The following is a 72,089-nucleotide window of genomic DNA, read 5'->3' as shown; positions in this document are numbered from 1 at the left end:
ACTGGGTATGGTGCATAGACAATGAATCTTGGAACACTGAAAAAATAAAATAAAATTTAAAAAGAATAAAAATAGAAATAAAAAATCTTCAAAAAAGATCAGAATAAATGAACGTAATACAAAAATTAAAAATAAGATCTGAAAAAATGGAGAAATAATCAGGTCTGTAGATGGAAGGATTAAATTCCTTAGATATTGAAGATTTTCTCTGAATTAAGACTACTATAATTAAAACAAAAGAGAATTCCTATTAAAACAATAACAAGGGACGCCTGGGTGGCTCGGTTGGTTGGACGACTGCCTTCGGCTCAGGTCATGATCCTGGAGTCCCGGGATCGAGTCCCACGTTGGGCTCCCGGCTCCGCGGGAGTCTGCTTCTCTCTCTGACCTTCTCCTTGCTCATGCTCTCTCTCACTGTCTCTCTCTCAAATAAATAAATAAAATCTTTAAAAAAAAAAATAACAAGGAGTGAGGCATTCATGTATAGAAAGATGTAGGTTAATGAAAACTATAGAGAACCTAGAAACAGACTAAAACATTAGCAACTTGAAATATAAGAAATATAACATCACAAATTTTGAAGGCAAAACAAGATAATTCAATAAATGGTATCTTTATTTGGAAAAAGCTAAAATTAAATCTTTATATCACACTCTACATAAGAATTTCTGATGATTTAGACTGAAATGTTAAGAAAAAACTTGGGATCTATTTGAAGAAGTGTAGAAGGAAGTCTTTTTGACATTGGGATCTGAAATGATTTGTTAGACATAACAGAAAAGCACAATTAATAAAGGAAACAATTGTTAAATATGACCTTTTAAAATTCTGGGTGATAAAAGCACCATAAACAAATTTGAAAGGTAAGTAGCTGGCTAGGACGAGTTGCAACACAGAAAAAAGATTAGTGAAAATAATTTATATGCAGGCTTACAAATTATTAAGGAAAATAAAATAGAAAAAGTAGCAAAGGATATAAAGAGGAAATCAAAACAACCAATGACAATATAAAAAATGTACAACCTCACATCAGAGAAATTAAGATTTGATGGCATCATTTCACACATATCAGATTAATAAATCAAAAGGTACAATATTACCAAACATTGGTGAGGATGTGGGAAAACAGACAGGATTATACTTTATTGGAATCACTTCAGATACCAATTTGGTGTTATCTGGTGAAGTTTAAAATCTATGTAGTATAATCTATAACTCAGCAATTCTGGTTTTAGGTGTATACCACAGAGAAACCCTGGTACTAGATAGTTCATACAAGGTCATTTATTGAACCAAAGTTATAATGGAAGGAAAAGGCTTTTCACAACCTACAGGTTCACTAATAGAAAAATTGATAAATTCTGGTACTCTCACAGATGAAATACTATAAAAAGATTTTGCAATGCTATAATTTAAATGAAGTAACTAGGTCTATATAAATGGATAGATTTAGAAGCCATGATGTTAAAGGAAAAGAATAAGATATATATACTAAGTTAGAGTTGTATCAATTAAAACAAACGAATATCACATAATATTTATTGGCTATATATATATATATTTAGCAAAAAAAAAATACAGATAAGTAGGCATCCCAAACAGTATTACCTCTAGGAAGAAAAAGAAGAAATACAGAAAGAAGGTCTAACATGGCATATTGATTGGAGACCCAGAAGAAGCAAAGAGAAAGGATGAAATAGAAGAAATATTTGAGCAGATAATGGCTGAGAATTTTCCTAAACTAAAGAAAGATAACAATGTACAGATTTAAGAAACCCAATGAACTTCCAGTCTGCTTGGGATATAGAGAGCACAAAAACATTCCTTCCTTGCAATAACAACACAAAAGTCAGAAAAACTTCAAGGTCATGACTATTCTTAAACCTACCAGAAAGCTGAAGTCTTAGGGAAAGAGCAGGTCAAAACTAAGGAGAGTCAGATGCTTGCAGGAGAGGATGAGATGTGAATACTTGCTTACTTGGATAGACAAAACCAGACCCTGGTAAGAAAAGTTCACCTAGAATTGTTCATGAATTAGTAAAGGCAAGGTGAGGGCTGGTGTGAATGTGGAGAGTCCTTTGGGGCTGCAAATACAGATGGAGTTTATATGATGCAATTGTAGTTATATCCACAGACCTCACTGGTTCCCTGCCAAAACACTGGTGAGGCTCCTGAGAGGACATCCCTTCTGGTACAGATCTAGGGAAGGGGAACAGTAGCCATAGCTGCAGGGCCAGAAAACCTACCCAGATCTTTATTTCTTTCTCGCCTACAAAACTGGGCAGGGAGGAAACAATCTTGCCCCTCCCCCCCACACCCATTACTCAAGTGAAACCCCACTGAAACTGAGGGAAGGGAACAGAAAAAAATCATCTACCCCTGAACAAGAAGCAGATATAGCTGAGTCCAGAACTACAACTGGGGAAGAGGCAGGAACTCTGAGAAGACCACACTCACAAGACCAATAGACATGATACTTGCCAAAGACTTGGGCTTAATCAGAACAAAGAATGCTCCTCACCCAACCCACACCAACGAACATCCAGTAACCAGCAATAACAGAAACTTCTGGGAGAAGGAAGGAGAGAATCAAAGGGACAAAAATGTGTGTGTGTGAGAGAGAAACCTCCCTAAAGCAAAGTGCAAAATGAAACCTCAAGTTGGTGGTGGACCTGACCTAGGGGAAAACCATCTAGCAAACTAGCCCTTCTCCTAAATACAAGGTACAACTAGAGAAATATAAAATATGGTACATGGAATGCAGCCACAGCAACTGCACATCCCAAACCTAAGTCCTGACTAGATTGGCTCAAAATCCTCAAGGCAAAAGCAAAGATTAATTCATGAGGAGGATGTGAATTACCTAATAATATGGCTCCCAAATATACTAGATAAAAATTAGTACCCTTACAAGGAGAAATAAACCAGTTGGTAATCAGAATAGATTCAAATACACCCTTCTCAGTAACTGACATAACAGACAAAACACCAGCAAAGACACAGAAATTTGAACACAGGTAGCAATCATGGCTTAAGGGACATATATAGAAAATTGTGTTCAAGAACTAGAGAACACACATTCATTTCAAGCACTCATGGAACACTTACAAAAACTGATCAGGTCCTGACCCTAAAGGTGGTACAAATTTCAATTGATTAAAAACACACAGTTTCTGACCCCAGTGTAATTAAACAAGAAACAAAGGTAAGTAGAAAACTTCATGTCTATAAATAAGAAATATACTTTAAACAACCCATGAATTAAAGAAGACATTGAAACACAAATTAGAAAATATATTAACTGGATAATAACTAAAGTGCCCCTTATCAAAATGTGAGATTAAGCCAAAACTGCAATTAGAGGGGAAATTACAGCTTACAAACATATATTATATTAAAAAAAAGAGACTACAAATTAATGAATAAGCATCTTTCTTAAGAGGTTAAATCAAGAAGAAAAAATAAAACCAAAGGAAATAGAAGAAAAAATGTTTAAATAATAGCAGAATCAGTGAGATAAATATTCAGGAAAATTAATCAACAAAGTATTATTCTTTTAACTAAAATAATAAAATTGATAAAGCTCTGATGAGATGGTTAAAGAAAAGAAAGAAGAAGGAACAAAATATACTATCAAGAAGAAATAGGAGCATATCACTACATATCTACCAACAATTAAAAAGACAAGAGGGTATTACAAACAACTTTAAGGCAATAAATTTGGAAACTATGGTTCAGCAGGTAAATTCCTAAAAAATATACAAATTAAGAAAACTGAATCTAAAAGAAATAGAAAACCTGAATGGTTCTGTAACTGCCAAATAAATGGAATCCATAATTTAACAGCCTACTCACAAAGACTTCCACCAAATAGTGAAAGAACTATAGTACTAACCTTTTACCAACTCCTCCAAAAATCAAAAAAAGAATGAAATTTCCCAAATTCCTGTGATTATATTTTGATACAAAACCTTGGCTGTGACAGTGTCAGAAAGGAAAATCTAAGCACATCTTACTCATAAATACAAAAATATTTTTAAAAATTGACATGTCCAGGGACGCCTGGGTGGCTCAGTTGGTTGGACGACTGCCTTCGGCTCAGGTCATGATCCCGGAGTCCCGGGATCGAGTCCCACATCAGGCTCCCAGCTCCATGGGGAGTCTGCTTCTCCCTCTGACCTTCTCCTAGCTCTGCTCTCCCTCACTGTCTCTCTCTCAAATAAACAAATAAAAAAAAAAATCTTAAAAAAAAAATAAAAAAAAAAAATTGACATGTCCAGCAATATAAAAAAGGGTAAAAATTTGAGGTTAATCCCAATAATATAGGTTTGGTTAATTTTTCTTAAATATCCAATTTTAGTTAACATACCATAGTTTTAACATTAAAAGAAAGATATTTGCAAATAACACTATAGACAAAGGGCTGATATCCTAGATCTATAAGAACTTCTCAAACTCGACACCCAAAAAACAATCAAGTCAAAAAAAATGGGCAGAACACCTAAGCAGACACTTCTCCAAAGAAGACATGCAAATGGTGAACAGACACATGAAAAAGTATTCATCATCATTAGCCATCAGGGAAATTAAAATCAAAACCGCATTGAGGTACCACCTTACACTAGTTAGAATGGCAAAAATTGACAAGGCAAGAAACAACAAATGTTGGAGAAGTTGTGGAAAAAGGGGAACCCTCTTACACTGTTGGTGGGAATGCAAATTCCCAGCCACTTTGGAAAACAGTGTGGAGGTTCCTCAAAAAATTAAAAATAGAGCTACCCTGTGACCGTACAATTTCACTACTGGGTATTTACCCCAAAGATACAGATGTAGTGAAAAGAAGGGTCATATTCATCCCAATGTCCATAGCAGCAATGTTCACAACAGCCAAAACGTGGAAAGAACCAAGATGCCCATCAAAAGATGAATGGATAAAGAAGATGTGATCCATATACACAATGGAATATTACTCAGCTATCAGAAAGGATGAATACCCAACTTTTGCATCAACATGGGTGGGACTGGAAGAGATTATGCTGAGTGAAATAAGTCAAACAGAGAAAGTCAATTATCATATGGTTTCACTTATTTCTGGAACATAAGGAATAGCATGGAGGACATTTAGGGGAAGGAAAAAATGAAGGGGGAGGAATCATAGTGGGAGACAAACCATGAAAGACTATGGACTCGGGAAACAAACAGGGTTTTAGAAGGGATGGGAGTGAGGAGATGGGTGAACCTGGTGATGGGTATTAAGGAGGGCACGGATTGCATGGAGCACTGGGTGTTAAACGCAATGAATCATGGAACACTACATCAAAAACTAATGATGTACTGTATGGTGAATAACATAACACAATAAAAAAAAGGAAAATGGTGAAGGCATATGGAAACACTTTGTACCATCTTTCCAACTCTTCTGTAAATCTAAAATTATTCTGAAAAACACAGTAAAAAATATCAGTGGAATTCATCACATTAACGTGATGAAGAAAAATATGTATTTTAATAGTTGTGAAATAGCTATTAAATAAAATTCAAAATCCATTTGTGGTTTTCAAAAACTCTTAGCAGTCTACAAGTAAAAATATAATATCCTTTATCTAATAAAGAACATCCTTTACAGTCTAATTAGCAACTTAATTGTGTATACTAATATTCTCCCTTTGAGACTGGGAGAAGGTAAGCATGCCCATTGTCATCCTTCCCTCCACACCGTATTGGTAGTCCCAGCCAGGACAGTAAGGCACGAAAGAGATATAATCATGCAGAGAATGGAAAGGAGGGAAAAGACTATCATTATTCATGAATGCTCTGACTGCAACATGTAGAAAATATAAATTATCTACAAATTATGACAATGAACTAATAAGTTTTGTAACATCACTGGACATCCAAAAATCCATTTCTTTTCCATATAACAGTGACTAAGTTAGAAAATTAAAAAGAAAAAAACCTAATACCTAGAAATCTAACAAAAGATGTTGTAAGACTTCTCTGCAGAAAAGTTAAAGAACATTATTTAGAATAATTAAAGGATAACTATATTCATGAAAACTTTAATGCTATCAAGATGGCATTTCTCATTAAACTTATCTGTAGATTCAAGGTCCTTTCTTCCTTTCTTTCTTCTTTCTTTCTTTCTTTCATCTTTCTTTTTTTTTAATTCAAGGTAATTTCAACCAAAGTCCCAAGGGTTTCTTTGTGAGTGACAGCCTGACTCTAGAATGTGCATAAAATGCAAACAATCATCATTCATCAAAACACTCTTGAAGAATAACAGTGGGGAGAACATGATCCACTGGGTGAAAAGACTGAGTATGAATCTACAATTTTCAGTAAAGTGTGGTATCGGTTCAAATAGAGATAAATAGATCAATGGATTCAAATAAGGATCATTTTATGAATCACATCAAAATCCTCTCCATTCCAACTTTAACTTTAACCAGCTACTGCAACAGCATGTTGGTCTTCACCAGCATCATGCATGTGCTAGGCACCACATCTTGCTTTTGACCCACACTGCATACCTCTTTCTCCCTGCCCTAAGACTTCTCTAATGCCCCAGGTGTGGGATGTCCACATTCAGCACTCACACATTTGCAATCTGGAGATCTAGAGGAATTAACATCTCTGAAGCCAGCTTTGGACCCAATGAAGAAATGTTTCTTTTTTTTCTTTTTCTTTTTGTTCCCAGGCAGAGTGTTCTAAGTTACATTTCATATGCCTCCTTAAAAAGACTGAGCACCAGTTACATATAGCAGTAGCCAGTTCTATTATACATCCTGTATTAAATTTATCTTCTTGTTTCACTTTCCCAGTATTGTACTTCTGCTACCTGGGGTCCCCAAATAAAAGACCTCCATGCACCCTTTCCCTCAGAGCTCTGCTTTTAGGAAAACCCAGATGCAGACAGCCACACTGCTGAGTAGTGGAATAAGATTAGTATTTGAAATATATGTCGCTGGCAAAACTAGATATCCATATAGAAATAAAATTTGACCCTTACCCATACCTCATTTTTAAAAAATCAATTTTAGGTAGATTATAGATCTAAATGTGAAAGACAAATAATAAAACCCTGAGGAGATAATGTGGGAGAGCATCTTCATGACCTCAGGTGTAGGAGAAGACTTTTAAAATGGATATATCAGTAACATAAAATAAAAGTTTGATAAATTTGACTACATCAAAATTAAGAACATATGTTCATCAAGACATCATTAAGAGAATGAAAATGCAAGGCATAGAATAAGAGATGTGTAACACACATAAAGGGCTTGTATCTAGAATATAAAATGAAGTCCTATAAATCAATAAAATGATGAAAAACCCAGGAGAAAAGTTGGGAAGAGAGTTGAACAGTGACCAGAGAGCATCCAAATGGCTACCAGACTATGACAATGAGTTCATTAGTTATCATGGGAATGCAAACTAAAACCACAAAAACATACCGGTGTACACACCCAACAGATTAGCTGAACATTTTTAAACCAATGATTCCAACTTTTGACAAGGATGTAGAGCAAGGGAACTCTCAAATTCTGCTGAAGGGAGTCTAAATTGATACCACCACTCTACAAAAATCGGGCAGTGTCTTCTTACGTTAAACATGTTTATTACCTGTGACTTTGTATTTCTGCTCCTAGTAATAGATGCATCAGAAAGGCATATTCATGTGCACCAAAGGAAATGGACAAGAACGTTCATAGCAGCATTACTTGAATAGGTCCAAATTAGAAAACACACAGAAGTTTATCAACAATATTGGACAAATCAATCATTGTGTATTCACACAACAGAGGACAGCAGTGAAAATGAAGCAACCTTTGTTAGACACAATAACAAGAATGATTATCACAAATGTGATGCTGTAAAGAAGTCAGAAACAAGTGTCTGCATGGATCTGGTTATTTAAAATCTCAAAACAACCAAAATCATAGTGTTTACAAATATATATTTTAATATTAAAAATATAAGGAGAGGCAAATAATGTGACTATCACAAAACCAGAATACTGGTTACTCTTAAGGGTAAATGAAGTTGTTGTAGAACCAAGTTCCTTTGGGGGTTCTCATGGGTGCTGGCAATGCTGTTTTCTGATCTAGATTGTACTTAAACAGATAATTACCTTATAATGATTTATTAATCCACATGCTTGTTTTTTCTTCAGAAAGTATATAATATTTCACAGTAGAAAAACTAGGAGAGAGGAAGGCAGTACCATCTTAACACTAAATTAATAGTGGGTTTTCATTAAATTTTAACTCTCATTATTCTTATGAAGAAGAAGTTTAATAAGCAGCCAAAAGCTAAGGTATGAGAGTTGGAAAAGGGCTTTTATTTATTTATTTATTTAAATTCAATTAGCTAACATATTATCATTATTTTTGGATGTAGAGTTCAGTTATTCAGCAGTTGCAGATAACACTCAGTGCTCATCACTTCACGTGCCATCCTTAAGCCCATCACCCAATTACCCTTTTCCTTCATCCACCTCCCCTTTTTTAACCCTCAGTTTGTTCCCCAGAATTAAGTCTCTCATGGTTTGTCTCCCTCTCTGGCTTCTTCTCTTTCCTTTATGATCCTCTGCACTATTTCTTATATTCCACAAATGAGTGAAACCATATGATAATTGTCTTTCTCTGATTGACTGATTTCACTTAGCATAAAGCCTCCAGTTCCATCCACCTCGATGTAAATGGTAGTTAGTCATCTTTTCTGATGGCTAAGTAATAGTCCATTGTATATAGGGACCACATCTTTATCCATTCATCCATTGAAGGACATCTCAGCTCCTTCCATAAGAAGAAAAGTTTTGGTCATTAAAATGTCACATTACTGGACCAGAACCATCATGCATCCTATGGAGTGTAGCCTCCTCCCAGCAGGGAGAAAACGACATGGAGGTGGCCGAGCCTGAGAAACTCTCTCTTGTGGTGCACAGACCTAGAGACCTGAGCTTGGATAACTATCCTATCCCTGAACCAGGCCCAAATGAAGTGTTGCTGAAGACACATTCTGTTGGGATCTGTGGCTTAGATGTCCACTACTGGCAGCATGGTCTAATTGGCCATTTTATTGTGGAAAAGCCAATGGTGCTGGAGCATGAAGCTTCAGAGACAGTCATAAAAGTGGGATCACTGTTCAAGCACCTAAAACCAGGGGATCGTGTTGCCACAGAGCCTAGTACTCTGTGAGAAATGGATGAATTTTACAAGATTAGCTGGTATAATCTGTCACCATCCATCTTCTTCTATGCCACACCCCCTGATGACAGGAACCTCTACTGGTTTTATAAGCACAACGCTGACTTCTGCTACAAGCTTCCTGACAATGTCACCTTTAAAGAAGGGGCGCTGATTGAACCACTGTCTGAGGGGATGCATGCCTGCCAGCAAGCTGGAATCACCCTGAGGAACAGGGTCTTTGTGTGTGGAGCTGGGCCCTTGGGACTTCTCATTCTGATCATGGCCAAGGCAATGGCTGCAGCTCAAGTGCTGGTGACTCATCTGTCTGCTTCTCAGTTGTCTAAAGCCAGGGAAGTTGGGCCTGATATCATCCTCCAGATCTCCAAAGACAGCCCTAAGAAAATCATCAGTAAAGTGAAAGATCTCCTGGGGTGCAAGTGAAAAGTGACCATCGAGTTCACAGGGGCAGGGCCCACCATCCATTCGGGCATTGATGCTTCTCATTCTGGTGGGAACCTGGTGCTCGAAGGCCTGGGCCCTGAGAGGAGCCCTGTGCCCCCAGTGCACGCTGCCATCCGGGAGGTGGATATCAAGGGTATGTTTCAATATTGCAACACATGGCCAATGGAGATTTTGATGCCTCCTAGTCTGTGAAAGTAAAGCCCTTAGTAACCCATAGATTTCCTCCCTTTCTGAAACAGCCAGAAAGGGATTGGGCTTGAAAGTCATGCTCAAGTACAACCCCAAGGACCAGAATTCCTAATATGAACTGGGCTCTGCCCTCATCCCCACCCCCCATCCAAGCCACCTCAGTATCTCAGGGTGGGGGGGCTTTGATGCAGAAGATTCTTTGGAGTAACAAAACTAATTAAAATAATTCATTATAAGCAGAGAGCCTTACCAAAAAAAAAAAATAAAAAAGTCACACTACTGGCCATGTGGCAGAGTTTTCCATATTGCTTCCTATAATTGAATACATTTTTGGGGTGGTGAAGAAAATGTGGCTCAGAATAGTCAAGGGACTTTTCCAAGGTCAGAAAGCCATGAATCACCTTTAATAGGACTGGAACTTCGATATTCTCCTTTGAGTCCAGCACTCTTTCTCCTAAATCCAGCAAATGGACTATGAGGGGAAATAAGAAACTATAGGAGGAGTGGTCGGGAAAGCAGGAAGTGGGGCACTTGGTTTCACTTACCCAGTCCTACAAAATGGCTGTTGTTTAAGGATTTTGACTTTTTATTTGTGTGTGTGTGTGTGTATGTGTGTGTATGCGTGCGCACGCGTGCGGACACATGCATGTACTTTGGATTTCTTTGCTTTGCAGACAACACTATTGCTAATCCACTCAAGTAGTGAGAAAGCAAAAATGGGAAGGATCATGATTATTTAGCACAAGAGAGGTTTTCTTTGTTTAGGTCCTCGCTGTGTGACCCTGTGTTAGAACTCGAAAGAGCTCATGTTGGATTTTTAATTTCAGTTTACCTGTTTTAATGGCATCTATTGCTACAATAACAATCACCCTCCAAGCTCTGGGTGCTGGAACTCACTCTCTGAGAGACTTCTTAAGAAATTGCCATATCTCACCTATGAATAAATTACCCATCATGAATGCACTTCAGCCCCAGAATAATGTGATTTGCCCTGACCCCATTAAATTATATCAGTGTAACTACACAGATGCTAATTGTAATACTCTGTTATTTGCACACAGAATCAAGGGGCAATGTCCTGCCTTAAGAGTTTAATGGCTCTAAAGCAGCAAGAAGCAGACTTCGTTATCCCTCTCTGGCTTTTCAGCAGCTGGTGGTCTCTGTAGGAAAATGCAAATGCAGAAGCAGAGTAGTCCAACCCTGGGTATGTTTGCATTTATACCTGCTAATTAAACCAAAGGAAACACCTTATCTTCCCAGCTGAAAACCTAACCTGGGACCTCAGCCCAGGTATAAGCCAAGAGTATAGTTGTACACCTCACTTAGAGCAGTGCTGTCTGCTGGAAATATGGTGTGAGCCAAAATTGAGAGCCACGTATGTCATTTTACATTTTCTAGTACTTCAAAAAAAAAAAAAAAAAACAAACAGGTAAAATTAGTATTAACATATCGTTTAGACCAGAATATCTAAAATATTGTCAATTCTATATGTAATCAATATTTTAAAAGTTGAGATATTTCACATTGTGTTTCCCATATTAAGTCTTTGAGTTCCAATGTGTATTTTACACTGACAGATGTAGAAGATAAAAAAACTTTTTTCCTCCACCTTCTTATATTCGGTAATGAAGCCATGTGAATTAAACTGACAAGTGTCAGATTAACAGAAGAAAGGCATATATATTTTATTTGATGTTAGTATTTTAATTTTTACGTGCACAGAGGTCTTCATAGGAAAGAAGTGAAGACCTAGAAAGGAGGTTAGATCTAGGGACTTACATGTCATTTTAACCAGTTGTGGAGAAGCGACTAGACACAAGAAAAGGAGTTTGGGCTTGGTAAATTGTAGGAAGGTAAATATATGGAGGAGACAGATGGAAGACTAGGGTTCTTATAGTAAGGTTGGTTTGTACAGACCCATCTCCCTGCTGACCTTCTGTCTCTGGTGCTAAGGTTGTTTTCATCCTCCAGGTATGGGCAAGGGGAGAAGGACCAATTTCATAAGATGACGTGTATGCCAGCTTTTGGCAGATGGGGAGTGCACAGAGCTCTCTATGGCTACTGTTTCTCAAGTGCAATCAGCCCAAAATAATCCTTATGCCAAAGGGGTGTATTTCAGGGTGGTATTCTGAACTTCACAGGACATCTCAATTTGGACTCTCCATATTCCAGCTTCTCAAGAGCCACAAGTGACTAGGGGTGACTATATGGGACAGCGCAGATATACTGTTTCTTGGTGTTCCTCCCACAGCAGCTTCTCTAAGTGCAAATGAACTGAAGACTTAAATTAGGCCCAGAGTATAAAGTGTTACACAGCATCTCTAAAACACGGTAAGCTCCAATAATGATAACTATTATGATTAATATTATTGTTATGATCTTGAATTGACTATATTCAGCTTGCCTTATGTAAAAGTCCACATCTGGGGGAACCTGGCTGGCTCAGGTCATGGAGCATACGACTCTTGATCTTGTGGTTGGGAGTTCAAGCCCCATGCCAGGCATAGAGCTTACTTAAAAAAAAAAGTCCACATCTGAATTTTTACACCCTTCTATTGCCCATATGTGCAAAACACCAAAATCTTATTATGTAAAGCCTTGGTAAATGCCATGCATAATATCATCTTTAACTACAGCTTTTATGACGTAGCTGTCTCACACTTAAAACGGGTTTATCATACGTCTGATTTTACCATATCTGCATAACACCTGTACTATTATTTTATATTTGTCTTTAAATCACCTTATTTTTTTGAACTGAGTATCTGGGAACTGCACTCTCATCCTAGGAAGTCACAACCCTAAAATCAGGGATTTGCTATGCTAGATGTATATATATTCCTAATGTTAAAATAAATGTATAGCTTACAAAAATTTCTTTGTGCCTGTCCTAAAGACATCCCTATGTACAAGAATAGTACACCTAACTTACTTTGAGGGGAAAAAATGATATAATCAGTATATTTATACAGTATTCTGTCCTGGCTCTTCTATCATCTCCCTGCTGACCTTCTGTCTCTGGTGCTAATGGTTGTTTCTGTCCTCCAGGTATGGGCGAGGGGAGAAGCTTTGTGGCCTTGGTCAGTTACATAAGTCCTCTAGCCACTAGTTGTCTTTTCTGTAAAACGAGGATAGCAAACAGTATCTACTGCATGGAGATTTTGAGTGTTAGATAAGATAATGCATAAAAAGTGTTTAACACAGTGCCTGGTTTTCTTGAGTGCCTTGACATCAAGAAAAGTTTGATCTAATCTTTATCATAAGTGATTTATGGTATACAAAACATTTCCTGTGTATTAATTTCATAAGAATACGCTAAAGAAATGAAAGATCATTATTTCTACTTTAATAGATTAGGAAGCCAGGCCTGATCATTTGTCCAGGGCTAATGAACCAGTATGTAGCAAAGTCGGACTTCAGTTCAAGTCTTTGAAGGCACACTCATTGCTACTTTCACTAAACTATACTTGCTATAGTAGGAAATGTGTTTGCCTGGTTGGTTTGTTTTTTGTTTGTTTGTTTGTTTTTGTTTTGTTTTGTTTTGTTTTAATCATTGCCACCTACTGAAAAAGAATTTTCCCACTGGCAAAAAAACTGAGTATAGGAAGATGGAGAGTTGTTTCTTTCATGACCATCAGTAAACATTTGTGAAGCAACCAAGACATGCAGAGCCCTGTTCACTGAGAAGGTATGATTTCCTCTGCTCCCTTAGCTGACCATAGACCAAGCCGCAGTGGAATCTACCCTCAGAGCAAACACTCAGCTGTGCATTACCATGAAACCATCATTCCAGCTTGCACTACCTGTCACCAGGTGAAATCAAGAATCTGAGCAACTTCTCAGGTGACGTGGTTCTGGTGCCTCAAATAGTTTGGTCTGTCATATTGGAGGAGGAAAGTACAACGTTCTTCTGGAATTTAATTTCACGTCAAGGTCCAAATGCTTTGTTTCACTCTATAAAATTGTTAAAGCACACAGCCTCAGTGTATCCACAGAGTAAGGTCAGATTCTGCCTTTCAACATGCCCAAGAAACCTTTCAAGGGAAATTTAAGTCAGAGAATCCTAACAGAAACTGTCCTCCAGATATGAGGCCTCTATAAAAAAAAACTGCGGGTCCCGTTCAGAAGGACTGAAAAATAGCCACTATGGACGCCACATTCTTTTCTGTTTCCTTCTCCACCAAGATTTCTACAATTAAAGTAAAATATGGATTGCTAACGATCACAACTCACATCTCCAGAAGAGACACATTTAAAAAAACCTAACAATATAGAATCTGTAGCACACAATTTCGATTTTAATTCTCTTTTAAAAATTATTATATATATCTTGGCCAACAAAAACACAAAATCTGTTGGTGCACATACATTGTTGTGTTAAAAAAAAAATCCAGAATGGCTTCTTCTATTTGATCTTATTTCTATGAAACAACAACATCTTAAACATCTATTTTTTAACTGTGTATCTTTATCCACCTGCCTATCTATAAGAGAGTACATCAACATAACAGTGTCTCTCTAGAGGGCAGGCAGATTATGTTCTGTTTTTTCCCTCCATATAGCTTTGTATTCTAACATAGACAATAAACAGGTGTTATTTGTAGTATGTTTTCCAAACTATTTAAAAATAACATTTCAGAAGTACTTTAGCTCCAGATTGCCAGCTCCCACAGGGAAAGGATGGGCCACATTTCATCAAATCCTATTACACAGCACCATCTTTGGGAGAAAAACATCTATGTAGCTATCACCTTAAGCAAGCTTCTGGAGAAACGAACAGGCCAACTAGAGACTACTAATAAGCTATTCAATAGCCAGGAATTCAGGTAACCAGCCTGAGATGCTTTCCATGACCTAGGAATTGAATGTGAGTTTTCAAGCCTAGACTTATCACTTGGGGACATTTTCTCACTCAATATAATGAGGATAATGTGTGTCTGTTTCACAGGGTTACCAGAGTTGTGGGATAAGGTACAACATGTGAGATGCCCAGCCCCAAACTGGGAGAGCAGAGGTGTTTAATGAACAGGAGCTAGCTTCAGCCAAGCTCAGGCAAAGTCCCTTCCCCAGGGGAGAGAAAAGGAGGAGACATTTATTCCAAATTCCCAAACTCCCTCTTCCTTTTTTTTTTTTTAAGATTATTTATTTATTTATTTATTTGACAGGCAGAGATCACAAGTAGGCAGAAAGGCAGTCTGAGAGAGTGAGGGGGAAGAAGGCTCCCTGCTGAGCAGGGAACCCAATGTGGGGCTTGATCCCAGTACCCTGGGATCATGACCTGAGCCTGAAGGCAGAGGTTTAACCCACTGAGCCACCCAGGTGCCCCTCCCTCTTCCTTTTAAGTAATACAGGAAGACGCTGAAACCTCTCCCTTGATCAGCATCAGATTCTCAAGTGTGACTGGTGAGCCTCGAGTTCCAACTGTAAACAAGAAAAAGAAGAATCCCTCAGGAGAACGAACATATTCTTAACCATAAAGGTCAAGAGCTAGAATCCTGAATTTGCTCTGTTCACAGAGAGAAAATTAGAATTTTGATAACACAGTTCAGAAATGAGCACTAAAAATGGATAATGCAAATCCACTGAGGAGAAAAGTAATTGTCTTAGAAAGAAGAAAATTTTACATAATAAGAGATAGGCTTAGAGAGGCTAGCTTAACCAAATCCACACAGGTAGGAAGTGGTGATACTGGGGGATTAGAAGTGGGTTTGATTCCACCAGCTTCCTTGTCTTATCACAGTTATCAAATCCTCAGGTTTGAAATGAATTTTAGAGGCCACTAGTCAGTGTCCTCTTCTAAGAGGGTACAGATAATAGCAGATCAAGGAATTGTACTTCAGTCTGTAAACTTGTCTATTAAAATATAATTAGGCTGCCAGATTTGGAAAGTAAAATACAGGATGCCCTGTGAATTTGAATATCTGATAAATAATATTTGAGTATTAATGCATAGACATACTTATACTAAAAGAAATTGTTATTAAATTGAAATTTAACAGGTGCCCTATATTTTGTCTGGCAACCTAAAATACAATGTCAGCCCAGCATTCTACTTATGATCTAAGCAAAAGAAGAGATTTTCTTGGAATGTTGAAAGGTGTAATTCAAGGCAAAAGGATGACATTTTAGAGTTTTTAAACTATAAAACATTGATGAAATACTTTACACTTGACTAATAACTTCCTTTGATTTCCGTCCTCCCAACTGACACTCAAAGAAATTATGCTCCTTGCTCTATGTCACACAGCTAGTAAGTTAAAATGTCTGACGTTAAGTCTAGATAATCTAATGCTCCTGCTACTCTTACTACCATTGCTAATAATGGAAAGCACAACTATAATGTATTGTTTACTATATTACCTGCCAGGTGCTATGATTAGACTTTATAAGTCTTTTTTTATGAGGACAAACTTCTGCTCAGAATAGATTCTCACTGAATACTGTTTAGATTCTTCCTCAAAAAATTTATTTCAAATACCAGAATGATGAAGGGAGGGCCTGATTGGCTCAGTCTGTAAAGTGTCTGTCTTCAGCTCAGGTCGTGATCCTAGGGTCCTGGGATCAAGTCCCCCCTTCCCATTGTCAGTAGGGGATTCTCCCTCTCCTTCTGCCCCTGCTCATGTGCACTCTCTCTCACTCTCTCAAATAAATAAAGTCTTTTTAAAAAAAATTCCACAATGATGGAGTAATTATTCATTTAGAAGTCTACAGAATACCAATTTAAGATTTGGGAAGAGTTAAGAAGACATCTCTCTCTCTTTTTTTTTTTTTTTTTTCAGTAAGTAATTTAAAACAACCACAGAGGTTTTCAAGAGAAAAAAGAGATCAATCAGGGAATAGGGATCTGTAGAACAAGCCTTGCTTCTCTAAGCTTTGTTTGAAAAAATATGGATAGAGAAGAAGGAAAATGGAGAAAGAACTAAATTTTTTTGTGTGTTTAATTAGGCAGTATTATGGTTCTTCAATAGACAACTTGCTTCAATTTGCAGCCTACACAATACACAGAACGTGATCCCAGGAAGAGCCCACCTGCTGCTGTTACCATGTAGAGTTCTGTTGTTGAAAGACTGTAGGGGTTTGATTGGTATGAAGTGCTAGGAGGTTACTGAACCGAGAGACCACCAGCAAAACTCACAAGTAACCTAATAACAGAGGGTTTAATGGCTATTTTACAAAATAGAGGAAGTAAGGAGAGAAAGAGGAGAGGAGGTGAGAAGGGAAACAGGAAGGGAAGAATGGAATAGAGGAATAGAGAAGGTAGCAACAGATATCGGGCGGTGGGGGTAAGAAAAGAACTGAATTCAGTAAGGGTCAAGAGGGTAATTCTAGCCCCAACTCTACAACCTGCTAGGGATAAGATTAGATGAGGTCCTGCTTTGGTCACTTCTTTGAGTCTCAGACCTTTGGGAGGGGGGGGTCTCCCAGATGTGTGTATGAAATTTTATTTCCTTTTCTCCTGTTTATGTTTTATGTCAATTATTAGACCAGCTACAGAACCAAGAATGAAGGAATAATTTTTCTTGTGCGCGCTCTCTCTCTCTCTAAAATAATAAATATAATCTTTAAATAAATAAAAATAAATAAAAGGGATGATAGTGTCTACCCCATAAAGCTCTTATAAGGTCAGTTCTAAGAGCTAAATAGATAATAGCTTCAATTATTATGGCTATTATCATTATAATCATTAATCTATAAAGTGGAGGGGTATAGAATATAGCCTACTCCAAGCTAAGTACAATATATGTGTCTTATTTTTGATTCATTTATTTGTGATTTTCTCACGGGCACTACCATTCCTCATCATACCATCTGAGAAGTCTTGATCCAGAATTGATCCTAAGGCCCCTTCCATTTCTGATGTCCCCTGACTCCACAGTAAAATAAGCTGCTAAACACAGGCTTTTATACCCTCAGCAAGAGGGCTAAAGCCCACGACATGTGCTAAATGAAATGTACTGAACACGTGAATTTTTTTTAAAACAGATGAATTTTTTTTAAAGATTTTTTTTTTAATTTATTTGACAGTTCACAAGTAGGCAGAGAGGCAGGCAGAGAGAGACAGGAGGAGGCAGGCTCCCTGCTGAGCAGAAAGCCTGATGCGGGACTCGATCCCAGGACCCTGAGATCATGACCTGAGTCAAAGGCAGAGGCTTTAACCACTGAGCCACCCAGGCGTCCCCAGATGAATTTTTTTAAACAAATGAATTTTTTAAAAGTTGAGGACCTACAAACCCCACCCAGTTCATGAGCCCAGATTCCAGCCCTACCTTCCAGCTGCAAGGACTTTTTCAGAGCCTGTGGTTTTGATACTCAAAAAGGGAAAAAGGCAAATGCTTAGTGCCATTCCCTCCCAGGCTAAATTTGCCCACAATCATCCAACCATTAGCTGTTTCATTCATTCACTGACTTATTCATTAGCTTGGTGAATATCTACACAATTTCCCCCATGTTCCAAGCATTGTTCCAGCAATGAGGAGATTACAATGATGAATCATTCATAGAGCAGGCCTTCACAGTAATTACAGTCTCCTTGAGGGGGAAAAATATGTACAGTAATGGTAATTTAAGGTGAGGAGTGCTGAGAGCAGCAGCAGTTTAATGCAGTAACAGATTACAGTCAGCTTTGAGGAGCAGCAACGTCTTCAGGGGAAAAGCATGAGGCATTTAAAGAGGACCTTCAAGGAGACAGGCACATGGACATTGCCGGCAGAAGAAATTCACAGGCAAAGAATGCCACACCCTAACAACAGCTTACGTCATACTGTGTGGCCTATCATGGGCCACAACGTCACAGGGTGTGAAGCCCCGGAAGGACATCCCAGGTGTGCCACACCCAGGTCCCTTGATTAAGCAAGCACCCTCTTATTATTTCCCAAATGTAAATATTCATGTGAGATGAATAAGCAGTAGTAATAGTGAAAATTTATCTAGCCCCAGCAAAGTGCCCCATACTATTTTAAACCCTTTGTACGTATTGGCTCATTTAATCTACACAACAAATGTGGATTTCAGGGTGAAGAATTTGACCAAATCAATGAATAATGAGAACTGAAGTCCAGACTTTTCCCCAATTCTTTCTGACTACAGACTCAGGCCAAACTCTAATTCATTATTGTTATTCTGAGAACTCCCCTTCACCAGTGAGGAAACTGAAGCCCAGCAAAGTTAAGAAACTTGAAGGGTAAATACCCAGCAGTGCAATTGCTGGGTCATAGGGTAGCTCTATTTTCAACATTTTGAGGAACCTCCATGCTGTTTTCCAGAGTGGTTGCACCAGCTTGCATTCCCACCAACAGTGTAGGAGGGTTCCCCTTTCTCCGCATCCTCGCCAGCATCTGTCATTTCGTGACTTGTTAATTTTAGCCATTCTGACTGGTGTGAGGTGATATCTTTGTGGTTTTGATTTGTATTTCCCTGATGCCGAGTGATGTGGAGCACTTTTTCATGTGTCTGTTGGCCATCTGGATGTCTTCTTTGCAGAAATGTCTGTTCATGTCCTCTGCCCATTTCTTGATTGGATTATTTGTTCTTTGGGTGTTGAGTTTGCTAAGTTCTTTATAGATTTTGGACACTAGCCCTTTATCTGATATGTCGTTTGCAAATATCTTCTCCCATTCTGTCAGTTGTCTTTTGGTTTTGTTCATTGTTTCCTTTGCTGTGCAAAAGCTTTTGATCTTGATAAAATCCCAATAGTTCATTTTTGCCCTTGTTTCCCTTGCCTTTGGCGATGTTCCTAGGAAGATGTTGCTGCGGCTGAGGTCGAAGAGGTTGCTGCCTGTGTTCTCCTCAAGGATTTTGATGGATTCCTTTCTCACATTGAGATCCTTCATCCATTTTGAGTCTATTTTCGTGTGTGGTGTAAGGAAATGATCCAATTTCATTTTTCTGCATGTGGCTGTCCAATTTTCCCAACACCATTTATTGAAGAGTCTGTCTTTTTTCCAGTGGACATTCTTTCCTGCTTTGTCGAAGATGAGTTGACCATAGAGTCGAGGGTCTATTTCTGGGCTCTCTATTCTGTTCCATTGATCTATGTGTCTGTTTTTGTGCCAGTACCATGCTGTCTTGATGATGACAGCTTTGTAATAGAGCTTGAAGTCCGGAATTGTGATGCCACCAACTTTGGCTTTCTTTTTCAATATTCCTAAGGGCACGTGCACCCGAATGTTTATAGCAGCAATGTCTACAATAGCCAAACTATGGAAAGAACCTAGATGTCCATCAACAGACGAATGGATAAAGAAGATGTGGTATATATACACAATGGAATACTATGCAGCCATCAAAAGAAATGAAATCTTGCCATTTGCGACGACGTGGATGGAACTAGAGGGTATCATGCTTAGCGAAATAAGTCAATCGGAGAAAGACAACTATCATATGATCTCCCTGATATGAGGGAGAGGAGATGCAACATGGGGGGTTAAGGGGGTAGGAGAAGAATAAATGAAACAAGATGGGATTGGGAGGGAGACAAGCCATAAGTGACTCTTAATCTCACAAAACAAACTGAGGGTTGATGCGGGGAGGAGGGTTGGGAGAGGGGGGGTGGGGTTATGGATATTGGGGAGGGTATGTGCTATGGTGAGTGCTGTGAAGTGTGTAAACCTGGCGATTCGCAGACCTGTACCCCTGGGGATAAAAATATATGTTTATAAAAAATAAAAAAAAAAATTTAAAAGTTAAAAAAAAAAGAAGAAACTTGAAGGCTCCAGGTCACACAGTTAAGAAATGGCACATTCAGTCTTAGACCCAAACCTTGATTCACCAGCATGTCCTCTGAAGGCCTGTGCCTGTTCTTATTATCAGCAGCTGTGCTTAAAGTAACTTACTGTGTGTCAGGTACTGTTCCAATTATTGACGGGGATGAACCCATTTAGGCCTTGCAGTGGCCCCATGAAGTCAGTACAGATGTGAGGATTGAAAGAGAGAGGTGTTAGGTAACTCACCCAGAGACACTGTTAGGAGTTGGTGCACCCAAGAGTTGGACTCAAGCCAGCTGGCTTCCCAGTCTGAGCCTTTAACTGTGGCATCATACCCTCTCTTCTAAAAAAAAAAAAAAAAAAAAGGAGGAAGAATGGGCAGAAGGCAGACACATTTTGAACATTCAGAACCCCACGCCCCTCACTCAGAAGACACCTGAAATGATTGAAATTCTGAGGGTAACATGTCTAAAAGACAAAGCAGTCCCTTGGGAATTACTCCTTTCTGATTTGAATCATTCACGTTTTCATTGCAGGAACTGTGTAGGAGTTGGGGAAGGATTTCATCGCATACACTTTCTGTATGTTCAGATTGACTTTGCCCATATGCACCCTTATAGAAGCCACTTGAAATCTTTAAAATCGGAGCACGTAAGCAGTGTGTGACTGTGTTTGTGTGCATGCACACTAAATGGACAAACAAATAGAGGGAGCTATTTAAAGTATGAGAGCCAAGTGAAAAGATACACTTTAAAATTGGAGGAGATTAGGGTCTCCAGAGCTTAAATGAAAGGAGTCCTATGGAGCCTTTTTTAATTTCTACAATTTAATGTGCTGTAAACTTCTTTTTAATAGTAGCTATCATCTCAAATGTGGTGGGCATTTTCATAAGCCAGAAATGATCATTAGCTCTTAGAGTTAAAAGACACCAGTGACTGACTGATAATCTGCCTTAGTTAAGCCATTTCCTGCCGCTCTCTTTCGCTTGTTTTTATTCAGAGTGTGAAAAAATTGCTTAGCAGGTGGACTTTCTGTTGAAAATTGAAGGAAGGATGTATTTTGGCTAATCGCTTTGTGCAAGAGTTGGTTAAGAAATAAGAGCTGGCATTAAAGGCAAGATAAGTGTGCAATTAATGACAACTGTGTAGGAATTAAAGAGCAGGAAAATATTACAGCCAGTCTACGCTAATAGCATGAAAATAAAACCTCTCTACTCGAGAGGCAATCTCCTCTGCTTCCTTGTTTTATATCTCGAGTCTTTTTCAATTAGCTGCAGGTCATGGAAAAACAAATAACAAATCTATCATCCATCTTTTGCTTCCATTTGAAACTGCAGTATGAGGTTGTTGGTAGAAGTAAAATCATTTTAAAAGTTTATTATGTATATAAGTTCATGTAAAATTTTAATTATGGTATTTGTTATGATATTACAGTATGCTGATATTAACTAACAATTCCCGAGAATTTCTCTCTGCCAGGGTCTCAATGGGTCTTAATGAGGATTAACTCAGTCCTCACAATTTGGAAGGATGAGTGGTGATAACCAATGGGGAAACCATGGCTCAAAGATGTAACTTATCAAAGGTCATACAGATTGTTGGTAGTGAAGAAGGGTTCCAACTCATGGGCATGTGACCAAAAGCCTGTTCTCTTGATATCTACCCTGTATGCCAGTTTTACCTGTTATTTCTCTAGTCTTAAGCAATTCACTCAAAACAGCAAAGAAACCCATTAATGCCCATCTTATTATATGATGGTTGTATGAAGTAGTGGTTCTCAGGCTGGAACCTGTGGAACGCAAGGAAGCACCTCTGAAACCAGAGGATATTGAATGATGTCCCTTACTAGAATGTTAAAGCTAGTCAGTTAGTAATGGAAACATTATCTTTATTTTAAAACACATACTGTAGAGAAATCACATGAATTTTTAAGGTAAAACATGGTGAACATTAAAAGAAATTTGGGGTTCGGCTGTATGTTCCAGAAGGGCTAAGACCCAGACCCAAGTCTTGATTCATCTTTCTAAAGTCATCATCACACCTCAGCCTTCCCACCATCCCCCCTTCTTCTGGTGATAGCACTGGAGGGGGGGGGGTGCACCTTCACATACATTCTCACTCTCAGTGACTTGGTGGTGGAACACATTCCTGACTCTAACGGAAAACTGTGATCCAGGACTGACCGATGGGACCCAATTATAGGTCATTGGGAAAGAGAAATTATTCTGTATTGACTTGAAGCTGGGAAGATGACTGCCTAAAGCTGCTCTGAGCCATCTGGCCTCTGTGTAAGCAGAGCTTGCCTAAGAATGACGCCAACATGGAGCAAATCAGGGCCAAGAGATGGAGCAAGACCAAGTCCTGCTAAAACCGTCTGAGCGCTAGCCATGCTTAAGGCGACATCCTGAACTCATTAGTCATGTGAGCCAGTAAATTATTTTTTGTATAAATGTGTTTGTGCTCTCACTTGCCATGGAAAGTATCCTAATACAATGCCCATTAAGCCCTTTGATCATTACAGAAACTCAGAAGTCAAGCCGTTGGCCACAAGATGGAAGAAAAAGTCCACAGCTGCTGGTGGTGTTTTCACAATCTAGTTCATATGCATAAAATGGGAGAAGAAGGATCAGAACCTCAGAAAAAGGAAAGGCATGTGGAAATGAATAACCAGGACCCTCTACCTACACAAGTACATAAATCAAGCAATGAAATAAAAATGATATATCAAGAAAATGGGAAGGATTCCCAGAATAAATAATTCTTTCTGTTTCCATCATAATGTGATATGGATGTGCCTGGGTAGGAACGACCTATGTGAAGAGACAAAGAAAAGAATAAATGTAACTTATCCTAACCTTTAAGAAAATCATCTGCCATGTTAGTAAAAAGAGACAGATAATTAGAAACAATGCACATGTATATTTACATATACCTGCTGTATTTTTCAAGAACCTGGGTCTAAAATTGGTGCTAATGTTATTTGTTGGGCTTCCTAACTTAAAACTTAATACCTTTTAGTGCTACAAAAGCAGAGTGGTATACAACCAAGACCAATGTCAAAGAAAGCTCTCAGGTCTGGTCTTGGCTCTATTCGTTATTACTATGTGGTCCTAGAACCTTTTTGACCTTGAAGGTATCCCCAAGTCTGGTTCAAATGTAATCATCTCAACTTCCTTCCATATAGTCCACATGCCCTCATACCCTCCTGCAGAGCCACTCTGTGCTCAGGCCACCAGCTACTGCCACCTGGCTGTTCTACATGCACCTGTCCCAATACTCCCTCCTTTTTAGCATCTATGTCAGGTCTACCTACCTACTCTGCCAAGTCTTCCTTGCTGTCCCAGTTTACACTTATCCCTTCCAAGTTTTCAGAACATAGAGTACCAAGGAAGTTGTTTAAAATGTCATCTAGTTTAATCCCATCTTCTTTCCATCAATTTGTGGTTCATGTATTTAACTGGTGCAAACTCAGATGCCTGCAGGGAACCCAAGAAGTGCAGGATGTAAGATGACAGGATGAAGGTGTATAATTGAAAGTAACACTTGCCCAGTTACCATGATTTCTAAAATATTACACATGTATAATAGCCAAGCCAAATGCAAATGCAAACTATGTGAGACCAGTGGACCAGCACTCTAGACCCTGCCTTACTTACATCCTCTCAGCCATGACATGACTGATCATAAATGCTGACTGAAAATACATGGTATTTTTTGTTCAATAGTATTTCAGCTCTATTAAAATTCCTTCTTTAGGAATCAATTAATACCTGAAGTCTTTGCTACCCTAGGAAGCACTCAATTATCTCAAATTTCTGGTATTTGCCCACAGTTATTTCAAATGCATTATTAGTGTTACTCCCAAAATCTAATCCCCTTGAGATGAGGATGCAAGCCTTAATGTGGCACACAAGTCGGGTTAGAGACGGATTTTTTTCACTTGACTCACTCACTCTGTACCCCTGGCCATGAGAACATGTTGTCTGAAGAGAATCTCGCTAGAGGCCTGTTTTAGAGCGTGACAAATGAAGTGGTGAAGCAATTAAATCCAAAATGCTCACACACAGGATGTGGGAGAGGATCTATCATTTCACCCAGAGATGTTGATTGTGGCATGATTTTCTGTTTTGGTATGTCTGCAAAGTAAAAATTCCTCAAGCATTCATCGCCCAGCAATTATACATAAATGTTGCAATTAAGTTTCCTTTTTTTCTCAAGCTGATAAGTGTCAGGAGAAAAAAACACATTAAATCCATTTAGGCAAGGCAGGTTTAAAAAAAAAAATTAATGGACCAAAATTATGTCAACAATTCTCAGTTCCTGTTTGAAAGTAGGGAAATCATGATTAATTGACTGGTTTTCTGATCGTTTCATGTACTTAGTTTTCTCCCCAAGCTACCCACCCTGGTGGGTCCTCCTAGCTCTTAAGTGAGGCTCATTTAGGTCAAAGCAGCCAATCTGCATAGAGAGTGCAGAACTCAGAAGTTCTTGGCATCCTTGACAAGTGACCAATGAAGAGAGCATGTCTGTTGCTAAAAATGGGATGAAGAAACTTTTAGGGCTTCACAAACTCCTTTCAAGAGAAACACCTGGATCCATGCCTGGGTACTAACACTTCAGTACTCATCTGCACATGAGTGCTGAATGAGCACACAATTTCCTAACTTGGTTATGTTTTATATTTGGTAGTTTTGCAAAAGGAAGGAAAACAGAGGCAGGAAATGTAGAAGTTGATAATCAAATGGCAATTTATTTTACTGTGGAATGTAAATGAGACATGCCATTATTTTGTTAAAGATGTCTATACATGTGTTTGTTTTAGTGAGTTGACTTAATAAAAAAAGGAAAATTTCCCTAGATTATCTTATCTCTTAAGCACGAGCTCATTAACATCAGGAAATAAAGCTTGACATTCTGGGGAAAAAATACTGACACATTTAGGCTATTAATAATAAAAATAATATTTATGGAGCACTTACCACATTCAAACCACTTTACATGTAATTTTACAATTAATCCTGACACCCATGTGAAATAACAAATATTATCCTCCATTTTACAGTGAGAAAACTGAGGCACAGACAAAAGTATCTCACCCATAAGGGTATAATTACTCAATAGTGGAATTAGGATACGAACTCAGGCAACTTAAGTTCAGAAAATATCCTAAACATCCTTTCCTATATTTTTGAATTTCACCTTTATTACAGCAACTGATGCCCCAATGACGTACTTTCATGGAACATTTGTGTTCCTAAAGTAGCAACCACTTTAAATCAGCATCTCTGAGTCTGCCTACCAGGGGACACAAATGTTCCATCAGATATCACTTATGAGCAGAGCAATCTGGTCATACACATTTTGGAAACTTGGACATAGCTGTCAAACAGGCTACCCTATTCCAGGACTCCTCAGAGCCTTCGATGTACCAATGTGCACTGCATTTAAAATAAAATGCTAACTCCTCAGCATTGCCTACCAGACCCACCGTGATCTGGTTTCTGCAGACCTTCCCAAACCCAAACCACTGCTCTCATCTTCAATTCCTGTCCACAACCACACTTTCCCAACTTTACTTCTTCCAATCAGCCAACCTCCTTGCTGCCTCAGTCTTTCTTTGCAATTGCTGCTCCCCGTACTTGCCCAGCTACTTACACAGCTTTCTCTTTCCCACCACTCAGGTCTCAGCTAAAATACTGGCTTTCCCAGAAAGCCTTTCCCATAACCCCATCTGAAACCCAGATGACAAATCCCAGCTCTCTTTATCCTGTTGCCTCTTTTATTTTGTTCGTGTGTTCACTTACTTGATTATTGGACCTTTTAAGGCCCTAGAAGACATGAGGACATAAGGTCCAGAAAGATAAGGACCCTACCTTATTCAGTAGTAATGACTATCCTCACTAGTCAGCACAATCCCTGACACAGACAGATGCCCAGTAAATGTTTGTTAAATGAGTGAATGAATCCCCAGTTTATTCTATTTCCTAAACAAATCTGACACCCCTCCTTTTTAATATCTATTATATCTCACAGAGAGCTTGTACTCTATAGAACACAGTTTGTGCAAAAGTAAAACTAAAACAAATAAACTCTCCCTACTATTCAAAAAAAGGAAAATTTAAAGGAAAATGATCCTATCTCTGGCCTACCTTAAAATAGCTAAGCTTTAAATTAATATTGTGGGGTATTTCTGATGAAATGTTTAAATGCATCTAATTAGTATAATTATGTTCCATTAGATTAATTTAAATATGTCTAGCACTTTTATGGTTTAAAGAATACAGGATATTCCATCCTCAAAAATACACCTAGGCCAATGGTAGCTCTAGAAGTGATGTGGGTTTTAAATGTAAACAGACTTACTGAAATTCCTGAATTCCCTTGGATGTTAGCCCAGGTCCTCCAAGAATGACACACTCACATGCATGCTGTGGGCTGAATTGTGATCCCTCCACTCAAAAAGATGATAAAGTCCTAACCGCTAATACCTGCGAATGTAATCTCTTTCAGAGCTAGAATCTTTGCAGACAATCAAATTAAGATGAGCTCATTAGGATGAACCCTAATCCACTAAGACTGTGTCCTTATAAAAAGGGGTAATTGGGGCACAAAGACAGACATATACAAAAAGAAGATGACGTAAATACACAGGGAGAAGATCATCTATAATTCAAGGAATACCTGAGCTACTGGAAGCCAGGAGAAAAGACTAGAACAGATCTTCCCATACAGCCCTTAGAAGGAAACAACCCTGCCAAAACCTTGATCTTGTATTTCTTTTTTTTTTAAAGATTTTATTTATTTATTTAACAGAGAGAGAGACAGTGAGAGAGGGAACACAAGCAAGGGGAGTGGGAGAGGGAAAAACAGGCTTCTGGCTGAGCAGGGAGCCTGATGTGGGACTCGATCCCAGGACCCTTAGATCATGACCTGAGCCGAAGGCAGACCCTTAATGACTGAGCCACCCAGGCACCCCTGATCTTGTATGTCTAACCTCTAGAAATGTGATACAATATAAACTTATGTTGTTTAAGCCAACCAGTTGGGACTTTGGTAGGGCAACTCTAGGAAACTAACACAATAAATCAGAACTAATTAAAATAGATTAAGAGATTAATTAGGAAAAATACCTGTGTAGAAAAAGGTGGCTGGGAAAGCCATCAGAGTGCATGCAGTTCTGTCCCATATGAACCAGGGAAGGAAGGAACAAAGGAACGAAGGAATGAACCAATGTTGTTTGAATGGAAGAGTCTTAAGCTGCATTTCAAGTCCAAGAAAGTTAGGCAAAGCTGATATGGAGTCCTTGAACAAAATTTTCCCATCAGAGAAGTCCCATGTCTCCCAGGAATGGGCCTGTCTTATTGTCTGCCATGCCCAGTCATCAGCTGGGAGCAGTCTAAGGGAAGTATGGCATTAGCACCAGAACAGTGATATGTTTCGAAGCATGGCAACTGGGACAGTCAGAGATCTGAGCAACATGTTTTACTGCCTCCACACTCTAGCACTGCAGTTGTCATGGAGATCTTGCTTGAAGTTAAGCTGGAGAGATTTGGGAATCCTGCTAAGAACCAGTTCCATAGTTTAAAGAGCTTGCCACTGCAGTGAGAAGACTAAACCTGCATGGTAGTTCTGCACTGCTGTTTACCAGCTCTGGGGCCTCAGGAAGCTAATTAACCTCTTTGGACCTTAGTCTCCTCTTCTATAAAATGAAGAATAATAGTAACAGTTAACTCAAATGGTCACTGTGAGTTTTAAATTAGATAATATAAGTGCTCATCATAGTTTCCGACACACTATTAACAACCAATAAAATGCAATGCATGGATATTAACTGTTGTTGTTGTAAATACAATCAATGCAGAAAACATTCTTTGAGGTTTAGTTTGCATGTTTGTTTTGACTGCCCCACATGGCTTAGCCTTTAAAAAAAAAAATGACTCTAGGAATGCATCCATTTCTTCCAGATTGTCAAATTTGTTGGCGTAGAGTTGCTCATAGTATGTTCTTATAATTGTCTGTATTTCTTTGGTGTTCGTTGTGATCTCTCCTCTTTCATTCATGATTTTATTTATTTGGGTCCTCTCTCTTTTCTTTTTGATAAGTCTGGCCAGGGGTTTATCAATCTTATTAATTCTTTCAAAGAACCAGCTCCTAGTTTCGTTGATTTGTTCTATTGTTGTTTTGGTTTCTATTTCATTGATTTCTGCTCTGATCTTTATGATTTCTCTTCTCCTGCTGGGTTTGGGGTTTCTTTCTTGTTCTTTCTCCAGCTCCTTTAGGTGTAGGGTTAGGTTGTGTACCTGAGCCCTTTCTTGTTTCTTGAGAAAGGCTTGTACCGCTATATATTTTCCTCTCAGGACTGCCTTTGTTGTGTCCCACAGATTCTGAACTGTTGTGTTTTCATTATCATTTGTTTCCATAATTTTTTTCAATTCTTCTTTGATTTCCTGGTTGACCCATTCATTCTTTAGAAGGATGCTGTTTAGTCTCCATGTATTTGGGTTCTTTCCAAATTTCCTCTTGTTATTGAGTTCTAGCTTTAGAGCATTGTGGTCTGAAAATATGCAGGGAATGATCCCAATCTTTTGATACCGGTTGAGACTTGATTTAGGACCAAGAATGTGATCTATTCTGGAGAACGTTCCATGTGCACTAGAGAAGAATGTGTATTCTGTTGCTTTGGGATGAAATGTTCTGAATATATCTGTGATGTCCATCTGGTCCAGTGTGTCTTTTAAGGCCTTGATTTCCTTGTTGATCTTTTGCTTGGATGATCTGTCCATTTCAGTGAGGGGAGTGTTAAAATCCCCTACTATGATTGTATTCTTGTCAATGTGTTTCTTTGATTTTGTTATTAATTGGTTTATATAGTTGGCTGCTCCCACGTTAGGGGCATAGATATTTAAAATTGTTAGATCTTCTTATTGGACAGTTCCTTGGAGTATGATATAGTGTCCTTCCTCATCTCTTATTATAATCTTTGGCTTAAAATCTAATTGATCTGATATAAGGATTGCCACTCCTGCTTTCTTCTGATGTCCATTAGCATGGTAAATTCTTTTCCACCCCCTCACTTTAAACCTGGAGGTGTCTTCGGGTGTAAGATGAGTTTCTTGTAGGCAACATATAGATGGTTTTTGTTTTTTTATCCATTCTGATACCCTGTGTCTTTTGATTGGGGCATTTAGCCCATTAACATTCAGGGTAAGTATTGAGAGATATGAATTTAGTGCCATTGTATTGCCTGTAAGGTGACTGTTATTGTATATTGTCTCTGTTTCTTTCTGATCTACTACTTTGAGGGTGGAACAGAATAGAGAGCCCAGAAATGGACCCTCAACTCTATGGTCAACTCATCTTCGACAAAGCAGGAAAGAATGTCCAATGGAACAAAGACAGCCTCTTCAATAAATGGTGTTGGGAAAATTGGACAGCCACATGCAGAAAAATGAAATTGGATCATTTCCTTACACCACACACGAAAATAGACTCAAAATGGATGAAGGATCTCAATGTGAGAAAGGAATCCATCAAAATCCTCGAGGAAAACACAGGCAGCAACCTCTTCGACGTCAGCCGCAGCAACATCTTCCTAGGAACATCACCAAAGGCAAGGGAAGCAAGGGCAAAAATGAACTTTTGGGATTTTATCAAGATCAAAAGCTTTTGCACAGCAAAGGAAACAGTGAACAAAACCAAAAGACAACTGACAGAATGGGAGAAGATATTTGCAAATGACATATCAGATAAAGGGCTAGTGTCCAAAATCTATAAAGAACTTAGCAAACTCAACACCCAAAGAACAAATAATCCAATCAAGAAATGGGCAGAGGACATGAACAGACATTTCTGCAAAGAAGACATCCAGATGGCCAACAGACACATGAAAAAGTGCTCCATATCACTCGGCATCAGGGAAATACAAATCAAAACCACCATGAGATATCACCTCACACCAGTCAGAATGGCTAAAATTAACAAGTCAGGAAATGACAGATGCTGGCGAGGATGTGGAGAAAGGGGAACCCTCCTACACTGTTGGTGGGAATGCAAGCTGGTGCAACCACTCTGGAAAACAGCATGGAGGTTCCTCAAAATGTTGAAAATAGAACTACCCTATGACCCAGCAATTGCACTGCTGGGTATTTACCCTAAAGATACAAACATAGTGATCCGAAGGGGCACGTGCACCCGAATGTTTATAGCAGCAATGTCTACAATAGCCAAACTATGGAAAGAACCTAGATGTCCATCTACAGACGAATGGATAAAGAAGATGTGGTATATATACACAATGGAATACTATGCAGCCATCAAAAGAAATGAAATCTTGCCATTTGCGACGACGTGGATGGAACTAGAGGGTATCATGCTTAGCGAAATAAGTCAATCGGAGAAAGACAACTATCATATGATCTCCCTGATATGAGGGAGAGGAGATGCAACATGGGGGGTCGAGGGGGTAGGAGAAGAATAAATGAAACAAGATGGGATTGGGAGGGAGACAAACCATAAGTGACTCTTAATCTCACAAAACAAACTGAGGGTTGATGGGGGGAGGGGGTTGGGAGAGGGGGTGGGGTTATGGATATCGGGGAGGGTATGTGCTATGGTGAGTGTTGTGAAGTGTGTAAACCTGGCAATTCGCAGACCTGTACCCCTGGGGATAAAAATATATGTTTATAAAGCTGTAAAAAAAAAAAAAAAAAAAAAAGAAAGAAAGAAAGGATGAATCCCCAAGTTTTGTAGCAACATGGACGGGACTGGAAGAGATTATGCTGAGTGAAATAAGTCAAGCAGAGAGAGTCAATTATCATATGGTTTCACTTATTTGTGGAGCATAACAAATAGCATGGAGGACAAGGGGAGATGGAGAGGAGAAGGGAGTTGAGGGAAATTGGAAGGGGAGGTGAACCATGAGAGACTATGGACTCTGAAAAACGATCTGAGAATTTTGAAGGGGTGGGGGGTGGGGGGTTGGGGGCACCAGGTGGTGGGTATTGTAGAGGGCACGGATTGCATGGAGCACTGGGTGTGGTGCAAAAATAATGAATACTGTTATGCTGAAAAAAAATAAAAAAAAAAAAATGAAATTGTCTTTTATGTAGAGAAACCAACGATTGATCAAATCCTCACCACCATCCCACATCCAGATGAATAGCAAATTCTAGAGAAAGTCAATTAATGGGTCTCATTCCCCCGCCACCAGACAGCATGATGATGTATCCTAAATGGGTCCAGTTGTAGTCATCCTCTCTATCTACATTCCCAGAGAAGAGACTCTCTTTCTCTAAGGATTGAAAACTGGGATATGAAGTCCTAAATATCTCTGTATAAGCTAGGTTCTAGGTGCCCCCCCACATCAACTTGTGCCACTCTGTCCCTTGTTTACTACCCTAGCCACACAGGTTTTCTTTCAGTTCCTCAGATGTCCTCAATACCTACCCCGGTCAAGGCCTTTGCCCAGAATTCTTTCTCCTCTTTCCCAGGCCACTTCTGCAGTTGCTCATCTCATCCTTCAAAACTCAGCTTAGAACACATAGATCAATGGAACAGAATAGAGAGCCCAGAAATAGACCCTCGACTCTATGGTCAACTCATCTTCGACAAAGCAGGAAAGAATGTCCACTGGAAAAAAGACAGCCTCTTCAATAAATGGTGTTGGGAAAATTGGACAGCCACATGCAGAAAAATGAAATTGGATCATTTCCTTACACCACACACGAAAATAGACTCAAAATGGATGAAGGATCTCAATGTGAGAAAGGAATCCATCAAAATCCTTGAGGAGAACACAGGCAACAACCTCTTCGACCTCAGCCGCAGCAACATCTTCCTAGGAACATCGCCAAAGGCAAGGGAAACAAGGGCAAAAATGAACTATTGGGATTTTATCAAGATCAAAAGCTTTTGCACAGCAAAGGAAACAATGAACAAAACCAAAAGACAACTGACAGAATGGGAGAAGATATTTGCAAATGACATATCAGATAAAGGGCTAGTGTCCAAAATCTATAAAGAACTTAGCAAACTCAACACCCAAAGAACAAATAATCCAATCAAGAAATGGGCAGAGGACATGAACAGACATTTCTGCAAAGAAGACATCCAGATGGCCAACAGACACATGAAAAAGTGCTCCACATCACTCGGCATCAGGGAAATACAAATCAAAACCACAATGAGATATCACCTCACACCAGTCAGAATGGCTAAAATGAACAAGTCACGAAATGACAGATGCTGGCGAGGATGCGGAGAAAGGGGAACCCTCCTACACTGTTGGTGGGAATGCAAGCTGGTGCAACCACTCTGGAAAACAGCATGGAGGTTCCTCAAAATGTTGAAAATAGAACTACCCTATGACCCAGCAATTGCACTGCTGGGTATTTACCCTAAAGATACAAACGTAGTGATCCGAAGGGGCAAGTGCACCCGAATGTTTATAGCATCAATGTCTACAATATGGAACCTACAATGGAAAGAACCTAGATGTCCATCAACAGACGAATGGATAAAGAAGATGTGGTATATATACACAATGGAATACTATGCAGCCATCAAAAGAAATGAAATCTTGCCCTTTGCGATGACGTGGATGGAACTAGAGGGTATCATGCTTGGCGAAATAAGTCAATCGGAGAAAGACAACTATCATATGATCTCCCTGATGTGAGGGAGAGGAGATGCAACATGGGGGGTTAAGGGGGTAGGAGAAGAATAAATGAAACAAGATGGGATTGGGAGGGAGACAAACCATAAGTGACTCTTAATCTCACAAAACAAACTGAGGGTTGATGAGGGGAGGGGAGTTGGGAAAGGGGGGGTGGGGTTATGGATATTGGGGAGGGTATGTGGTATGGTGAGTGCTGTGAAGTGTGTAAACCTGGAGATTCACAGACCTGTACCCCTGGAGATAAAAATATATTATATGTTTATAAAAAATAAAATTTAAAAAAAAAAAAACTCAGCTTAGATACCCTTTCTTAGAGAAGACCTGTACCTTCCCTGAGGTCTCTAAAGTATCTAAGTCAACAAGTCCACACCCAAATCCATGATCATCTCCCAAACCTGGTTCCCTAGCTCTGCAAACCATTCCACCATTCATAGAGTTATGCAAGCTAGAATCACTATGCATGACTTGAGAATGATGATCATGCCTTGCCTGCAGATGGAATCATTTAAGAGCAGAAGATGCAGAAACCTGGCTCCAGCCGTTACTGGACTTGCTGGAGAAGTGAGTCATTATACCTGTTTTTTTCTTAAGCTAGTCTGGGCAGGGTTTTTATTACTATAGCAAAAAAACAGCTCAAGCTAATAAACTTATCATCATCATCATCATTATCTTCGTCACCATCATTACTATGTTTGTTGTTACTTGCACCTAATTGGAAAAAGAAGAAAACCTATATCTTCGGGAGATGTACATGTGAATTTATTGACAAACAACAGAGTAGACTTGAGGACAAGTCAGAGTTTCATCTAGATAAATGGGTTTAGGAGCTAGAACATCAGAGGTGAGTTTTCTTGTTTGGGTTTTGACTGCCCTTAACCTTCAGAAATGCTCATTTTTCACATCCACCAAAACCATTTTACTAAACTTTGAGTACTCCATTCATCCATCCACCTGGGTGTCACTGGAAGTGATTTAGAAAGATTACAAATCTCTGCACCTTTCTGTTGTCCTTAGAATATAGACAAAATCAAGTCTTAGATCCAAGGGCAGCATGAACTGGGAACATTATTACATTAAGTCTCATTTCTATTGGGGGTTGAATATGGTATAGGGAAGACTGGGTGGAACTCATGACCTGGGCTAAGCCCGTGAGCACATTCAATTATCTCCGCCACAGTGACTGCCACAGAGATGGGCATGTAATTTTGACCAATCAGTTTGAGAATCACAGATTATTTGCTGGGAATGCTGAGGCAAAGACTTTCTTTTCTGCTGGGGATATAAGACTATATATGTGAAAACCCAGGAATTTATAACAACTATCCTGAGACCCCAAGATAAATCAGCCTTAGGATGGGGTTGAATCTGGGAAAGGAAGAGCAGAAACAGAAAAAATACACAGTCTTCCATCACATTGTTGAGTTACCAGACCAAACCTTTCCTGAAGCTAGATACTCCTGGGCTTTTGGTTACTGGAATCAACAAATTTATTTAACAGTTTAAACCTGTGTCATAGAGTTTTCCATAGCTTGCAACTAAAGCCTCCTAAGAGATTTATTTTTATATACATATTTATTTCTATAAGAAGAATCAAATTTTCTATCAGATTCTCAAGTTGTCTATGACCCCAAAGAAATATCTTAAAACCCTGGACTAAAGAATTTCCAAGATTTCTTGCAACATTAGCATTCTGTAATCTTCTGGTTGGTTTTGTTTTAAATTCCAAGCTTAGCTAACAATGCATAAAGCTAGGCAATTCAACAATATGTTTTCAAATAAAATTGGACTTTCTATTATAAAAACATTCTTATTAGAAAAAGTATTTGAAAATATAAGAAAGTACAAAATAACAGAGAGACCGCCACTGTTGATATTTGGGGGATTATTTTTCTATGCATTTTTGCTCATAATTTTATGGAAGTTTCAATGTGGTAAAGCTGATACTATATATACATATTTTTTGGTCTCTTTTCCACTTGACATTCTAACATAAATATTTCTCCAGATTATCAGAAACTTTTTGTAAACATTCTTTTTAATGGCTGCATAACTTTCTACTGGTCAGTGTAATTTCCTTAATGTAAGACAGAATGAGGCTCTTGTTTTTGTGAATTCCTGCCTAAACTTAAAGGAAGGAGCTAGAGGGGTGAAAGTGTTCACTGCTATGGCAGACCAAGCTATGGGGCAAGTTGGGGAAAGAGGTGGAATCACACCAGGATGCTCCAGGTAGTCTTTCTTCTCTGAGTATCATTATCACATTTCTCTTGCTGCAGAATATCTTCCTCTGGTCCTGCAGCCACATTGAAGCTTTTGGCCATTATTGGCCTTCAAGTCCTGTAATGAATCACCTGGAGAATTTGACTCTAAATGAATCATGACTTCAACTAGCTTGAGTCAGGTGCTCACCTTTAGTTCATTCGATGACTAGGGTGGAGGGTAAAGTTACAGGTTACAGTGTCACGTTGTACCAAATGCCTCCAGGGAATTCACGAGCATGGATTTGGGCCTCACCATACTGATGAGAAGAACAAGCAGTATCCAGCAAGAAAGAAAAACAACAACAACAAAAAAAACCAAAACAGGGCTCATAATCATACTTTTGGAAAACAGACCCCCCAACTATTCACCATAACAGGCTGTAAATATAACAACACATTCTCTACATACTTGATCCTCAATTTCTCCATTATTCTTTGTACTAAACACCAGCCTTTGTAGATTTCCCCAACAACTATGAGTTTTCCTGCTGAGCCTCATGCAGTGCTTGGATTAGAAGTTACATTTTTCATATCCATGGCTTTTCTTAATCATTTTATGCCCAATTTCTTCAAGACCAGACTTAGCTGAGACTACATGGACTTTCTCATTGTTTATAATACAAAACACTTCCATCCTGGATCTGCCCTAATTAAGAGCAAAAAAAAAAATCAGCTTATTCTGCATACTGGATTCATTAGGCATTGATGTCTTCTGCCCACCCCAGCTACCCTACAGGTCTGAGGATGGGGAGTTGAAGGTGGAGTAGGCAGTGGGGGAAGCACAGGTGAGAGAAAAAGAGCAAGAATTTAAGTTACTCCTCTGGGCTCCACTGTGTACCTTGTAAACATTCACTGAGAACTCTCTGAAGTTTACACTCCTTTGAAGGGCACAGTTAATAAGTGCGTATCCCTAAGGAGACATAAAAGGGCTGATGTAGCCTGTTGCTTTTGCTGATATAATCAGTAGCTACATACATCTCCCATTTTTTAACTGTTCACAGTCTGAATGGCAATGATTGAAGAACTTTTCTTCCTTCAACAGTCCTTCCTCCCCACCCCACCTCCCAGAATCATCAAGACCTGTACCAGGTGCTGTAAGTTTACACAAACAGAAATACAACACAACCCAGATCTTAAAGAAGTTTCCAATGAGCAAAATGCTATAATGAGGTACAAAGTGTGATCCCGTGTGGACAAAATAGGTGCTAATTCTGATTTTGAGATTAAAAAAAAATTCATGGAGAAAATGAAATTTACTTGAAGTCCATTAAATGTGGATATGATTGAGATAAGGGGAAAGGGTTATGCAGTGATATTCACATAATAACACAAATAAAAATGGAAGAGATGGTAAAGATCAGTGTAGCTGTTCAGAAATTATTGCATATTCCAGCAAGATTCTAGCAGAAGGTGCAAATGGTCCATTTCTAAGGAAAGCTGGAAAGATGGATTAGGGCCAGGCACTGGCAGACCCTAAAAGTTGGACTAGGACGTTTAGGTTTCATCTTGTCTGCAGTGTAAAGCCATAGAAAGTTCTCCAGTTAGGAAGGAAATGGGGCCTTGTTCTCACTGAAGCAGAGTAGCTTTGGAGGCAGTGAAAAGGAAGGACTGAGGGACAAAGTAGAGATTGGAGGTCGAGGGAGCAGTTGAGTAGTTGTGCTATGTTTAGGCAAGAATTCCTAGGACCAACCTTGTGGCAACACCAAAGAAAAAACTGCCACCAAAGTTTTTTACCTACAACACACACATGAAATAGTTTCCTTGTTCAAGTCCTAGGAAGGAAGGGTTCACATAGGCTGGATTTGTCTGACAAAGAGGAGACAGAACTTAAGAAAAAATAAAAGAGACAGAACTTAAGGGAAAATAAAGGAGAATAAAGTTATTGAAGCTATGATGATGCACCACTCTGCTAAGTATGTCTATATACTTCTAATTCAGTTTAACATGAGGGATGTACAAAATCTGAACAGTGGAAAGGTAAGAGAGGAAGGAGGGGATCCTGGACGTGAGAAACACTATAAAGAATGGTTCTGAGACCTGATTAACAGTATGTGCTGAAAAAGTTTGGCTGGTCAGATGGATGACCTTAAGCAGGGTTTAAAACCAGTGGAGATAGTGGAATCAAAGAATGAGATTCCTGAATACTATCTAGGAAAATTTGGGGGTGGGCAAAATGCAGTGATGATCCATTATGGTTTTTTATGCAGGCAAGTACATGGTTGGGGATGTATCATGAGTCAAGAGGTGTTAGAGCATCTGTAATCCATGGTATTCAGGGTAATGTCAACCTCTCCATGGTTCTTTCTTTCATCCACCAACTAAGAACTTCCTTACTGTGTCGTAGATTGAAAGGAGGAATATTTGCCACCAAGATGACTTACCAAAACTTGGAACTGCAAGCTACAAACTAACCTAGTATGACAGTCCCTTGCAATACTTATCCCCTCCCTATTTTCAGCTGCACAACTGGGAAGACAGTGTTGGATGCAGGGGAAGACACCAGGCTTTTTTGGTAGAGATCCTGGTCTTTTTCATTGGGTGATTCTCCATGCATAAATAAGGATTAATTATCTTCTCAGTCTCTGTAAAAGAGTTCTTGAGAGGATCTCATGCTGGAAGGTGTGTGCAAATGCCTTGAAAGAAAAATGGGCAAAGTAAATTGCACATAGTCAAGATAATATTAGATTCAAAATTTCAGCCTAAGTACATGATAGTATCTGCAACAGAAAAAAGAATGGCAAAAAAAAAAAAAAAAAAACAACAACAACAACAAAACCCACCTCACAATTCATTTCTTGTACACATAACATGTGTTAGGTATATGCTAGAGGTTTTACATGTGTAATCTTATTTAACCCTCCAAAGAATTCTATGAGATTTTTATCCCACTTTTTCAAATAAGAACATTGAGATTCAGAGAAGCTAAGGGCCAAGTCCAAGATCACACAGCTAGTAACAGAGTGGAATTTGAACACCATCTGATTGGACTAGAGCTCAGTCATGCAACCTCTGTATTACACTGCCTCTGAGGTTACCCCAAGCCCCACAGGATATGTTAGAGCTGAGAGCAGGACTGGACTGAGAAGAACAACTTAGTATTGGATAGCTTGTTAGATCTGTTCTATATGGACATAGTTGGAATCAAAATCCCACTGAAGGCACAGGTCCAGCCCAGTGCCAAGTTTCAGGACACAAGGAGAAATGTAGAGTAGAATGTGACCATCAAAAGCAAGATAAATGAAGCATGGGATGAATACATTACAAGTACAATGCTGTACACATAGCAGAAGAGTAGAAAATTGTCATTTGTGGTGTGAATGGAAGGATGGATGGTTGGATGGGTAGATTAATAGGTGAATATGTTTATATATTTACTAGTGTGAAGGCCTCTCATTTTGCAGTAAATTCTCTTCTACTAACTTGTGTTGTTTTAGAACTCATGTTTTTATAGTATTACTTATAAAAAGTTGAGAAAAGACTTTCAGGGAAGAGACTCCCATAATTACTAGAACAAAGCATTGTAAAGATTCAGAATGAGAGACTGCCTTGAAGCCAGCCCCTACATGCCTCAATTCTAGGTGTAGCTGATCTAAAACTCCCCGGTTAGCTATTATACTAACTATTCTATCTGTAAAGGCTGCTATGGAAAAGACTACTCTCATAGCCTTCCAGAACAACATGTCCAGGGAAAATGGTAATAACTAGTTATTTACATGGCTCTGTCACAAAGCAATAAATGTCATCAATGAATGTATTTCTGGTGTTGCTATATATTCTGTATGTTCTGTATTCTGAGTAAAACTTTCTACCTAGTATTCTTTTTATTTGTGGAAAGGGAATGGTAGGTATAGCATGGTATAGTATGGTTCACTAAGTGACAATATGATCCTAGGAAGTTCACCATCTCTCCAAGATTCAGTTTTCTGAATAAGAACAATAATAGTGCTTATCTCTAGGGTTATTCGGAAGATAAAGTGAAATGATACATGTTAAGCACTTAGCTTGGTGCCAGGAATATGATCGTATTCCATAAATGTTAACTGCTTTATAATTATTGCTGTTATCATTAGTGATCCATTTACAATGGAGAACCTCCATGACCCATCCTCCAGCAGCAGAGGCAAAGAAGTAACATGTCCTGTTTTATAATCATTAAGATGGTTCTCTTCAAAAATAAAAAGAAACGAGGAAACAGTATTTTTTCTTCCATCACTACTTCATCTGAAATAAAATATTTATCAGGTATGTTATACCTGATAAATGAAATATTTAAAATGAGAAGAAAATTTACCCCTCCACACAACTATAAATGCAGGTGGGGTGTTCACAGTGTCAGCATGTTACAGTCCTCCCAATGTACCTAGTGGAATGGCCTTCAGATAAATTGCCAGACACAGGTGGCCCAGAGGCAAGAATGAGAAGATTGTTGGGAGCAGATTAGAGTTCTGCCCCTCTAGTGGCCCATGGTTCCTCACCAGACAATACAATTGATTCTGGCATTATAATAACGTATCCTACTATTAGTGCAATACACATGACCTTCCATAGTTTCTAATGCCTTTTCCTCTTGGCTCAAAGTTATAATTCTTAGGTAGAAGAATGATGTCTCATTTCATGACCAGTTCCTTTTGAATCTCAGGGTCTCTTAGAACTTAAGGCTGAGTAACTGATCTGGCAATGAGACTGCTTACAGTCTGGGGATAAGGTCCAAAGTGACAGAGCTAAGACGGTAATAGAGTCAGGGTTCTGGACAAGGATTTATGAGACTGCTGAATCGTGCATCAGGAAGTGAGGGTGTAGGAACAGAGATTCTTGGCAGAATACGAACTATAGCATATTTATTCTGGAGAGGTTTCTGGGAATTTCGTTTTTCCAGTTTGGCAAACCAATAGCTTGGAAATCAAAATAAGCCCAAATGAGCTTTGTTTGATGCACATAGTCTTTATGATTAATTTGAAGGAAAAACTAACATTTAAGAAGACGGAAATTACATATTAAAGCCTATATTTCCAGCCTTGTCATAAAGAATGTGAAGATCCTGATAACCCTGGGTCCAGTGGCAATAATCAGTTCAGCTGCCCCTTCAAGGACTCACCAGGGTCCTCAGTCCCTCTGGAGCCTCAGCATCAGCACTGAAGGAGACCCGTTGCTTACCATTGAAACTGTGCTGCAATATTTACTGTTAGCATGCTTCTGTCAAAAGTAGAATAAAAGATTAACTGGGAAAGCTCATTTTTTTTCAAAGAAGATGAGAGAGAGCCGATTTACATTCAGATGTGAGGGAAATTTCTATTTATTTAACATCCCAACAGAGTAAGTTTTTGTGGAAAGAATATGACTGAGACAGACATCACTTTGAAACAAACCTGGCCTGCTTTAGTCATGATTTACCTATTTGGTCCTTATTGACATTTGAGTTTGAAGCCCTGGGATAATCCAATGCCATTATTGATAGGAGGAGAATTGAGGCATAGAGAAGGCCTAGGATCTCAGGCACACAGACTTCAGAGTGTCCGTGACCACTCTAGCACCAGGACATAAGCCTGTGAAAAAGTAACTCACATAGTAAAGTCACAGGTGTTCAAGTGACCAGTGTGTGTTTAAAAAGCAGACAGTGTTTTCAGGGTTGAGAAATGGACAGAAGACATGAGCAGACAGACATATAAACAAATGCTCAGCATACCCTGGCATCAGGGAAATACAAATCAAAACCACAATGAGCTACCACCTCACACCAGACAGAATGGCTAAAATTGACAATTCAGGAAACAACAGATGTTGGTGAGGATGCAGGCAAAGGGGAACCCTCCTATACTGTTGGTGGGAATGCAAGCTGGTGCAGCCATTCTGGAAAACAGCATGGAGGTTCCTCAAGAAGTTAAAAATAGAACTATCCTATGACCAGCAATTGCATTAATAGGTATTTATCCAAAGGACACAAACATAGTGATTTGAAGGGAAACAAGCCCCCTAATGTCTATGGCAGCAATGTCTACAACAGCCAAAATATGGAAAAAGCCCAGATGCCCATCAAATGATGAATGGTTAAAGAAGAAGTGGCAAATGTCCAAAAAAACACAACAGAATATTACTCAACCATCAAAAGAATGAAAGCTTGCCATTTGCAACCACATGGATAGACCCAGAGGGTATTATGCTAAGCAAGATAAGTCCATCAGAAAAAGACAAATACCATATGATTTCATTCATATGTGGAATTTAAGAAACAAAACAGATGAACATAGGAAAAGAGAAGGAAAAATAAAATAAGACAAAAGCAAGGAGGTGAACCGTAAGAGACTCTTAACCCTAGGAAACAAACTGAGGGTTTGATAAAGGGGAGGTGGGGGGTATGAGGTAACTGGGTGACAGGCATTAAGGAGGACATGTGATGTAATGAGCACTGGATGCTGGATGCAACTACTGAATCATTGAATGTTACCTCTGAAACTAATAATAATGTATATGTTAATTAAATTGAATTTAAGTTAAAAAAAATTTTTTTAAAGCAGACAGAGGATGAAGCAGTTTGGAAGAAAGGACATAGGAGCAGGGGTTGATTTAAATTCTGAAGGAATGTGTATTGGACAATTCATGTGCAACATTGCAGATCCTCTTGGTGGCAACCAGTTCTACGCAGGCTTCAATCCACTTGTGCAGGTCCAGCTCTGGTACTTGGTGTTCACACACATATAACACAGGAGTATAGGTGAAATGATACTCCTTGGGATAGCTCTTGACCAAAGGGGACTGGAGCTGGTTATAAATGTGTTCCCTCTTTATTCCCTCCAAGTGTGCACTTCTAAGACAACTTCACATGGCTTCTCAAAATGTCCTGCAACAGGTGGCCTGTGGTGAACTAAAAGGAGGAATGAAAAAAAATATATAGTATAGGGAATAAAATGAAGTATCAGTATATTTTATGAAAAAAAAAATGTCCTGCAATATTGAACAACAGTTTCCTGTAATGGTGGTCAATTTGATGACATATCCTCTTATTTCTCTTCCTCCTCCCCCAGTGTCTCAGTTCGGTCTGCTCTAACAAAAATACTCTGGAGTGATGGCTTAAACAATATTTACTTCTCATAGTTCCAGAGGGTGGTAAGTCTAGAGCAGGGTGCTGGCCCATCTGGTTTCTAGTAGAAGCCCACTTCTGTCTGTAGACAGCTGCCTTCTCATTGTGTTAGCACATAGAAGAGAGAGTGTGTGTACAAGCCCACAAGCTCTCTAGTGACTCTCTCTAGTGTCTCCTCTTCAAGAGTACTAATCCCAAGCATAAAGGCTCTACTCTAAAATCCAATCACTTCCCCAACCCCCTACTTCACAATATCAACACACTAGGGATTAGGCTTCAACATATGAATTTTGGGGATACAGACACTCAACACATAGAACCCAGTCACCCCAATCATTATTCCTGATAATTAGAAACACATCACCAAATAACTGACTCTCACAGTGGCCTTTGTTTCAGGCTTTACTTTAGGGGAACCTGGGCTAAAATTCAAGTTCATAGTGGTAGATATTATTTCAAGAAGGTGGTATTCAGGCCTTACAATCCAATGTAAGGCTTCTAGGCAAAGGAATACCTGAGAATGATTGATTTTCTCAGTATCACATCATACAAACCCTTGTGAGCCTTAATTAAAAGATATTAGAAATGCCCTAAGAATGCCCTACTTAGCGGCTCATTGCCAAGAGTAGTTGAAACAGAGTTGTAAGCTTGAACAGCTTAGGAATGACATTTGTTTTGTTTTTGCTGTGTTTTAGCTTTCAAAACAAAGTGTTTAAGAATTTTTCAATTGAATAAAACAGCCAAATTTTTAGTACGCTGTCTAGGTGTGTCCAAAAACTCAATGTCGTTATTTGAGAAAATGTTTTATATTTTCAATTGGTTCAGATTTTATTACCTGGTTTCACCTTTCTTGGTAATTTTAATCAGTGAAGTCTAGACTTAATTCTTTCAGGACTGCCAAGGTAAGATTTCAGATTATTTCTGAAGGCATTTGGGCAGGAAAACATGTGTGTGTGTCTGTGTGTGTGTGTGAGTGTGCGCGCGCGTGCATGTGTGCGTGCAGGCGCTATTTGGCATTAGACAAAGATAGTTCTGGTCTAGCACTGATTCCCTGGATGACCTTAGTCAAGTAACTTTACCTCTACCTCTGATGCCTCAGTTCCCTCATGTGTAAAATGAGGAACCCCACCATACTGTTGGGAGGAAATCCACACATTCTGAAGTTCAACCCAAGGGTGTGAATCTCTTTTTTGACATCCCAGAAAACTAAACATCCCATTTCATCATGATATCCCCAATGACCTCCACTACATGCTTCCCCAAATAGTCCTTTCCAAGTTTTAGAGAGTGCTAACCTGTTTCTAACATCAGAGAAGTGTTAGTTTTCTTCATGAATGGAGGAAAGATAGTTATTTGTTTGTGTGTGCACTTGCTTGGTTGTTTACATATCTGGTTTATAGAAGATTTGCTCCAAGGATAATTCAATATGGCAAGAGGATTTCACAAGCCCAAGAGACGGGAGATCACCAACAATGACAATGATTTTTTCTTGCTGTCCCTTGTTTCAATTTCATTTTACTTAGCTCCGAAATTTCCCTAAAAAGCTCTTGCATTTTGTACCTTTAATTAATTCCCCTGGAAGACTCAGAAACATTTTTCTCACAACACAACATGACTCCTGAGAACACTGGAAATGGCATAACTTCACTGGTGGTAGACACACACCCTAAAAATTCACCTCTGGCCCCACATGAGCCTGACTCTACCTACTCCTCTGGTCTTCAACCTACCATTTTATGTCCGGCTTCAGTATGGTTGAGACTGAATATCAGTTATTTTAATCTCATGGATTTGGCTTCAGGAAAATGCTTCCAAAACTCTTCTCAAAATCAGGTGCACTGCAGAGAGCTCTGACCTGGCCCTCTCCTTGATTCCTGCCTGGGAAGATCAGGAGTCAGGCACTGACTACTGCTGGCATTTCTCGGCCCTCTTGGTGTGGATATCATCTGATTAAGCATCTGTAGGTGTCAGGGTCTAGATGACATCCAGATCTTTTCTTCTGGCTGGACTTCATTGGCCAAATGTGGCCTTTCAGCACACATCTGTCCTCCAGGCTGGTCACACACTGGGTACTAGCATTTTGGCAGGCAATAAAAACATCCCCATTACACTGTCTCTGTGTGGTTCTGTACATCCAAACTCTTAATTAGCTAACTTGCCTTAGGCTCATTATTCAGACTCTTGCCCCAGAGCCCCACAGTGTAGATTTTCCCATAGACGTTTTACACATCTTTCATTAGATTTATTCCTAAGTACTTGATATTTTACTTACTCCTACTTATTCCTATACTTTTTCCTGTCATTTCCTTAATTTCATTTTGCTTCTGATATATGGAACTACGGTTGAATTTCTATAGTAAAACTCTGATAAAACGCTCTGCAGTGATGCAAATTTGGGTATAAAGCAGTTGGTATTTGAGTCCTCCATCTGGCCTCCATTCTCACAGGTATACGGGCTAAAGTCTTTTTCTTGTGGGAGCAAGAGGGACAATTAGAAAGTGGATGGTTTTGCTTTATCGTCATGTGGGACTGTCTTTGGTCAACACATAGTCAACTGGGTAGAGCTTAACTGTCATCATTTTTGTTTTGTATTTGGTGTGTCAATACAAAGAACCTGAAAATATTTTACTTTACATTAACCTCACCAAGAAGGAACCTGTTCATTTTACTCTCTGAATTTTTGGACCCCACTTACAACATTATGGTGTGGTGTTGTATATTGATTTCATTTCCAGCCATCTTGTTAAATTTGTTTATTCTAATTCACTACAGATTCATTTAAATTTTCTATATCAACTACAAATAAAGAAATTTTGTTTCTTCTTTACACCTCTTTTCATCCTTACTTTACTGTATTTTTTTTCTTCTTTAGAGTCACTTATTTACAACAAATTTTCAGTAGGCTAAGGTCTGTTTTCATTAAAAACAGGAGTCTATCTTTTCTTGAGAAACCATGTTCTATTTTCAAATGAGCAACTGATATTAGGTACCCATGAAAGAAAATTATATAATTAATGTGGATTAATTGATGGCTTAAGAAATAAAATTATTTTCCTTAGCTGAATACATGTAGTTTAGTGTGTTTTGAGTATCTTAACTGATGGAACAAAAAAGGGGGAAATGCAGTACAACTGAAGAATGCAATAGACAGCAAAATCCAAGGGAAGTTGAAGGAAGAAAATAGAAGCTAATGAAATTGAAAACACATGGGCCTTAGTGAAAATCAATAAAGACAAAATTTGCTCTTTTGAAAAAGAAATATAACCTCTGGTAAAACTGCTCAAGAAAAGGGAGGGGACACAAATAACCAATATCAGGGATTTAAAAAAAAAAAGACATCATTACAGAGTCTTCAGATATTTTTAAAAGACAACAAGAAGGTATTAAAGCAATTTTATGCCAAAAATGTAAAAATTTAGAATAAATGAACAAATTCTTAGGCAAAGACAAACTAAACTGACACACGAAGATATAAGAAAATCTGAAAACCCTATAACAGGTTTTTCAAAACCTCCCCTCAAAGCAACCTCCAGACCCTGATGGCTTCAATAGTAAATACTATTCATGTTCAATAAGAAATAATTCTATCTCCTTCTCTGCTAATTTGAATGCCTTTTCTTTTTGTTGTCTGATTGCTGAGGCTAGGACTTCTAGTACTATGTTGAACAACACTGGTGAAAGTGGGCATCCTTGTCGTGTTCCTGACCTTACGGGAAAAGGTCTCAGTTTTTTCCCATTGAGAATGATATTCGTTGTGGGCTTTTCATAGGTGGTTTTTATGATATTGGGGCATGTTCCCTCTTTCCCTACACAGAGGGAGTTTTAATTAAGAAAGGATGCTGTGGGGGCGTCTGGGTGGCTCAGTGGGTTAAGCCTCTGCCTTCGACTCTGGTCATGATCTCAGGGTCCTGGGATGGAGCCCTGCATCGGGCTCTCTGCTCAGCAGGAAGTCTGCTTCCTCGCCACTCCCCAGCCTGCCTCTCTGCCTACTTGTGATCTCTCTCTCTGTCAAATAAATAAATAAAATATTTTTTAAAAATTTAAAAAAAAGAAAGGATGCTGTGCTTTGTCAAATACTTTTTCTGCATCGAGAACTAAGTTCAAATGGTCAAGATTCAGTTGTTTTATCAAATGCACCAGTGCTGAGATTTGCCAGCTATCTAATGCCAAAAATTAGATGGTTATCACCCAAATACTATTAATTTATCTATTACTATATGCAATTACAAAATCACCACAGTAATATTTAAAAAGCTTTTTTCATCCTGTTCATTACTTCCAACTATCATTCAATATTCCGTTTTTGGAATGACATTTGGAAAAACCTCCAAAACAACTTCAAACTAAAAACAAAGCTTACCCTACACTCCAGTCCAAATGTGAGTTATCTGACCATCACACCTCTTCAAACTGGGCTTAACTGAGAGGATCATTTGTTTTATTGATGTGATGTATTATTTTTCTTTACAGACAATTCAAGAAAAATATTTACTACCATTTTAACTTAAATGCATTGATTATGTAATTCTATATTTTTTAATTTCACAAGATATTACTCTTATTTTTGTAAAATGCATTTATATTTTCCCTCCTTATTGCTTAGTTCTACTTGCATCTCAGGCTCTTCTTTACATACTACTTTCCTTTGATTGAAATTTCCCCCATAGAATTTCTTTTAGTGAGGATGTGATGGTAGCAAATGTATTCCATTCTCAAATGTTTGAATAATTTTCTTATGTTGCTTCCATTCTCGAAAGATATTTTCTTTTAAGACAGAATTCCAGATGAGTGATTTTTTTAAATCATATTGAACATATTATTCCACTGGCTTCTATCTTCTTTTTTATTGTTGAAAATGTGGCTTCCATTCTAGCACAGGGTAAGCAAACTATATCTCATGGTCAGATCCAGTTCACAACCTGGTTTCATAAATAAAGTTTTACTGAAATACAACCATGCCCATTCATTTATCTAGGACCTATGGCTGCCATCACACTACAATACCAGGTTTGAATAGTTTTGATAAAGAACATGTGGCCCTCAAAGCTCAAAACAACTACTTTTGGCCCTTTTTAGAAAAAGTTTGCTAACCATTAATCAAGCAGGAATTTCCTTTGAAGGTAATTAATATTTTTCTGGCTTTGAAGGTTTTTTTCATTGATTTTCTCCATTTTTACTATAATATATTTCTTTTTATGTATTGTGCTTGAAATTTTTTGGATACCTTAAATCTTTTGATTCATATCTGTTATAGGTGCTTAAAAATTCTTAGTGATCATGTCAGTTATCTATCAGTGCAATTTCCTCCTTGCTTGGCTGAGCAGTCCTGGCTCAGGATCTCTCATAAGGCTGCTCCTACACATATTCATTGGTTGTGGCTACAGTCAACCAAAGGCTTGACTGGGCTGGAGGATTCAATTCCAAAGTGGCCAATTCACATGGCTGGTAAGTTGGTGCTGGCTGTTGACAGGAGGCCTCAGTTCTCTTTACAAGGGCTCTCAATGTAGTATAATGTCCTCATGACATGGCTTACTTCCTACAGGACAAGCAATCCAGGACAAAGGACCTGGCAGAAGCTTCTCTTTAAATGACTCAGATTTGGAAGTCACACAGAATCATTTACCCCACATTCCTGAGATGCAAGTCACTAAACATAGACCACACATGAATAAGGAGTAAATGAGGCTCCAACTAGCAAAGGGAGGAGTGACAAAGAATGCAGACATATTTCAAAACCACTACATTACCCTTTCTAATATTTCCCTTGTTCCTATTTTCTCTCACTCCCCTTGCTCTGGGGTTCCAGTTAAATCTAGGGTAAGCCTTCTCTCACTGTATCTATACCTCTTATCTTCTCTTCTGTATTTTTTGACTCTTTTTCTCTCTATGCTACATAATTCATAACTTCTTCTGACCAATTTTCCAGTTCATCGATTGTATCATCAACTATGTCTGATCTGCTATTAACCCCACCCACTCAGTTTTAAATTTCAGTCATTTCATTTCAAAACTAAATTTTTTGTTGATTGGAATATAAATTGTTTCTAGAAGTTAAATTTGGTTCACTTTCAAATCTACTAAATCACTTCCTACAATCTTACATTCCTTGCAAATAACTTCAATTTTTCATTGTATTTCTTTAAACATAATCAGTAATGTTTTTAGACCTGTCTTTATTAATGCCAATATCTGAAGTCTTGTTAGGCTTATTTCTGCTCTTGCTGATTTTTATTCTTAGAACCTACTTTTTTCATATGCCTGGATCTTTAAATGTTGTAATGAACATCTTACTTAAAAATTGTTTTGTCTGGCTACCTGGGTGGCTCAGTGGGTTAAGCCTCTGCCTTCGGCTCAGGTCATGATCTCAGGTGCTGGGATCAAGCCCCGCACCAGGCTCTCTGCTCAGCAAGGAGCCTGCTTCCCTCTCTCTCTCTGTCTGCCTCTCTGCCTACTTGTGACCTCTCTCTCTCTGTGTCAAATAAAATAAAATAAAATCTTTAAAAAAAATGTTTTGCCTCAACTCTATGGTCAACTAATCTTCGACAAAGCAGGAAAGAATGTCCAATGGAAAAAAGACAGCCTCTTCAATAAATGATGTTGGGAAAATTGGACAGCCACATGCAGAAAAATGAAATTGGAACATTTCCTTACACCACACATGAAAATAGACTCAAAATGGATGAAGGATCTCAATGTGAGAAAGGAATCCATCAAAATCCTTGAGGAGAACACAGGCAACAACCTCTTCGACCTCAGCCGCAGCAACATCTTCCTAGGAACATCGCCAAAGGCAAGGGAAGCAAGGGCAAAAATGAACTATTGGGATTTCATCAAGATCAAAAGCTTTTGTACAGCAAAGGAAACAGTTAACAAAACCAAAAGACAACTGACAGAATGGGAGAAGATATTTGCAAACGACATATCATAAAAAGGGCTAGTGTCCAAAATCTATAAAGAACTTAGCAAACTCAACACCCAAAGAACAAATAATCCAATCAAGAAATGGGCAGAGGACATGAACAGATATTTCTGCAAAGAAGACATCCAGATGGCCAACAGACACATGAAAAAGTGCTCCACATCACTCAGCATCAGGGAAATACAAATCAAAACCACCATAAGATATGACCTCACACCAGTCAGAATGGCTAAAATTAACAAGTCAGGAAATGACAGATCCTGGCAAGGATGTGGAGAAAGGGGAACCCTCCTACACTGTTGGTGGGAATGCAAGCTGGTGCAACCACTCTGGAAAACAGCATGGAGGTTCCTCAAAATGTTGAAAATAGAACTACCCTATGACCCAGCAATTGCACTGCTGGGTATTTACCCTAAAGATACAAACGTAGTGATCCGAAGGGGCAAGTGCACCCGAATGTTTATAGCAGCAATGTCTACAATATGGAACCTACAATGGAAAGAACCTAGATGTCCATCAACAGACGAATGGATAAAGAAGATGTGGTATATATACACAATGGAATACTATGCAGCCATCAAAAGAAATGAAATCTTGCCATTTGCGATGACGTGGATGGAACTAGAGGGTATCATGCTTGGCGAAATAAGTCAATCGGAGAAAGACAACTATCATATGATCTCCCTGATATGAGGGAGTGGAGATGGAACATGGGGGGGTTAAGGGGGTAGGAGAAGAGTAAATGAAACAAGATGGGATTGGGAGGGAGACAAACCATAAGTGACTCTTACTCTCACAAAACAAACTGAGGGTTGATGGGGGGAGGGGGTTGGGAGAGGGGGTTGGTGTTATGGACATTGGGGAGGATATGTGCTATGGTGAGTGCTGTGAAGTGTGTAAACCTGGCGATTCACAGACCTGTACCCCTGGGGATAAAAATACATTATATGTTTATTAAACAGAGTGATATCCATAAAAAAAAATTGTTTTGTCAGTCATATACCTGGGGAAGACTACAAGTCCAGGAACATCTTTAAGCAAGTTCAAGGTCTGAGACTCCCTGAAAGACTCAGAAGCTTGGATCTCTGACTATAACTTCTCAAAAGAAATTTCCTACCTTTTTTTCTCTCTCCCAGAGCATGTAGAACCTTTGTGAACGGCAGTTGAGCATGGTCAGAGGCTTGCTTAGACCCTCATTTTACAGGTTTCCTGAGTTTTTATGTCCACTTTATCTCACAGAGTGAGCAAATAACCTCCCTGAGAAAGCACAGTAAATAGACATTAGAGTCAAGACTTAAACAAAGGCTTCTGTGTTCCCATTATGCCGTATCTGGTCTCCATAATCAATAACTGGTAATGTTAGACAGTGATGATGATGGTATTGTTTTTTCATCCCCTTTACCTACAACATGGCCTCCAGGGACACAGTTTACTTAACAATGTTGGGTCATATAAGAACTTAGATTTCTGGCAAAAGACCAACCCCACAGATGCTGAAGGCAGAAGTGCTGTCTTTTTACTATCTGGACTGTCAATGGTCAAAAGCAAAACCTTCAGCTTGAGTAACTTGAGAGGTGCTAGCTGACTAGTGGGAGAACAACTGTGTATTTTCAGTGTGAGTGCTGCCATTGTTGCAGAAACTTAACAGCACTGTCCATAAAATAACAGGATATCTTTTCATGGCACATGTCAGCAGGGCCTCTGATTGATACACTGCATTGTTTTCAATCACAGTTTTATGAGGCCCACATTAAATATTAAAAACTGAGCTATATATTTGGAACAGTAATTAGTCTGAAGCAGCCTCTGTGCCTTATCCCCTGTTAAAGTTTTAAAGTAAACCAAGGATGATGAATATTTAATGTACTGTACCTCATTGTCATCTGATAATAAGATTTGTTATAGGGTTATAAAATGTTATGTTAGGTTCTTACAGCACATCATTAATATTGTAAAATGTAGCTGGGCTCCCAGGCAGAATTGCCTGACAGAAAAACAATAGAAAGATAAGTGATATCAACCATTTCCTCCAAGGGCTTAGAAGACAACCAGCCAAGAGATGAAAAGATGTATTTGAGAGTTAGATGTATTCACCAAGCTTTAAAGTGAGAAAAAGGAAGAAGACAATGCAGGAAGTAAAAGAGAACCAGGGAAAGGATGGAGGGGAAAGAGGGAGAAAATAGAGAAAACCTAGAGAAAATATAGAGAGGATGTTAGTTGCAAGGCACATTCAAGGATCAGATGGGAGCTTGGATGGAATGAATGTGAAAGAATTTTCCCACTGTTATATTCTAGGATTCCATGCTCCCTCTGAAGAGATCAGAATATTCACCCTCAAGGTATGTCACTTCCACTTTGGCATAAGGATAATTTTGAGCTGAAGGCAATTGATAAAAAGCAGACACAGGAAGAACTCTCTGCACTCCCCCATAGCTGCCTAAATGAAGGTCACAACCTTCCTTTGTGAAGGTGTCCCCCTTTGCTCATACCAGAATGAGGAGACCAACTCTTGTTACCAAAAACAGAGATGGACTGAGATGAGTCTGCCTAAAGAAACCTTTCTAAGTAAACCTTATTTATCATTAGTTCCTCCATGTATTTCCTAGTCACCTTCCCACAATTTAATACTCTTAAAAGCCCAACCCCCTTCCCTTTGTCTAGTCCTATCCCTACAATTTATCTCTCTTTATTAAAATTGTAAATAAGCCCATTGGGCTAATGATTTTTGTGGGGGAAGGCAATGGGAGTTACTTCTTCTCGCTAAAGCCCCATTAACATAAAATTAAAAATATTAACATTGATAAAAATTTTCTTTTTTTTTCTGCTCATCTTTCCTTTGTCAATTCAATTGGGAGACTCCAAACACAAACCTAAGAAGGTAGAGGGAAAATTTTTCCTCCCCTATACTTCACTATTGAAAACCTCTATAGCCATAAGAATCTCATAAGACCGTTTATTCTACCTAGTGGATTCTCTGAAAGAATCCAATAGCCCTCCAGAAAGATTGTCCACAGAGTAAGCGCTGACAATAAAATATGTATCACTTGACAAAAGTAATAGGAAAACAAGATTAGAGTTTGGACATGTTGCTTATTTAGGCTCCATTCTTCTCAATCACAGAAACAAGACAAGGTATTAGAGAGATCAAATCTAGTTTAGCACCATGAGTTTCTAAACCATTAGCATCAGAAGGTACCTTGATAATCACAACAGCATACAGGTTAGGAACATGACCTTATAAGACTGATAAATTCATGTTTGATTTCTACCATGTGCTAGATTGTGACCATAGAATTTCTAGGCATCAATCTCATTATCTATACAGTTTGTGCTTAATAACAACTAATATAAGTAATACAGTTAGCACAATAACTTGATATTTTAAATACCAGTAAACATGAACAGTGATATTGAGAGTGATAAAAGAGGGAGAAGAAGAGAGATCATCCAATTCATTCTTTCCTTTTTTTTTTAAGATTTTATTTATTTATTTGACAGAGAGAGGTCACAAGTAGGCAGAGAGGCAGGCAGAGAGAGAGGAGGAAGCAGGCTCCCTGCCAAGCAGAGAGCCCGATGCGGTACTTGATCCCAGGACCCTGAGATCATGACCTGAGCCGAAGGCAGAGGCTTAACCCACTGAGCCACCCAGGCGCCCCCAATTCATTCTTTTATAGAAAGATGATTGAGGGCCAAGGAGAGATTACTTATTAGAGACTGTATAGCCCACTATTGCTGAAACTGGTCAAGTCAAATATTTCTTTTTCAGTTTAAGTAATTAGATATAGCTCCTATAATGTATCCATTCTAACAGTAAGTGCCAAGGGATCAATATAAAAAGAAATATAAAACATGAACTTTAACATCAAGAAACAAAATTTATCTATTGAACACAGAGGGATTAATATAAACCTTATGCCATGATTTACATTTATTTGATGAGAAGTATTATAGAAATTAAATAAGTCCTGTAAAGTTTATGAGACCAGGAAGAAAATCCTTATGCTATAGTGGAAAATAGAAAAGTAAAAAAATAAAAGTATATGTAGATATATAAGGAGAAAAAGAAACAGTATCAGAATAAAATATACCATAAAATAATTACAGAGATTTTTCAGCAAGCAGTGAGATTATAAGCAGTTTTTTTCTTCTTCAGACTTTTTCTATACTCTCTAAATTTTCTACAATGGCACATATTAGTTTTTAGAATTATAAGAAAAGTAATTCCAGCATGTCTTTTTTCATGCCGAAGACATACACAGTGCAAAAACCTTCTCCTCATGATAGCAACTACAACATATGTAAAAATACCTGCAAATAAAACCGTGAAGAAAGTTTATAAGACCTCTATGAAGAAAACTAATTAAGCCCAAGTATATTATTATACTGTATTAATCCCAAGAGGATTTTTTCAGAACTCGACAAAGTTCTTCTAAACTTGGTCTGGAAAAAAATACAAGAACTACAATTGTTAGAAACAATAATTTAAGACTTAAAAAAGAAATAATTTATCAGGCTTCTGATTGGTCAGGCTGAAACAGATTGACAATGCCCATTTTTGGCAGTTTTGGTGAATGTGAAAATTAATACTACCTTTCTATAAGATAGTTTGGCAATATGTATGAGAATTTTGAAGGGGTATTCTCTATGACCTTGTGATTCCCAGTGCCAGTAAATAAGGAGATAATCACAGAAGTGTAAAAGAGGTTTAGAGAAACACTTTTTTCCTATAAAAGTAAATTAATGTACAACTTTAACTATCTACCTTAAGATATTAGTTAAATAAATTATACTTTCTCCATAGAAAAGAATTGCATGTAGCTACTAAAGATGCTATTGACCTAAATTCATGGCATCTTGTTAAGTTAGAGGGGAGAAACAAAACAAAACAACCTGTGATATGATAACAAATAAAATAATGAGCAAACAGAAAAATATTTAGAAAAGGGGTCATTTAGGGATATTGAGAATTGGAGGGTTTGTTTGTTTGTTTTTAAGTTTCTTATTTGTATTTTTTCCTATTCCTTTTTGTCCCCCAATGAGCTTAATTTGCTTTCATGATCAGGAAAAAACAAAAAACAAAAAAACAAACAACAACAACAACTATGAAGCTCAAAAAAGTAGTATTTTCAATAGAAATAAAGACAACAGAGTGGGTCAATGTAATCCAGGAAGAAATGATGAATCTAAAATCTTCGTTTTAGTGAATTGTTTCAATCTCCTCCCTTATTAAATCTCTTATGGAAATCCAAGGAGCTGCAAAGATGATGAAATGACAAGTGGTCTTTTCCTCCTCTTGAACCTGTAACAATGATAATGAGGAGGAAAATAAGCAAAGAGTAGAAAAAATAGGTTATTCAATTCTGGGTAAGATGTGGGCAACCCCTGTGGGATCCCAAAGGAAGGAAAAGGAAGAGAGTATGAATTCAAAGAAAGAAAGATTGGGGTTTGATTTGACAAAAGATAATCTAACAGTGGTAGCAAGCTCAGAATCAGCTCAGAATCTTTAGACAGGAACACACCATTCCTTGTCAAAGGTGGTTTATAGGAAATGGACTCGTCAGAGGAGGCACTGCACTAGACGACCTTTAAGTTATTTACAACCCAAAAATGACTTTATTTTCCTGTAGCACTTAAAAAAAATAATAAAAATAGTTTTCTAAGTAGTGACCGGCAAAGATCCACATAGGGGACCCTAGAAGATCAGGGACTTGAATGCAATTTCTTTACTCTTAACTTCAATTCAAATCTTTCTATCTTTTTTAAATCAAAGCCTAGGGTTTTGGTAGCTGAATGCAAATTTTGGGGAATGCTGGGGAAAAGAATCAGCAAGGGATTTCCTTTCTCATAAACCAGGAAAACATACATATGAGGCCACTGTGAGAAAGCTGGTGACAGGGATCCTCCCCATGAAAATGTAGATTTGGGGAATACTTGGCCTGAAGAGGTCAGAGGATCCAGTGACAAATCAACAGAGACTCCATTGTGTGCCAGATCTCGCAGTCCACCCAAGATCTAGAAGAAGTTTTCACAGGTAAGTGAGGTACTCCCATCCTTCAGACTGGAAGAATACTGAAGACTCCAGAGCAGAGAGATTTACTTCAAGTAAACTACCTCAAGGGGCAGAGCAGCCCAAGACAAATATCAAGTAAAACAAAAAGGACACAGATAGAGTGTAGAAGAGATAGGTAACAATCTGAATGTAAAATAAAGAGAAGTTAGGAATATCTGCATGCAGTTACCCTCTCTTCTCACCCCACTTCCCCCCAGAAAACTCTACAGAGATAAAAGATACGGTTTCCAACCACACTATTTAGTAGATGAATTTAGAAAGAGGACATCCAAGGTCACTGTTGAGACCTGATATAGTGGCATAACAAAACAAAAAACAAACAACAACAATAAAACTTAAGAGTTATGAAGAAATATGTAAAATATTAATATTTTAATATATTAAATATATAAAAAGATTAAAATTCTCATTATTTTAATGATAGTGAGATGATAATGAATTAGAAGATGAATATGAGAAATTTAATATATAAATAAAAGGAGCTCCAGAAAAAAACAGAGACAAGAGAGGCAAAAATAAAAGACAGATGTAAAAATTCAATGAATTCCCAATCAAAATTCCAGCATGCTTTATGCAGAAACTGAAAAGCTCATTCTAAAATTTATATAGTAATGCAAACACTTTAGAATAATCAGCATAAATTTTAATAAGAGCGAAGTTGGAAGACTTAAACTATTTGATTTCAAGACTTATGTGGAAATAAATAAAGACCACCCAAATGAGAATAGGCAAAACCTATTTATCCAGAGCTTGCTTTAGCAAGGGTGTCAGTCAACACTTGCATTTGACAGAGACTCAAAAGCAGGCAAGGAGGACTGGAACACCTTATAGAGGAAAAATGGAAGGCTTCGTGTATGCTCTAATTAGAGATTGTTGACATGGGGAGTCAGGAAGTGGGTGTCTTTTTGACAAAAGTGCCCAAGACAGCCCAATAGGGAAATGATAAATGTTTCAACAACTGATACTGAAACAACTGTGTATTAATATGGGGGGAGGGAATCAACCATTACCTGACACCATAGAAAATAATTAACTTGAAATAGATAGTAGGGCTAAAGGTGAAAACTAAAACTGTAAGACTTTTAGAAATAAACTCTGAACAAAACCTATCCCTTTTAGTTAGGTTAAGGTTTCCTACATAAAACATAAAATGCGTAATCCATAAAAAGAAAAAAATGATATATTGTGTTTTATTAAAACCTAAAAGTTTTGTTCTTTGAAAATTCACCATTGTTCTTGAAATTCACTATTAAGAAACAAAAAGTCAATCCATAGACTAGAAGATAATTCTCTCCAAATTTATTAGGCAAAAGGCCTTACCAACATGGATAGAGCTCGTCTATCTTGATATGTCAAACAACCCAATAATATATGGAAAAGGAGGGGCACCTGGGTGGCTCGGTCAGTTGAGTGTCTACTTTCCACTCAGGTCATGATCTCAGGGGTCCTGGGATGAAGCCCTGCACCTGGCTCCCTGTTCAGCGGAGAGCCTGCTTCTCCCTCTCCCCCTGCCTGCCACTCTGCCTACTTAAGGCTATTTAATTATTATCTGTCAAATAAATAAAATCTTTAAAAAAAAATAAAAACTAAATGGAAAAAGATTTGAATAGTCTCAAAAGAATATGATATTAATAGCTGAAGACACATGAAAAGATATTTAACATTTTTTTAATTTTGAACTTTTTATTAACATAAATGTATTATTAGCACCAGGGGTACAGGTCTGTGAATCACCAGGTTTACATACTTCAGAGCAGTCACCATAGCACATACCCTCCCCAATGTCCATAACCCAACCACCCTCTCCCTATCCCCCTTCCCCTGGCAACCCTCAGTTTGTTTTGTGAGATTAAGAGTCTCTTATGGTTTGTCTCCCTCCTGATCCCATCTTGTTTCATTTTTTCCTTCCCTAGCCCCCAAACCCCCCACTTTGCCTCTCAACTTCCTCATAGCAGGGAGATCATATGATAATTGTTTTTTTCTGATTGACTTATTTCGCTCAGCATAATACCCTCTAGTTCCATCCACATTGTCGCGAATGGCAAGATTTCATTTCTTGTGATGGCTGCATAGTATTCCATTGCATGTATATACCACATCTTCTTTATCCATTCATCTGTTGATGGACATCTAGGTTTGTTGATATTTAACATTTTTAATCATAAAGGAAATGCAAATTAAAGTCACAAGATGGCATTGTGTCACCATTATAATTGCTAATATTAAAAAGTCTGACAATACCAAACATTGGTGAGAATGCAGAACAAATAGAACTGTCATTCCACAGCTAGCAGGAATATAAAATGGTACATCCACTGTGGATATCAGTTTGGCAGTCACTTCAAAAGTTAAAACACGGGGGTTCCTGGGTGGCAGAGTTGGTTAAGTGTCCAACTCCTGGTGTCTACTCAGGTCGTTATCTCAGAGTTGTAGGATCGAGCCCTGAGTAGGACTCTGTGCTCAGCGAGAGTTCTGCTTGTGAATCTCTCTCCCTTTCCCTCTATGCCTCCCCCAACTCTCTCTCTCTTTAAAAAATAAATAAATCTTTAAAAAGAAAAGCTAAAACATATGCTTAATATACAATCCAAACCTTCTATTCCTAGATATTTACCTAAGACAAGTGAAAGTATATTCACAAAGTATTATACATAAATGTTCACAGTCAATTTATTTGTAATTGCTAAAAACTGGAAAGAGCTAAAATATCTTTCATCAGATGAGAAAATAAAAATGTTATTTCCATACAACAGAACATTCCTTAATAGTAAAAAAAAAAAAAAACTATTAACACGAAAACATCAATGAATCTCAAACTTATTTTTCTGCATGAAAAAATACATATCAAAAAATAGTACACACTCTATCATTTATGTAAAATTTCATTTCTATACAGTTCTAGTAACAGAAAGCACATCGGTGGTTGTCTGTAGCTGGGAGTAGAAAAGACAGATTCCAAAGGAAGAAACTTTGGGAGAGATAGAAATAGTATCTTGATGGTGGTGATATTTGATACCTGTCAAAATTCATCAAACTGTACATTTTTTAAATATGTGCCATATACTGCATGCAACTTATAAATAAATAAAGTTTTAAATCACAAATAACAATGGTTAGAGATATACAGAGACCCCTATGTCCCATGACTGGGGAATAAGTACATATTTTTATATGCTATATAAAGTTTATATAAAGAATAAATTAATGTTTTTACAACAAAATCTTTTAAATTCCAAAACAACTGCATGACTAAACAAAACCCACATATTTCATAGGCTATATATGTTGATAAATACTATTAAAAATGCCTGGTGAGGGGCCCCTGGGCGGCTCAGTGGGTTAAAGCCTCTGCTTTCGGCTCAGGTCATGATCCCACAGTCCTGGGATTGAGCCCCGCATTGGGATCTCTGCTCAGCAAGGAGCCGCTTTCCTTCCTCTCTCTCTCCCTGCCTCTCTGCCTACCTGTGATCTCTGTCAAATAAATTTAAAAAAAAAAATTTTTTTAAAAATGCCTGGTGAATCCTTAGACCAAAAGGAAATTATTGACTAAAAAAGAAACCTTACACTTAAACCTAGAGCACAAATTAAAAACTCTAATGAAAATACATATCTGCAAAGCCTTTGTCATTAAGGAAATAATGAAAATAAAGGAAATTGGAATTCATCTTTGATGACACAAACAATGAAGTTGAAATTTACATGAATGAAAGGACTTGATGAAAACAAAAATTTGTAGGAAAAATAAATAAGCTGATTTCAGGAAAAAATGAATTCACATGCACACATACACAAATGATTAGGAATTAAAAGGAAAACCCAACCAGAATCACAGGAGAGATTTTTAAAATTATAGTAGAAAACATGTTACAGACAAATACATGGCGATAAATTTGAGATCCTAGAGGGAATAGCTAACCTAAATTATCATAGTTGACTCAAGAAATAATACAAATTATCATAGCCAATATAAATTATCATAGTTGACTCAAGAAATAATATATTTGACAATGTAATGTAGACAAATTGATTTTTCATTTCAGAGTGGGAAGGAAAAGGTTTTTTTAAATGGCATTGACACAATTGACAACTTTGGGATGAAAACAAAATTGAACCCCTAACTTACATAATACAAATAAGAAAATATAGAGCAGTTGGGGGTGGGGCAGAAGAGAAAAATAGAATTGCTGCAAAAAAAGTATATTAAGGTGATTTCATGTAAAATTTCACAGTAAAGCAGACCCTTAGCCAAGACTAGAAAATAAGGGGTTTTAAAAACTGTATTTAGCCATATAAAAGTTCAAATATTTATAGCAAAACATAACAAATTCCAACGCTGAGGATGGAAAATTAGTACCTATAATATATATTTATAAAAGTCTTTTAAATTGACAAGAAAGAAACTCCGCAAGAGGAAAATAGGTGAAGTTATGAATAGGAATTCACAGATGGACATATCCAAATGCCAACAGAATATGGAAAGGAGCTTAAAATCACTAGTACTCAGAAAAATATGAACTAATCCAACAATAAGTTGTGATTTTATAAACATGAGATTAGAAAATACCAATAGAACTATTGCCAGTGGGAATGTGGGAAGGACAGTGTTGTTTTGGCACATTGCTGCTAAAATGTAAAATATTACTGGTTTTGCAGGAATACGCACTGGCAATAACTACTAAAATTTAAAAAATATATACACCCAGCAGTTCTCCTGAAAATTTATTCCATAAAAATGAAAGTCTCAGTGTATGAAGATATATTTTGAGGATATTTAATGCAATGTTGATTGAAGTAGCCAAAAAATAAAACAAGACAAAAGAAATACTAGATATAAATTTAATACCCAACAATTAGAAAAAGGCTAAGTTATAATAATTCATACTATGCAACCGTGCACTTTCATGATAAATTATCATAACTTCAACAAAAATAAGATCCAGAAAATTATGTGTATCAGTTGAGAATGCGTTTGACTACATAGAAGGGAAAACTTGATGATTGTGGTTTACACAAATAGTGTTTGTTTATTCTAGGAAATCCAGAGGCCAGAAGATAACTGGTTCTAATTCAGCCACTCAAATGCCAGCAGGCACTCAGTCTCTTCTCTTCCTATCATGCCTTCACTAATATTCTGCCTTTTGTCCTCCCACTCATCCCTTCGTGATTCAAAGATGGCGCTGTCATTTCAAGTATCATTTCCAGTTCCCAAGAGGGATGAAGGGAGAAGAATTAAAACTAGCAAAACCAAATTTATGCTATTTATTAGGAACTAAAACTCTCCTAGAAATCTTGCAACGTATTTCTCCTTAGATATAGCTGACCAGCACTAGGCTCTTGTCCTCCACATACCCAGGGGCTTCCCCATTTCCAAGAGCAAGAACATCTGCTGTGAATTCAAAGTTTAAGCTTTCCTGCTTCCATTGGTACAGAAAAGACCAGGAAATGGCATTTTATAATTTGCAAATCTTACAAAAATAAATTCTATAATATAATCCTATTTTGTAAATCAATAACAAAAGTTCCACGTGAATATTCATATGTGCTTTTGTCTATGATTATATGTACATGAAGAAAAATACATACACACACATAACAAGCTGTTAAGTAAATTTCAAGACAGGGCATATGGAAGGAGAAGTCTTAAAGAGAAGGATCTAAACAAACCATAATTAACTATAATGTGATCATATGTGTGCATTTATAAAAAACAATTTATACATTAGTAATTTGTAAATACTTCCAGCATATTATTAGGTTAAAAATAGTAATTTCTATTGCCTTATACATAATGAGACACCATTTTTCTTTGGTAAAAAATACCTATGTTTGTGCCTAGAAAAATAATAATGCCAGTGTTCATTGAGCTCTAATGTTGTTCATACACATATATATAAGTGATAGACACCTTTCAATCCTCTCAATAGTGCTAAAAGATAAGTAATGTTATCACCACTTTACAGCCATAGAAAGGCTTGGAGGTGTTTAGCGGACTTTGCAGTGTCACCTGACAGGTGAGGAAAAGAACACAGGTGACAGTGCTTACGTCCAAGGGTGGAATAAGGGTTGGTAGGGGAGAGGGCAAGAGAAGGCTTACCCAGTTCCCTTTATTTACCTCAGAACATTTTTTACAATTTTTATAATAAGTCCATGTTTTAAAAACAAGTTCAGATTTTTTGTTTAATTAGACCTATACCTCATCATAAAAGTGAAGCAATTTAGTGCTCCTTTTCTATCCCCATCTGATATTTGAATTTATTTCTCTTGCTTATTTCTCTGTATCATTTTTCTTTAGCTTTATTTTGGCCTCCTAACATGGTTCAGACTCTTCAATTTTTCTCTCTCATCTTCAAAGTAAGATAAATTATATCCTCTACCCCTCACACACACACACAAATCCTAGGGAGAACAGAAACGAAGCTCTCTCATCAAGCTTACAGAGGATTACATATGTCAGAGAAATGCATTTTGATGTCAAACAGATCTGAATGCAAACTTCTAGAGAACTGGACCATCAAACATTATTTGAGGAAGGCAATCAGACAATATGCCTGAGGTACCATCAGCCAGAATTTATTGTCATACATGTTTAGAAGGAAACAAGACTAAGATAGAGACTGTGGATACCTTCAAAGACCCTGTATTAAGCAGGGATTGGAATGTTGCACTCCAGTGTCAAATCCCACAGCAGCTGGAGAAAAATTTGGACTCAGAGAAAATCTCTTCAGCCTCTTAAGTCACTAGATCCCTGCCTCCGCTTAGCTTCTGACTTTGAGCATGTTCCAAGCTCCAGTTGGAAATGGTGATAGGGAGTGGATTAAGCACAGTTGGGCTTTTACGCTTAAACCTTGAGCATTAACGGTTCAGCAAAGCAAGATTTTCCCATTAGAGCTACTGTACTTCCAAGTCCAACTATTGATAAGCTCCCAAGTTTAACGCATCTGTAAGAAATATGAATGTGTGTTGGCCACAAACTAGAGCACACATCTTAAAGTAGAATCAAGAGTCTAGGAAAACAGCCAGGTTGAGACTGCCTTGGCTAGACAAATAGTATTTTTCATATATTGCTGGGCTTAAAAGAATAAAAGTTTTCCCAACACCAACTTATCAAATCTGGTAACAGTGAAGCATTTCAGGGAAGGCAGAGAGATCCTTAAATCACCTATTTTTAAAAGACTCCACAAAAATAAATAAACAATAAAAAATGTAAATATTCTTCACTGTAGAAGAAAAAATAATTCCTATGAAGCATTTTCAAAATGTCTGGTCATTGAACTTCAATTCATTAGTTTTGTAGTAATAGATACATAAAGATATGCTTATCTCAGTTAACTCACTTTCAAAAAACGTGTTATACTTATAACTTCTTCCAAGATGGTGAGTGAGGTTTAATCCTAGATTAAATAATCTATAATCACATATTTTATCTGGAAATTTACCTGACTCTTCAAAAGACCATGGGAAGTGAAGCAGGAGAGTGGTAACACTCCATGAAATAATTACCAAAATTATGCTTCACTAGCTGAAAGGGAAATCTACCAGGATTCTCCTAAAGGCTAAGATTTCTCCATTGTTGGTACATTACTCCTAGGGAGGAGTATCCCTAGTAGGTTCCCTCTAAGAGGCATGACTCTAGGACAAGGGAAGAGGAGGGGTTGAACACATGAGAAGACAGTTGAATGGAATAAGGCAAAGGCAAGTGTAACAAGCATGTGCTGAAAATGAGTGACAAGAGTTTTCTTCTTTTTTGGAGGAAAATAATAAGCATAGAAGTAGCTACCAATCCTTGGGCACCCATCATAGGCCAGTACCTATGTCACAGGCTTTCCTTGTAACCCTCACATGAATACATTTTATTGCTTCCATTTTAAAGATGAGAAAACTGGTCTTGAAAAAGAAACTCATTTTTGGTCACACAACTAGAAAGTAGCAGTGCTAAAATGAAATCTCTCTCATGTATGATTCTGAAGTTCCCACTTTTAATCACATAAGAGAAAAAGATGCTGCTTAATACATGTATAAAGATGAAGAGGACAGAAGACTTATATAAGGTATGTACATGAGTAACAAGAGAGAGGAGGGATGAGGAATGGGAAGGAAGAGGGAGAAGGGAACACAAGGGAAGAGGAAAAACAGGGCTTACCTGTATGGCCTTGGGAAGTCAACCAGGCATGGTGGAGATTATGTGAATCTTCAAGCTAAGATATCCCTGCTTGTCCCTCAATTGCTGAACTACTTCAGAATTGTCTTTCTAACTTATACTTTCCTGTACCATATATATCATATATGGTATATATATACCATATATTTTCTGTCCCCACAGATAATTTGAAAGCTTTGCTAATGAAAAGAAACAAGGAAAAGGAGCCAAGCTGTGAGATTCAAGTTCCAGCATATTCAAATTTGGATTGATTTTGAGTTGTTAATTTAACTTACCTGGGGACTACATCTCCAGAAAACAGACAAAAGTTTGTACAATCATGAGCATATAAGACTCCAGTTTCATTATGACCCATTCTATTAATTCTACCTCCAGTAAACTTGGCACTAAGCCACCATACTCTGTCCATTCAATTCTCAGCACCCCATCAAGAGTGTAAAAGAGAAACTGTCCGGAGGATTAGGCAATTTTAAAGTCTTTTGCCAAGACTTTAAAAAAAGTCTTTTACCAATTTAAAGTCTTTAAACCAAGAGTTTCTGTAATGTAGACTTTCCATCAGCTGGGTCTTTACTTACAAACAGCAGAACTGACTCTCCCTGCCTTAAGCAAAAAAGCTTTATTGAGTCTACAGAATACTCAAAGAATTAAAGAAACTACCCAATCTTAGAAGAAAAGAGGAAGGAAGGATCCAGTTAGCAGAATCTCATCAACAGAATGACAAGACTACAAAAAATCAGCTCCCATCCCCTTTTCATACTGGCATCACTGAACTTCAATATTTAAAGTCCCCAAAGTGAGAACAGAGTTGGTTTTGTTTGGATCACTAATGGACCCTTTGGCTAGGGAAGAACAAGACAATTTGATTGACAATTCCACTAAGAATCTAACAGTGGGGAAGAGATGATTGTTCAAAAGAAAGTTAGGGAGAAATTTCCCCAAAATGGAGATATGGTAAATGGATGCTACACAGAGGGGAAAAAAATCCACTAGAGCATCCCAGGGCTTTGATTTCCCTCAGGTTACTTCTATTGTTTGTTGGTTTGAGCTGGATTCTTTCATTCATGTTGTCTCTTTTGCTACTTGAGAATACAGAAGAGAGGAAGAAGGGAAAAAGAAAGGAACTTTCAGAAATAAAGATGGCTTTCAAAAGTACTCAGGGCGAGCATTCTGACTTAAAATAATGACCTTGTAACACAGGCAATTTTTAAAGACCTTTGAAATGTTACAACAATAACAGAAATGTTTGTTTGGGCAACTTAAGACAGCTGTCTTCTGTGAGGACAGATTTTGATGAATGTGGGGCCCTTTATTCAGCTGACACCTCGATATGCAAATTTGGGAGAAGAGACAGAGCAGAGAGTGTGTAATAGAAGAGAAGGTGGAGTGCAGTGAGACGAGAATGTGGAATTGGAATTCAGAAAGTACATTCAGGTAATTACAAATCTTAGACTGCTCAGGGCATGGAAACTGAGGCTGCTTCTTTGGGAAAGCCATTTATGGTCTGTATACCATCGTCAAACTGATAGAAGTTTTCAACAAAGCAAATCAAGATTAAAAAGTAAAACAGTGCACACAATCATGCTTAGCAAAATAAGTCAATCGGAGAAAGACAACTATCATATGATCTCCCTGATATGAGGGAGAGGAGATGCAACATGGGGGGTTAAGGGGGTAGGAGAAGAGTAAATGAAACAAGATGGGATTGGGAGGGAGACAAACCATAAGTGACTCTTAATCTCACAAAACAAACTGAGGGTTGATGGGGGGAGAGGGGTTGGGAGAGGGGGGGTGGGATTATGGACATTGGGGAGGGTATGTGCTATGGTGAGTGCTGTGAAGTGTGTAAACCTAGTGATTCACAGACCTGTACCCCTGGGGATAAAAATATATTATATGTTTATAAAAAATAAAAAGAAAAAAAAAGTAAAACAGTGGAGCATACATGTAGAGAGTAGTCTGAGTGGAACTAGATGGGGAATAAGATTAACTGAATAGGGGCACCTGGGTGGTTCAGTTGGCTAAGCATCAGCCTTTAGCTCAGGTCATGATCCCAGGGTTCTGCAGTTGGGGGGGGGGGTCCCCTGCTCAGCAGGGAATCTGTTTTTTCCTCTCCCTCTGTCCCCCACTTCATACTCTCTCTTTTTGCTCGCTCTCTCTCTCTCCCTCCCTCTCAAATAATAAAATATTTAAAAAAAAAGATTAACTGAATATCAGCCATGGCATCAGGTGGCCTTTCAAGTCCAGTTTATGTCCTTCCAAACGAATGGCTAGATTTCTAGGTCTTGGGGTGGGGTGCCTGCATGGCTTAGTTGGTTAAGCATCTGATTTCAGCTCAGGTCATGATCTCAAGGTCCTGGGATTGAGCCCCATGTCAGACTCCCAGTTCAGCAGGGAATCTGCTTATCCCTCTTCTTTTGTCCCTCCCTGGCTGGTACATGCCCTTCGTCCCTCTCTCTCTCTCTCAAATAAATAAAGAAAAATTTAAAAAAAAAAAAAAAGATTTCTCGGTCTTGAATTCAGACATACTCCTCCTTTCTAACAATAAATAGTTCTCAAAGTGAGCCACATGGATTGATTTCTGGTTTACCGTTATCAAAACAATTCCAGAATAAGACAAATACCTTTAGTTAACCTTAGGAAGAAAGTGTCTGGCCTGCCCAGAAAGCTCAGTGGAGAATGCTAACAAAGTATAGCCTGAAGGCCAAGATGGAGCATTAGATACAAAGAGGGAGAAGCCTGTGAGGGAACCCTGCTATGGAAGCTTTAACATCAGAAACTCTGGGGATGGAGATGCAAGCAGTGGAGTGGAAGTCCAGACACATTTGCTAACTTAGGAAAATAGTAATTATAAGCAGAGATATGAAACCTGCATTTCTAATGAGCATTCCATTGCTAGCCCCACAGCCTGTGTTGAGTGAATCTTAATACTCCTACCAGCCTCCCTCAGATGGTGAGCGACCTAAGTGATGAGGACAGTCATCATGACTTTCCCCAGCTCATGAGTGGTGAGCAATTACTGTGATTAACAAGGACATCAGGTCCATTTGCATGATGAACTTGCAGTTCTGGGCAGTGAGGAATTATGGTGATTAGCTATTCAGAGTGATTAAAAGTTCACTGGGTAAGGCAAAACCTCAACTGATTGGGGAAAAGTGATGGAGAGGGGGATGCTTGCTTCAAGGAGTGGGTAGTGAATGCTGATACAGAGCCACTAATATGAGGAGCAGTGGATAGACATCAATTGCCATTAACTTAGTTGCATTCACAATGACCCATAATAATCTGAGTTTTCCTGACAGAGAAAAAGGAGGAGCAAAAGAAATAATTAGCAAAAGAACATGGTCTCAATGCCGGAAGGAGGGACTGAAATCTTCTTCTTTATCCTGAGAAAATAGGATTAACTTTAAAACATCTCCATTACTGTACTTTGGTCATATTCAAGGATGGTTGAGACTAAGAAATACAGATGTGTAGAAACAGCATAGAGAAGACCTAGCACAATGGTTGAAAGCTTGGGCTATAGTCATCACAACAGTATGATAATGGCATAAAAACATTACATAACACTTGGGGCCTGGGGCCAAATAAATCAAAGTTAATCATGTTCTTGTACTTACCAGCTGTGACCTTGTGAGGTTCATTCCAATTAACTCTCACCACTGGGCTACTAAATGCTTCAATGAGAACTTAGAAGGTGTTTAGAAATATGCCTAGCAGATGACACTTAAGAAATACTATTATCAATAAAAACAAAATGATCTTAAAATCATTTTGTTATTGCAGTTCCAAGGAATTAACCTACTTTTATGTTCCCTAGTGAACAAATCAAGAGTCCAGAAATAAATCTAACCATATATAGTCAACCATATTTGACAAAGGAGCCAAGAACACTCAACAGAGAAAAAACAGTCTCTGCAGTGTATAGTACTGGGATAATTCAATATTCACATGTAAAACTATGAAGCTAGACCTCTAAATTATGCCTTTCACAAAAATTAACTCAAAATGGATTAAAGACTTAAATATAAGATTAAAATCATGAAACCCCTTGGTGAAAACATTGGAATCAAGATTCTTAGCATGGATCTTAGTAATGATTTTTTTTTTGTATAAGACATCTAAAGCACTAAGCAACAAAATAAAAAAGAAACAAATGGGACTACATCAAACTAAAAATATTATGCTTAGCGAAACAACCAACAAGGTGAAAAGACAACCTATGGAATAGAAAAACTATTTGTAATCCATATATCTGATAAGAAGTTAACATCTAAAATATATAAAGGACTCAAATAACTCAATAGCAAAAGCTTGCCCTAAATCCACCAGATAAAAAATAAGCAAAGAACCTGAAAAGACATGTTTTTCAAATAAATTATATGAAAGGCAAACAGGTACACAAAAAGATGTTCAACATCACTAGTCATTAAGGAAATGCAAATCAAAACCACAATGAGATATCATTTCACACCTGTTAGAATGCCATTATCCAAAAGACAAGAAATAACAAAAGCTGGAGTGGATATGGGGCAAAGGGAACACTGTATACTGTTAATGGAATTGTAAATTGGCACAGCCACTACAGAAAACAGTACGAAGAAGCCTCAAGAAATTAAACATTGAACTACCATGTGATCCAGCAATTCCACTTCTGGGAACATACACCAAGGAAATGAAAACACTGACTCAAAAAAATATCTACTCCCATGTTCATAACAGTACTATACACAATAGCCAAGACTTGGAAACAACCTAAGTGTCCATCAAATGAATGGATAAAGAAGTTGTTGCATAGAAGGAGAGGCAAGATGGAGAAGTAGCAGACTAAAACAACATCCGATCCCAGGAGTTCAGCTAGATAGGTATCAAACCATTCTGAACACCTACAAACTCAACAAGAGATAGAAGAGAGGAAAAGCAGCAATTCTAGGAACAGAAAATTGACAATTTTCTGAAAGGTAGGAACTGCGGAGAAGGGACTCTGAAGTGAAGGGAAGATAGATCATGGGGGGAGGGCCGACTCCCAGCAAGTGGTGGAGCAGTGTAGCGCAAAATCAGAACTTTTAGAAGTCTGCTCCACTGAGGGATGTCACTCCAGAGCTAAGCAGGGGTGGAGCCCTTACAGGGACAGTGTGGTCTCAGGTACCATGGGGTCACAGAAAAACTGGGGGTGTCTGAGTGTGGGAGAGCTGCCAGGTATCAGAGCAGGGAAGCCAACTACAGAGACAGAGCTGAATAGTGAGCTTTCAGATTGGGGTTACTTTAAACCGTGATCCAAGGCACAGTTGGACCACTGCTCTTTGAGTAGGGACCACACAGGTTGCAGATCTGGGGAGACTCACCTCCCTGCTCTGGGAGGAGCAGCGCAGCAGGAATCTGCTGGGTTTGGAGACTCCAGATGGGGCTGTGCGCCAGAGATAGAAATGCTTGGTCACAGGCCAGGTGAGCTCAGAGTGTGGCCAGAGAACAGGGAGACAGGATTGATTGCTTATCTCTGAGGATGCACTGAGGAGTGGGGCCCCGAGCTCTTGGCTCCTCCAGGCCAGAGATTGGGAGGCCGCCATCTTCATTTCTGACCAAAAAAGCTCTATGGAAAGCATTCAAGGAAAGAGAGCTCCAAGAGGGAACCCAAGCAGATTACTTAGCACAGCCCCTGGCAAGGGCAGTGCAATTCTGCTTCCAGCAAAGACATTTGAGAATCACTGCAACAGGTCCCTCCCCCAGAAGATCAGCAAGAACATCCAGCCAAGGAGTCAAGATGGCGGAGAAGTAGCAGGCTGAAACTATGGAGAAGTAGCAGGCTGAAACTACGTCAGGTAGCGGGAGATCAGCTAGATAGCTTATCTAAAGATTGCAAACACCTACAAATCCAACGGGAGATTGAAGTGAAGAAGAACAGCAACTCTAGAAACAGAAAATCAAACACTTTCTGAAAGGTAGGACTGGTGGAGAAGCGAATCCAAAGCCACGGGAAGATAGACCGCGGGGGGAGGGGCTGGCTCCCGGCAAGCGGCGGAGCAACAGAGCACAAAATCAGGACCTTTAAAAGTCTGTTCAACTGAGGGACATCGCTCCAGAGGCTTAACCGGGGTGAAGCCCACGCGGGGTCAGCGTGGCCTCAGGTCCCGCAGGGTCACAGAAGGATTGGGGGTGTCTGAGTGTCGCAGAGCTTACAGGTATTAGAACAGGGAAGCCGGCTACAGAGACAGCCGAGGAGTAAGCTCTAAGCTCGGGGTTACCTTGAACCGGTCGCAGGCTCGATTAGCTCGGAGCACAGCCGGAGGCCAGGGTGACGGGAGTAATTGGGCACTGTTCTCTGAGGGCTCACTGAGGAGTAGGGCCCCGGGCTCTCAGCTCCTCCGGGCCGGAGACCGGGAGGCCGCCATCTTCATTTCCACCCTCCGGAACTCTACAAGGAAAGGGAAAGCGCTCAGGGAACAAAAGCTCCCAAAAGCAAACCCGATCAGATTACTCAGACCAGCCCCGGGTAAGGGTGGTGCAACTCCGCCAGGGCAAAGACACTTGAGAATCACTACAACAGGCCCCTCCCCCAGAAGATCAATGAGAAACCCAGCCAGGACCAAGTTCACCTACCAAGGAGTGCAGTTTCAATACCAAGGAGAGCAGCGGAATTCCAGAGGAGGAGAAAGCAAAGCACGGAACTCATGGCTTTCTCCCCATGATTCTTTAGCCTTGCAGTTAATTTAATTTTTTTTTCTTCTGCTGCTAAATTTTTTTAACTTTTACCCTTTTCTTTTTTAACGTTTTTTAACTAGTTTATCTAATATATATATATATATATATATATATATATATATATATATATGTGTATATATATATATATGTATTTCCTTTTTATATTTTTTCTTTATTGGTTTTCTTTTTTTTAATTGTTTCTTTTTTTTTTTTTTTCTCTCTGAACCTCTTTTTATCCCCGTTCATCCCCCTCACGATTTGGGATCTCTTCTGATTTGGCTAAAGCATATTTTCCTGGGGTTGTTGCCACCCGTTTAGTATTTTACTTGCTCCTTCATATACTCTTATCTGGACAAAAATAACAAGGCGGAAAAATTCACCACAAAAAAAAAGAACAAGAGGCAGTACCAAAGACTAGGGACCTAATCAATACAGACATTGGTAATATGTCAGATCTAGAGATCAGAATGACGATTCTCAAGGTTCTAGCCAGGCTCGAAAAAGAGAAACCCTCTCGGGAGATATAAAAGCCCTTTCTGGAGACATAAAAGAACTAAAATCTAACCAAGTTGAAGTCAAAAAAGCTATTAATGAGGTGCAATCAAAAATGGAGGCTCTCACTGCTAGGATAAATGAGGCAGAAAAAAGATTTAGAGATATAGAAGACCAAATGACAGAGAATAAAGAAGCTGAGCAAAAGAGGGACAAACAGCTACTGGACCATGAGGGGAGAATTCGAGAGATAAGTGACACCATAAGACGAAACAACATTAGAATAATTGGGATTCCAGAAGAAGAGGAAACAGAGAGGGGAGCAAAGGTATATTGGAGAGAATTATTGGAGAGCATTTCCCCAATATGGCAAAGGGAACAAGCATCAAAATCCAGGAGGTTCAGAGAACCCCCCTCAAAATCAATAAGAATAGGTCCACACCCCGTCACCTAATAGTAAAATTGACAAGTCTTGGTGACAAAGAGAAGATCCTGAAAGCACCCCGGGAAAAGAAGTCTGTAACATACAATGGTAAAAATATTAGATTGGCAGCAGACTTATCCACAGAGACCTGGCAGGCCAGAAAGAGCTGGCATGATAAATTCAGAGTACTAAACGAGAAAAACATGCAGCCAAGAATACTATATCCAGCTAGGCTATCATTGAAAATAGAAGGAGAGATTAAAAGCTTCCAGGACAAACAAAAACTGAAAGAATTTGCAAACACCAAACCAGTTCTACAGGAAATATTGAAAGGGGTCCTCTAAGCAAAGAGAGACCCTAAAAGTAGTAGATCAGAAAGAAACAGAGACAATATACAATAACAGTCACCTTAAGGCAATACAATGGCACTAAATTCATATCTCTCAATAGTTACCCTGAATGTTAATGGGCTAAATGCCCCAATCAAAAGACACAGGGTATCAGAATGGATAAAAAAACAAAACCCTTCTATATGTTGCCTACAAGAAACTCATCTTAAACCCGAAGACACCTCCAGATTTAAATGAGGGGGTGGAAAAGAATTTACCATGCTAATGGACATCAGAAGAAAGCAAAAGTGGCAATCCTTATATCAGATCAATTAGATTTTAAGCCAAAGACTATAATAAGAGATGAGGAAGGACACTATATCATACTCAAAGAGTCTGTCCAACAAGAAGATCTAACAATTTTAAATATCTATGCCCCTAACGTGGGAGC

The 72,089-nt window shown here is 38.4% G+C and overlaps 2 long non-coding RNA genes and 1 pseudogene across 2 annotated transcripts; 2 read left to right on the top strand and 1 right to left on the bottom strand.

Annotated features, from left to right (window-relative positions):
- The first annotated feature begins 8,903 nt into the window (after nt 1-8,903).
- Nucleotides 8,904-9,954, top strand: LOC125101145 (sorbitol dehydrogenase-like; annotated as a pseudogene).
- Nucleotides 9,955-27,665: 17,711 nt separating this feature from the next.
- Nucleotides 27,666-46,779, top strand: LOC125100464 (uncharacterized). Its single transcript, XR_007127558.1, has 3 exons — nt 27,666-27,676; nt 41,619-41,627; nt 46,646-46,779. It is a non-coding gene; the product is annotated as an uncharacterized LOC125100464 (long non-coding RNA).
- LOC125100465 (uncharacterized) lies at nt 46,649-61,643 on the bottom strand. The gene is made up of 3 exons (XR_007127559.1): nt 61,634-61,643; nt 58,059-58,061; nt 46,649-46,973 (listed from the first exon to the last, which is right to left on the bottom strand). It is a non-coding gene; the product is annotated as an uncharacterized LOC125100465 (long non-coding RNA).
- Between the last annotated feature and the right edge of the window lie 10,446 nt (nt 61,644-72,089).

Source organism: Lutra lutra, chromosome 5 (genome assembly GCF_902655055.1).
Source record: "Lutra lutra chromosome 5, mLutLut1.2, whole genome shotgun sequence".
Lineage (NCBI taxonomy): Eukaryota > Metazoa > Chordata > Mammalia > Carnivora > Mustelidae > Lutra > Lutra lutra.
This window is presented reverse-complemented; position numbering and strand designations above follow the sequence as displayed.